This window comes from Hemitrygon akajei, chromosome 20 (genome assembly GCF_048418815.1).
Source record: "Hemitrygon akajei chromosome 20, sHemAka1.3, whole genome shotgun sequence".
Lineage (NCBI taxonomy): Eukaryota > Metazoa > Chordata > Chondrichthyes > Myliobatiformes > Dasyatidae > Hemitrygon > Hemitrygon akajei.
In genome coordinates, this window is record NC_133143.1 from 13,510,366 (window position 1) to 13,568,448 (window position 58,083).

At 51.4% G+C, this 58,083-nt stretch overlaps 1 protein-coding gene across 1 annotated transcript; it reads left to right on the forward strand.

Moving 5' to 3' along the window:
* Positions 1–9,036: 9,036 nt before the first annotated feature.
* On the forward strand, positions 9,037–57,708 carry LOC140713592 (transmembrane protein 14C-like). Its single transcript, XM_073023879.1, has 4 exons — positions 9,037–9,155; positions 42,714–42,815; positions 45,468–45,555; positions 57,496–57,708. The coding sequence occupies exons 1-4, from the start codon at positions 9,080–9,082 to the stop codon at positions 57,551–57,553; spliced, it is 324 nt and encodes a 107-aa protein (XP_072879980.1). The 5' UTR covers positions 9,037–9,079; the 3' UTR covers positions 57,554–57,708.
* Positions 57,709–58,083: the final 375 nt, after the last annotated feature.

Consider the following 58,083-nt stretch of genomic DNA (forward strand, 5'->3'; position numbering starts at 1 on the left):
ACCAACAGGTGCCAAAACCTCTCTTGGCTGGTTACTCCCAGTGAGATAGTTCCTGCATGCTCACAGTATCACAACCACAGCACACTGCCCCCAAAAGGAATGTGACAGGGATGAGACAGTTACTCATCTCTGTGGGCTGCAGGTTTGCAAAAAGGGTGTGGAGAAAGATGCAAGGGAGGTTTGTCAGTGCTGTTGGGGGGGGGGGGGGGGTTAAATTAGATTTGTAGGGGAATGGGAACCAGAGTGCCAGAGCAGATAGTGGAGCCGGGGTGAAAATTAATGATGCAAAGTCACAAATAGAAGGGTTGTGTGTGGTGGTAATAATCTTCTGAGGTGTGTCTATTTGAATGTGAGGAGTATTGTGGGGAAGGCTGACGAGCTGAGGGCGTGGATTGACACGTGGAATTATGCCATTGTAGCCATTAGTGAAACTTGGCTACAGGAGGGGCAGGACTGGCAGCTGAATGTTCCAGGGTTCCGATGTTTCAGATGTGATGGAGGCAGAGGAATGAAGGGTGGGGGGGGGGGGGAGTGGTGGCATTGCTAGTCAGGGAAAATGTTACAGCAGTGCTCAGGCAGGACAGATTAGAGGGCTTGTCTACTGAGGCCATATGGGTGGAGCAGACAACTGCAAGAAACATAAACTTGGGATAGTAGGGGATTTTAATTTTCCACATATTGATTGGGACACCCATACTGTTAAAGGTCTAGAGGGGTTAGAGATTGTAAACTGTGTTCCGGAAAGTTTTCTAAATCAATATATAGAGATACCGACTAGAAAGGATGCAGTATTAGATTTCCTATTAGGAAACGAGTTAGGACAGGTGACGGAAGTGTGTGGAGGGGAACACTTTGGTTCCAGTGATCATAACACCATTAGTTTCAACTTGATCAAGGGATAAAGATAGATCTGGTCCTCAGGTTGAGGTTCTAAACTGGAAAAAGGCCAAATTTGAAGAAATGAGAAAGGATCTAAAAAGCGTGGATTGGGACAAGTTGTTCTCTGGCAAGGACGTCGTTGGTAAGTGGGAGGCCTTCAAAGGAGAAATTTTGAGAGTGCAGAGTTTGTATGTTCCTGTCAGGATTAAAGGCAAAGTGAATAAGAATAAGGAACCTTGGTTCTCCAGGGATATTGGAACTCTGATAAAGAAGAGAGAAATGTATGACATGTATAGGAAACAGGGAGCAAATAAAGTACTTGAGGAGTATAAAAAGTGCAAAAAAAACTTAAGAAATAAATCAGGAGGGCTAAAAGAAGACATGAGGTAGCTTTGGTAGTCAAGGTGAAGGATGATCCAAAGAGCTTCTACAGGTATATTAAGAGCAAAAGGATAGTGAGGGATAAAATTGGTCCTCTTGAAGATCAGAGTGGTCGGCCAAGTATGGAACCAAAGTAAATGGGGGAGATCTTAAATGGGTTTTTTGCATCTGTATTTACTAAGGAAACTGGCATAGAGTCAATGGAAATGAGGCAAACAAGTAGTGAGGAGAAGGTGCTTGCTATCTTGAGACAAATCAGAGTAGATAAATCCCCAGGACCTGACAGGGTATTCCCTCGGACCTTGAAGGTTGAAATTGCAGGGGCTCTGGCAGATATATTTAAAATGTCGGAATCTACGGGTGAGGTGCCAGAGGATTGAAGGATAGCTCATGTTATTCCATTGTGCAAAAAAGGCTCAAAAAGTAATGCAGGAAATTATAGGCTGGTAAGTTTGACGTCGGTAGTAGGTAAATTATTGGAAGGAGTACTAAGAGATAGGGTCTTGATGCACCATCAATAACTCGGAGACGGGAGGTGAACGATAGGCTTTTTTAGCAGCAAAATGGAGCACGGCATCTTGGAGACTGAGGGAGGAGCAGTGCCTCCAATCACCTTTATACAGGGGTCTGTGGGAGGAGCCACAGGAGCAGTCAGCAGAGGGGCGTGTCCAGACAGGTATACATAGTTTACCACATTCACCCCCCCTTTGTTTTAAAAGAGAGTCCCCACGGGGTGAAGTTTCTTACAAGTATATTTACAGGTCAAGTCTATCAGGCGGTCGAGTCTGTTGCTGTGATCTACATAGCACCGGTGACGGTGGTTGTGCTGGCTCCGGCCTGACTTGAGGTGCCAGCCCGTTAGGCATCAGTAATCCCTCATGCGTGTGTGTGGCACCCGGTATGGGAGTGTCGTGAGGAGTCTGTGTAGAGCTTGGTGTGTGCGGTGTCTCGTGGGTATATACATCGGTGGGCATGGGGTTCATAGTCACCGTGGAGTGTTTGGGGTAGGGGTCTGGTGCTCCTGCAGGCGCCAGGTCACGGACGGAGACCGTGTCCTCCCGCCCATCAGGTAAGACCACGTAGGCATTCTGGGGGTTCGCATGAAGTAGGTGAACCCTCTCGATCATCGGGGAGTATTTATTGCTCCTCGCATGTTTCTGGAGCAGCACTGGCCCTGGGGACGTCAGTCAAGCCGGTAGGGTGGTCCCAGTGGCAGACTTCCTGGGAAAAGAAAAGAGTCGCTCATGAGGGGTGGCATTGGTGGACGTGCATAACAGGGAGCGGATGGAGTGGAGTGCCTCGGGGAGGACCTCCTGCCAGCGAGAGACCGGCAATCCCTTTGACCTAAGGGCTAAGAGTGTGGCCTTCCACACAGTGGCATTCTCCCTCTCCACCTGTCCATTCCCCCGGGGATTATAGCTCGTGGTCCTACTAGTAGCAATACCCCTAGCCAGCAGGTACTGGCGCAGCTCGTCACTCATAAACGAGGACCCTCTATCTCTGTGGATATCGCAGGGATATCCGAACAGAGTGAAGAGCTGGCGCAGGGCTTTTATGACGGACGTGGCAGTGGTATCAGGGCAGGGGATGGCAAAGGGGAACCGCGAGTACTATTCGATTATGTTGAGAAAGTACACATTGCGGTCGGTGGAGGGAAGGGGGCCCTTAAAGTCGACACTCAGTCGCTCAAAGGGGCGGGTGGCCTTGATAAGTTGTGCCTTTTCAGGACGGTAGAAGTGTGGTTTGCACTCAGCGCAGACTTGACAGTCCCTGGTCATTGTCCTGATTTCCTCAAGGGAGTAAGGCAGCGGGCTTTCACAAAATGGTAAATTCGGGTGACCCCCCCCGGGTGGCAAAGATCTGCATGGAGGGCGTATAGCCGGTTGAGCTGCATGCTGGCATATGTTCCCCGGGATAGGGCATCAGGGGGCTCATTGAGCCTTCCAGGCTGGTACAGGATGTCATAGTTGTAGGTGGAGAGTTCTATTCTCCACCTCAAAATGTTATCGTTTTTGATTTTGCCCCGTTGTTGGTTGCTAAACATGAACGCAACTGAGCGCTGGTCGGTCAGCAAGGTGAACCTTTTGCCGGTGAGATAGTGCCTCCAGTGCCTAATAACTTCCACTATGGCTTGGGCTTCTTTCTCCACCGCGGAGTGCTGAATTTCAGGGCCCTGAAGGGTATGAGAGAAGAATGCTACCGGCCTTCCTGCCTGATTGAGGGTAGCAGACAGTGTGAAGTCGGAGGCGTCACTCTCTACTTGGAAGGGAATGGTCTCGTCCACTGCATGCATCGTTGCTTTGACAATGTCCCCTTTAATGCGGCTGAAGGCCGCGCGGGCCTCGGCTGAGAGGGGAAATGTGGTGGACTTGATCAGGGGGCGGGCCTTGTCTGCGTAGTGAGGGACCCTTTGGGTGTAATAGGAAAAGAAGCCCAGGCACCGTTTGAGGGCTCTGAGGGTGGTGGGAAGAGGGAGTTCCAACAGGGGGCGCATACGGTCGGGGTCAGGGCCAATGACTCCGTTCTCCATGGCATACCCAAGGATAGCGAGTTGGGTGGTTCCGAACACACACTTGTCCCTGTTATAGGTAGGGTTAAGAGCTTTGGTTGCTTGGAAAAATCATTGGAGGTTGGTGTCGTGATCCTGCCAGACGTGACCGCAGATGGTGATGTTATCCAGATATAGGAACGTGGCCTTCAGTTGGCACTGGTCCACCATCCGGTCCATTTCCCTCTGGAAGACAGAGACACCATTCGTGACACTGAAGGGGACGTGCAGGAAGTGATAGAGCCTGCCGCCCGCCTCAAAGGCAGTGTAGGGGCAATCCTCTGGGCGGATGGGGAGCTGGTGATAAGCGGATTTCAGGTCTATGGTCGAGTACACGTTGTACTGAGCTATCTGATTGACCATATCCGCGATGCGGGGTAGGGGGTACGCGTCAAGCTGCGTGAACCTATTGAGTCCACGACCATCCTATTTTTCTGCCCGGTCTGAACAACAACCACCTGGGCCCTCCAAGGACTTGTGCTTGGCTCAATGATCCCCTCCCTGAGTAGCCGCTGCACCTCCAACTTAATGAAGGCCCTGTCTCCCGCCCTGTACCTCCTGCTTTTAGTTGCCATAGGTTTACAGTCGGGGGTCAGGTTGGCAAACAGCGGTGGGGGAGGGATCTTGAGGGTGAAGAGGCTGCAAGTGGTGTCAGTAGCGCGGCTGTTGGCATGGTGTTGGGTGGGATGTGCGGGTTGGTGTGTGTGTGTGGTCAGTAGCAGGGTATATGATGAAATCCCACAGAACTGAGGATTTCTGACAGTGATTGGTGGGAGGGGCCCGTCATACTCCATTGTCACACTTTTCAGGTGGCTCTGGAAGTCGAGCCCCAATAGCACAGGGGCACACAGTTGAGGCATGACCAGTAACGCAAAGTCCCGATATTCTGTGCCCTGCACCACCAGTGTCACTACACAACTCCCCCGGATGTCTGTGGAATGCGATCCAGAAGCCACGGTGACCCTCTGGCTTACCGGCTGTGTCACGAGTCCGCAGCGTTGCACCGTGTCCTGGTGAATAAAACTCTCAGTGCTGCCCGTGTCAAACAGGCAGCTAGTCCTGTGCCCCTCCACCAGGATGTCCATCATTGACCTTGCGAGATGGTGTGGAGTGCTTTGGTCGAGGGTCACGGAGGCTAGAGTTGAATCGCCGTCTTGGTGCCCGGTAAACACCCGTGGGTCGGAGGCAGGGCGAGGTGGCGCCGACAAAGATGGCCGCCCCATGCCTCGCACGCGGTGGGCAGGCAAGATGGCGGCGACCAAGATAGCAACCCTCATGCCTCACACGCGCCGCTGCTCGACCCCACTCGTGGTTTGGACTTACAGGCCTTGGTGAAGTGGCCCTTCTTTCCGCAGCTGGAGCAGGTAGCTTCTCGGGCTGGGCAGCATTTTCGGGGGTGCTTTTTGAGTCCGCAGAAGTAACACTGTGCGGACTTGCGACTGGCAGCAGCCATGGTCGACTCGCCGGCGGGTTGCGGGGACTTCACGGACTCGCGACTGGCAGGAGCTGAGGTTGATTCGCCAGCGGGTTGCGGGGTCTGCAGCGTCCATGGGGCTGGCGGGAGATCTCGCGCCTGGACAGCGTCAGCGTTGTGCAGAGCAGCCTCCAGCGTGTCAGACAGCTTGATCGCCGAATGTAAGGTAAGATCGGCGTGTTCCAGTAGCCGCTGGCGCACGTACACTGACCTGATCCCCATGACGAAGGCGTCTCTTACCAAGAGCTCCGCAAGCTGTTCCACCGTCAGCCCCTGCAGTCGCAGGCCCGCACGAGTGTCTGTAGGGCCCGGACAAACTCAGCGCTTGACTCTCCGGCCCGCTGCCGCCGTGTCGCTAAGCGATGTCTTGCGTAGACGGTGTTCACCAGCCGCTGGTATTGTCTTTTGAGGGCATCCATCGCACCCTGGTAGTCTGTTTGGTCTCTGATCATGGAGTAGGCCCTTGCACTGACTCTGGAGAGGAGAACCCTGCGCATTGTGGCAGGGTCGGTCACATGAATCTCCTCCAGGTACGATTCGAAGCATGCTAGCCAGAGTTCGAAAGCGTCGCCGGCTTCCTGGGATTGAGGATCGAGATCCAATCTGTCTGGTCATAAAATGCTCTCCATGTTTTAAAATTGCTGCTAATAAAATTGATGCACCATCAATAACTCTCGGAGACGGGAGGTGAACAATAGGCTTTTATTAGCAGCAAAACAGAGCACAGCATCTTGGAGACTGAGGGAGGAGCAGTGCCTCCAATCAGCTTTATACAGAGGTCTGTGGGAGGAGCCACAGGAGCAGTCAGCAGAGGGGCGTGTCCAGACAGGTATACATAGTTTACCACAGGTCTACAAGTATTTAGATAGACAGGGACTTATTAGGAGAGTCAACACAGCTTTGTGGGTGGTAGGTCATGTTTAACAAGTCTATTAGAGTTTTTCGAGGAGGTTACCAGGAAAGTGGGTGAAGGGAAGGCAGTGGATGTTGTCTACATGGACTTCAGTAAGGCCTTTTACAAGGTCCTGCATGGGAGGTTAGTTAGGAAGATACATTGCCTAGGTATACATGGTGTGATAATAAATTGGATTAGACATTGGCTCAATGGGAGAAGCCAGAGAGTGGTAGTGGAGGATTGCTTCTCTGAGTGGAGGCCTGTGACTAGTGGTGTGCCACAGGGAACAGTGCTGGGTCCATTGTTATTTGTCATCTATATCAATGATCTGGATGATAATGTGGTAAATTGGATCAGCAAATTTGCTGATGATACAAAGATTGGAAGTGTAGTGGACAGTGAGGAAGGTTTTCAAAGCTTGCAGAGGGATTTGGATCAGCTGGAAAAATGGCAGATGGAGTTTAATACAGACAAGTGTGAGGTATTGCACTTTGGAAGGAAAAACCAAGGTAGAACCTACAAGGTAAATGGTAGGGCACTGAGGAGTGCAGTAGAACAGAGGGATCTAGGAATACAGATACAAAATTCCCTAAAAGTAGCGCCACAGGTAGATAGGGTAGTAAAGGGAGCTTTTGGTACATTGGCCTTTATAAATCAAAGTATTGAGTATAAGAGTTGGAATGTTATGGCGAGGTTATATAAGTCATTGGTGAGGCCGAATTTGGAGTATTGTGTGCAGTTTTGGTCACCGAATTACAGGAAGGATATTAATAATGTTGAAAGAGTGCAGAGAAGGTTTACAAGGATGTTGCCGGGACTTGAGAAACTGAGTTACAGAGAAAGGTTGAATAGGTTAGGACTTTATTCCCTGGAGTGTAGGAGAATGAGGGGCTATTTGATAAAAGTGTATAAAATTATGATGGGTATAGATGGAGTGAATGCAAGCAGGCTTTTTCCACTGAGGTTAGGGGAGAAAAAAACCCAGAGGATATGGGTTAAGGGTGAAGGGGGAAAAGTTTAAAGGGAACATGGGGGGGGGGCTTCTTCATACAGAGAGTGGTGGGAGTGTGGAATGAGCTGCCAGATGAAGTGGTAAATGCAGGCTCACTTTTAACATTTGAGAAAAACCTGGACAGGTACATGGATGAGAGGTGTATGTAGGGATATGGTCCAGGTGCAGGTCAGTGGGACTAGGCAGAAGAATGGTTCGGCACAGCCAAGAAGTCAAAAGACCTGCTGTAATGTTCTATGGGGAGGGGGGGGGGGTGAAGTAAGAAACTGGGAGGTGATAAATGGAAATGGCAAAGGTCTGGAATCTAATAGGGGAGTGGATCACGGGAGAAAGGAATGGAGAAGGGACTCCAGGGGGAGATGATAGTTAGGTGAGGAGAAGAGGTAAGAGGCCAGGATGGGGAAATGAAGATGAGGGAAGAGGGAGGGGAAAAAAATTTGCCTCCGACTTCCAGCCAGCCCATTACTCGGTCCATTTCTGACACCTCTCTCTCCTTTCTTGATCTTTATGTCTCCATCACTGGAGACAAACTGTCTATCAATACTTATATACTTTATAAGCCCATCAATTCCCATGTTTACCTTGACTGTACATTTCCTGTAAAAATGATGTTCTCTTTTCTCAGTTCCTTCATCTCTGCTAAATCTGTTCCCAGGACAAGGCTTCCCTTTCCAGGACATCGGACAGGTTCCTTCAAAGAATTGGGGTTCTCTTCCTCCACCGTTGATTCTGTCTTCACCCACATCTCCTCAATTTCCTGGACATCCATGCTCACCTTATCTTCCTGTCATCTTAGCAGCGGTCGAGTCTCAGCCTTACCTACCACCCCGTGAGCCTCTGCATCTAACACGTCATTCTATGAACTTCTATCATCTTCAACAGGACCCTACCACCAAATACATATTTACTCCCTACTCCACCCCACTCTCCACAAGGATCACCCTCTCCATGATTCCTTTGTCCATTCATCCCTCCCCACTAATTTCCCTGCTGTCACTTACCCCTGCAATCGGCAACCATGTTATACCTACCCATTCATCTCCATTTAGGGGCCCAAATAGTCCTTCCAGGTGAGGCAACACTTCACCTGTGAATCTGTTGGGACTCATCTGCTGTATCCAGTTCTCCTGATGTGGTCTCCTCTACGTTGGTGAGACCAGGCGTAGATTGGCGTAGACGTAGACGTCGTCGAGCATCTCAGCTCCATCTGGAAAATTTCCCACTGGCCAACCATTTTAATTCCTATCCCCAGTCTTGTTCTGACATGTCGGTCCACGCCCTCCTCTTCTACACTTTCAGGTTGGAAGAACAACACCTCATATTCCGCCTAGGTTACCTTCAATTTATTGGCATGAACATCTATATCTCCAACTTTCAGCAAATTCCTCCCTCTCCCTTCTTCATTTCCCTACTCTGACCTCTTACCTCTTCTCCTCAGCTGCCTATCATCTTCTCCTCCTTCCACTTCTCTTACGGTCCATTCTCCTCTCCTATCAGATCCTTTCTTCTCCAGCCCCTTCTTTACCTTTCCCACCCACCTGGCTTTACCTATCCTCTTTTCTCCCCACCCCCATCTTTTCCTCTTCGCCTTCCTTTCCAGTTTATTTCTTTCCTTTTTATTCATTTTCGGAGATTTCAGAGATGATGCCTGACCCGCTGATTTCCTCCAATATTTTGTGTGTTGCTCACTCTATCGACAACCCTTAACCTTTGCCTACAAAACAAATTGCTGCAATATATTGCGTTCGTCCAATGTTTGTAAAACTTATTCCCAGATTAATTTCTCAATCATCCCCACCAATTATTAGCGCCAAAGCGGTGAGTAGTGTTTACGCCTGCGCTCTCGCCAGCTGCCCGGGGTGGTGCGCATGCTCACACTGTTGCTGAGACATGGCGGTAGACTGGCTGGGCTTCGGATACGCAGCGCTGGTGGCCTCCGGCGGGGTGTTGGGCTACGTTAGAGCCGGTGAGACTCTCGGGCACCGGGAACGAAATGTCGTGGCTTGTGCGCCGGAGATTTCCTGCGAGAAATATCGGTGGTGGGAGTGTGCGAGGAGCATTGGGGAGCTCACTGTATGTCAGTGAGGGAGCTCCCCTTTCCCAGCGGTGTCACTATGTCAGTGAGGGAGCTCCCCTTTCCCAGCGGTGTCACTATGTCAGTGAGGGAGCTCCCCTTTCCCAGCGGTGTCACTATGTCAGGGAGGGAGATCGCCTTTCCCAGTGGTGTCACTATGTCAGGGAGGGAGATCGCCTTTCCCAGCGGTGTCACTATGTCAGGGAGGGAGCTCCCCTTTCCCAGCGGTGTCACTATGTCAGGGAGGGAGCTCCCCTTTCTCAGCGGTGTCACTGTATGTCAGGGAGGGAGCTCCCCTTTCCCAGCGGTGTCACTATGTCAGTGAGGGAGCTCCCCTTTCCCAGCGGTGTCACTATGTCAGTGAGGGAGCTCCCCTTTCCCAGCGGTGTCACTATATGTCAGGGAGGGAGCTCCCCTTTCCCGCGGTGTCACTATATGTCAGGGAGGGAGCTCCCCTTTCCCAGCAGTGTCACTATATGTCAGGGAGGGAGCTCCCCTTTCCCAGCGGTGTCACTATATGTCAGGGAGGGAGCTCCCCTTTCCCAGCGGTGTCACTATGTCAGGGAGGGAGCTCCCCTTTCTCAGCGGTGTCACTGTATGTCAGGGAGGGAGCTCCCCTTTCCCAGCGGTGTCACTGTATGTCAGGGAGGGAGCTCCCCTTTCCCAGCAGTGTCACTATGTCAGTGAGGGAGCTCCCCTTTCCCAGCGGGGTCACTGTATGTCAGTGAGTGAGCTCCCCTTTCCCAGCGGTGTCACTATGTCAGGGAGGGAGCTCCCCTTTCCCAGCGGTGTCACTGTATGTCAGGGAGGGAGCTCCCCTTTCCCAGCGGTGTCACTGTATGTCAGGGAGGGAGCTCCCCTTTCCCAGCGGTGTCACTATGTCAGGGAGGGAGCTCCCCTTTCCCAGCGGTGTCACTATGTCAGGGAGGGAGCTCCCCTTTCCCAGCGGTGTCACTATGTCAGTGAGTGAGCTCCCCTTTCCCAGCGGTGTCACTATGTCAGGGAGGGAGCTCCCCTTTCCCAGCGGTGTCACTGTATGTCAGTGAGGGAGCTCCCCTTTCCCAGCGGTGTCACTGTATGTCAGGGAGGGAGCTCCCCTTTCCCAGCGGTGTCACTGTATGTCAGGGAGGGAGCTCCCCTTTCCCAGCGGTGTCACTGTATGTCAGGGAGGGAGCTCCCCTTTCCCAGCGGTGTCACTATGTCAGGGAGGGAGCTCCCCTTTCCCAGCTGTGTCACTATGTCAGGGAGGGAGCTCCCCTTTCCCAGCGGTGTCACTATGTCAGGGAGGGAGCTCCCCTTTCCCAGCGGTGTCACTGTATGTCAGTGAGGGAGCTCCCCTTTCCCAGCGGTGTCACTGTATGTCAGGGAGGGAGCTCCCCTTTCCCAGCGGTGTCACTATGTCAGGGAGGGAGCTCCCCTTTCCCAGCGGTGTCACTATGTCAGGGAGGGAGCTCCCCTTTCCCAGCGGTGTCACTATGTCAGTGAGTGAGCTCCCCTTTCCCAGCGGTGTCACTATGTCAGGGAGGGAGCTCCCCTTTCCCAGCGGTGTCACTGTATGTCAGTGAGGGAGCTCCCCTTTCCCAGCGGTGTCACTGTATGTCAGGGAGGGAGCTCCCCTTTCCCAGCGGTGTCACTATGTCAGGGAGGGAGCTCCCCTTTCCCAGCGGTGTCACTATGTCAGGGAGGGAGCTCCCCTTTCCCAGCGGTGTCACTATGTCAGTGAGGGAGCTCCCCTTTCCCAGCGGTGTCACTATGTCAGTGAGGGAGCTCCCCTTTCCCAGCGGTGTCACTATATGTCAGGGAGGGAGCTCCCCTTTCCCGCGGTGTCACTATATGTCAGGGAGGGAGCTCCCCTTTCCCAGCAGTGTCACTATATGTCAGGGAGGGAGCTCCCCTTTCCCAGCGGTGTCACTATATGTCAGGGAGGGAGCTCCCCTTTCCCAGCGGTGTCACTATGTCAGGGAGGGAGCTCCCCTTTCTCAGCGGTGTCACTGTATGTCAGGGAGGGAGCTCCCCTTTCCCAGCGGTGTCACTGTATGTCAGGGAGGGAGCTCCCCTTTCCCAGCAGTGTCACTATGTCAGTGAGGGAGCTCCCCTTTCCCAGCGGGGTCACTGTATGTCAGTGAGTGAGCTCCCCTTTCCCAGCGGTGTCACTATGTCAGGGAGGGAGCTCCCCTTTCCCAGCGGTGTCACTGTATGTCAGGGAGGGAGCTCCCCTTTCCCAGCGGTGTCACTGTATGTCAGGGAGGGAGCTCCCCTTTCCCAGCGGTGTCACTATGTCAGGGAGGGAGCTCCCCTTTCCCAGCGGTGTCACTATGTCAGGGAGGGAGCTCCCCTTTCCCAGCGGTGTCACTATGTCAGTGAGTGAGCTCCCCTTTCCCAGCGGTGTCACTATGTCAGGGAGGGAGCTCCCCTTTCCCAGCGGTGTCACTGTATGTCAGTGAGGGAGCTCCCCTTTCCCAGCGGTGTCACTGTATGTCAGGGAGGGAGCTCCCCTTTCCCAGCGGTGTCACTGTATGTCAGGGAGGGAGCTCCCCTTTCCCAGCGGTGTCACTGTATGTCAGGGAGGGAGCTCCCCTTTCCCAGCGGTGTCACTATGTCAGGGAGGGAGCTCCCCTTTCCCAGCTGTGTCACTATGTCAGGGAGGGAGCTCCCCTTTCCCAGCGGTGTCACTATGTCAGGGAGGGAGCTCCCCTTTCCCAGCGGTGTCACTGTATGTCAGTGAGGGAGCTCCCCTTTCCCAGCGGTGTCACTGTATGTCAGTGAGGGAGCTCCCCTTTCCCAGCGGTGTCACTATGTCAGGGAGGGAGCTCCCCTTTCCCAGCGGTGTCACTATGTCAGGGAGGGAGCTCCCCTTTCCCAGCGGTGTCACTATGTCAGTGAGTGAGCTCCCCTTTCCCAGCGGTGTCACTATGTCAGGGAGGGAGCTCCCCTTTCCCAGCGGTGTCACTGTATGTCAGTGAGGGAGCTCCCCTTTCCCAGCGGTGTCACTGTATGTCAGGGAGGGAGCTCCCCTTTCCCAGCGGTGTCACTATGTCAGGGAGGGAGCTCCCCTTTCCCAGCGGTGTCACTATGTCAGGGAGGGAGCTCCCCTTTCCCAGCGGTGTCACTATGTCAGAGAGGGAGCTCCCCTTTCCCAGCAGTGTCACTGTATGTCAGGGAGGGAGCTTCTCTTTCCCAGCGGTGTCACTGTATGTCAGGGAGGGAGCTCCCCTTTCCCAGCGGTGTCACTATGTCAGTGAGTGAGCTCCCCTTTCCCAGCGGTGTCACTATGTCAGGGAGGGAGCTCCCCTTTCCCAGCGGTGTCACTGTATGTCAGTGAGGGAGCTCCCCTTTCCCAGCGGTGTCACTATGTCAGGGAGGGAGCTCCCCTTTCCCAGCGGTGTCACTATGTCAGGGAGGGAGCTCCCCTTTCCCAGCGGTGTCACTATGTCAGGGAGGGAGCTCCCCTTTCCCAGCGGTGTCACTATGTCAGGGAGGGAGCTCCCCTTTCCCAGCGGTGTCACTATGTCAGTGAGGGAGCTCCCCTTTCCCAGCGGTGTCACTATGTCAGTGAGGGAGCTCCCCTTTCCCAGCGGTGTCACTATGTCAGGGAGGGAGCTCCCCTTTCCCAGCGGTGTCACTATGTCAGGGAGGGAGCTCCCCTTTCCCAGCGGTGTCACTATGTCAGTGAGGGAGCTCCCCTTTCCCAGCGGTGTCACTATGTCAGGGAGGGAGCTCCCCTTTCCCAGCGGTGTCACTATGTCAGGGAGGGAGCTCCCCTTTCCCAGCGGTGTCACTATGTCAGTGAGGGAGCTCCCCTTTCCCAGCGGTGTCACTATGTCAGGGAGGGAGCTCCCCTTTCCCAGCGGTGTCACTATGTCAGGGAGGGAGCTCCCCTTTCCCAGCGGTGTCACTGTATGTCAGGGAGGGAGCTCCCCTTTCCCAGCGGTGTCACTATGTCAGGGAGGGAGCTCCCCTTTCCCAGCGGTGTCACTATGTCAGTGAGGGAGCTCCCCTTTCCCAGCGGTGTCACTATGTCAGTGAGGGAGCTCCCCTTTCCCAGCGGTGTCACTATGTCAGGGAGGGAGCTCCCCTTTCCCAGCGGTGTCACTATGTCAGTGAGGGAGCTCCCCTTTCCCAGCGGTGTCACTATGTCAGTGAGGGAGCTCCCCTTTCCCAGCGGTGTCACTATGTCAGTGAGGGAGCTCCCCTTTCCCAGCGGTGTCACTATGTCAGGGAGGGAGCTCCCCTTTCCCAGCGGTGTCACTATGTCAGTGAGGGAGCTCCCCTTTACCAGCGGTGTCACTATGTCAGGGAGGGAGCTCCCCTTTCCCAGCGGTGTCACTATGTCAGGGAGGGAGCTCCCCATTCCCAGCGGTGTCACTATGTCAGGGAGGGAGCTCCCCTTTCCCAGCGGTGTCACTATGTCAGGGAGGGAGCTCCTCTTTCCCAGCAGTGTCACTATGTCAGGGAGGGAGCTCCCCTTTCCCAGCGGTGTCACTATGTCAGTGAGGGAGCTCCCCTTTCCCAGCGGTGTCACTAAGTCAGGGAGGGAGCTCCCCTTTCCCAGCGGTGTCACTATGTCAGTGAGGGAGCTCCCCTTTCCCAGCGGTGTCACTATGTCAGGGAGGGAGCTCCCCTTTCCCAGTGGTGTCACTATGTCAGGGAGGGAGCTCCCCTTTCCCAGCGGTGTCACTATGTCAGTGAGGGAGCTCCCCTTTCCCAGCGGTGTCACTATGTCAGTGAGGGAGCTCCCCTTTCCCAGCGGTGTCACTAGGTCAGTGAGGGAGCTCCCCTTTCCCAGCGGTGTCACTAAGTCAGGGAGGGAGCTCCCCTTTCCCAGCGGTGTCACTAAGTCAGGGAGGGAGCTCCCCTTTCCCAGCGGTGTCACTATGTCAGGGAGGGAGCTCCCCTTTCCCAGCGGTGTCACTAAGTCAGGGAGGGAGCTCCCCTTTCCCAGCGGTGGCACTAAGTCAGGGAGGGAGCTTCCCTTTCCTAGCGGTGTCACTATGTCAGGGAGGGAGCTTCCCTTTCCCGCGGTGTCAATATGTCAGGGAGGGAGCTTCCCTTTCCCAGCGGTGTCACTATGTCAGGGAGGGAGCTTCCCTTTCCCGCGGTGTCAATATGTCAGGGAGGGAGCTCCCCTTTCCCAGTGGTGTCACTATGTCAGGGAGGGAGATCGCCTTTCCCAGTGGTGTCACTATGTCAGGGAGGGAGATCGCCTTTCCCAGCGGTGTCACTATGTCAGTGAGGGAGCTCCCCTTTCCCAGTGGTGTCACTATGTCAGTGAGGGAGCTCCCCTTTCCCAGCAGTGTCACTATGTCAGTGAGGGAGCTCCCCTTTCCCAGCGGTGTCACTATGTCAGGGAGGGAGCTTCCCTTTCCCGCGGTGTCAATATGTCAGGGAGGGAGCTCCCCTTTCCCAGTGGTGTCACTATGTCAGGGAGGGAGATCGCCTTTCCCAGTGGTGTCACTATGTCAGGGAGGGAGATCGCCTTTCCCAGTGGTGTCACTATGTCAGTGAGGGAGCTCCCCTTTCCCAGTGGTGTCACTATGTCAGGGAGGGAGCTCCCCTTTCCCAGCGGTGTCACTATGTCAGTGAGGGAGCTCCCCTTTCCCAGCGGTGTCACTATGTCAGGGAGGAGCTCCCCATTCCCGCGGTGTCACTATATGTCAGGGAGGGAGCTCCCCTTTCCCAGCGGTGTCACTATGTCAGGGAGGGAGCTCCCCTTTTCCAGTGGTGTCACTATATGTCAGGGAGGGAGCTCCCCTTTCCCAGCGGTGTCACTATGTCAGGGAGGGAGCTCCCCATTCCCAGTGGTGTCACTATGTCAGGGAGGAGCTCCCCTTTCCCAGCGGTGTCACTATGTCAGTGAGGGAGCTCCCCTTTCCCAGCGGTGTCCACTATGTCAGTGAGGGAGCTCCCCTTTCCCAGCGGTGTCACTATGTCAGGGAGGGAGCTCCCCATTCCCAGCGGTGTCACTATGTCAGGGAGGGAGCTCCCCTTTCCCAGCAGTGTCACTATGTCAGGGAGGGAGCTCCCCTTTCCCAGCGGTGTCACTGTATGTCAGGGAGGGAGCTTCCCTTCCCAGCGGTGTCACTATGTCAGTGAGGGAGCTCCCCTTTCCCAGCAGTGTCACTATGTCAGGGAGGGAGCTCCCCTTTCCCAGCGGTGTCACTATGTCAGGGAGGGGAGCTTCCCTTTCCCGCGGTGTCAATATGTCAGGGAGAGAGCTCCCCTTTCCAGTGGTGTCACTATGTCAGGGAGGGAGATCGCCTTTCCCAGTGGTGTCACTATGTCAGGGAGGGAGATCGCCTTTCCCAGTGGTGTCACTATGTCAGTGAGGGAGCTCCCTTTTCCCAGTGGTGTCACTATGTCAGTGAGGGAGCTCCCCTTTCCCAGTGGTGTCACTATGTCAGTGAGGGAGCTCCCCTTTCCCAGTGGTGTCACTATGTCAGTGAGGGAGCTCCCCCATTCCCAGCGGTGTCACTATGTCAGTGAGGGAGCTCCCCTTTCCCAGCAGTGTCACTATATGTCAGTGAGGGAGCTCCCCTTTCCCCAGTGGTGTCACTATGTCAGTGAGGGAGCTCCCCTTTCCCAGCGGTGTCACTATGTCAGGGAGGGAGCTCCCTTTCCCAGCCGGTGTCACTATGTCAGTGAGGGAGCTCCCCTTTCCCAGCGGTGTCACTATGTCAGGGAGGGAGCTCCCCTTTCCCAGCGGTGTCACTATGTCAGGGAGGGAGCTCCCCTTTCCCAGCGGTGTCACTATGTCAGTGAGGGAGCTCCCCTTTCCCAGCGGTGTCACTATGTCAGTGAGGGAGCTCCCCTTCCCAGCGGTGTCACTATGTCAGGGAGGGAGCTCCCCTTTCCCAGCGGTGTCACTATGTCAGGGAGGGAGCTCCCCTTTCCCAGCGGTGTCACTATGTCAGTGAGGGAGCTCCCCCTTTCCCAGCGGTGTCACTATGTCAGGGAGGGAGCTCCCCTTTCCCAGCGGTGTCACTATGTCAGGGAGGGAGCTCCCCTTTCCCAGCGGTGTCACTATGTCAGTGAGGGAGCTCCCCTTTCCCCAGCGGTGTCCACTATGTCAGTGAGGGAGCTCCCCTTTCCCAGCGGTGTCACTATGTCAGTGAGGGAGCTCCCCTTTCCCAGCGGTGTCACTATGTCAGGGAGGGAGCTCCCCTTTCCCAGCGGTGTCACTATGTCAGTGAGGGAGCTCCCCTTTCCCAGCGGTGTCACTATGTCAGGGAGGGAGCTCCCTTTTCCCAGCGGTGTCACTATGTCAGGGAGGGAGCTCCCCATTCCCAGCGGTGTCACTATGTCAGGGAGGGAGCTCCCCTTTCCCAGCAGTGTCACTATGTCAGGGAGGGAGCTCCCCTTTCCCAGCAGTGTCACTATGTCAGGGAGGGAGCTCCCCTTTCCCAGCGGTGTCACTATGTCAGTGAGGGAGCTCCCCTTTCCCAGCGGTGTCACTAAGTCAGGGAGGAAGCTCCCCTTTCCCAGCGGTGTCACTATGTCAGTGAGGGAGCTCCCCTTTCCCAGCAGTGTCACTATGTCAGGGAGGGAGCTCCCCTTCCCAGCGGGTCACTATGTCAGGGAGGGAGCTCCCCTTTCCCAGCAGTGTCACTATGTCAGTGAGGGAGCTCCCCTTTCCCAGCGGTGTCACTATGTCAGGGAGGGAGCTCCCCTTTCCCAGCGGTGTCACTGTATGTCAGGGAGGGAGCTCCCCTTTCCCAGCGGTGTCACTATGTCAGGGAGGGAGCTCCCCTTTCCCCAGCGGTGTCACTATGTCAGGGAGGGAGCTCCCCTTTCCCAGCGGTGTCACTATGTCAGGGAGGGAGCTCCCCTTTCCCAGCAGTGTCACTATGTCAGTGAGGGGAGCTCCCCTTCCCAGCGGTGTCACTATGTCCAGGGAGGGAGCTCCCCATTCCAGGCGGTGTCACTATGTCAGGGAGGGAGCTCCCCTTTCCCAGCGGTGTCACTATGTCAGGGAGGGAGCTCCCCTTTCCCAGCGGTGTCACTATGTCAGTGAGGGAGCTCCCCTTTCCCAGCGGTGTCACTATGTCAGGGAGGGAGCTCCCCTTTCCAGCGGTGTCACTATGTCAGTGAGGGAGCTCCCCTTTCCCAGCGGGTGTCACTATGTCAGGGAGGGAGCTCCCCTTTCCCAGCGGTGTCACTATGTCAGTGAGGGAGCTCCCCTTTCCCAGCGGTGTCACTATGTCAGGGAGGGAGCTCCCCTTTCCCAGCGGTGGTCACTGTATGTCAGGGAGGGAGCTCCCCTTTCCCAGCGGTGTCACTATGTCAGGGAGGGGGAGCTCCCCTTTCCCAGCGGTGTCACTAAGTCAGTGAGGGAGCTTCTCTTTCCCAGCGGTGTCACTATGTCAGGGAGGGAGCTCCCCTTTCCCAGCAATGTCACTATGTCAGGGAGGGAGCTCCCCTTTCCCAGCGGTGTCACTATGTCAGGGAGGGAGCTCCCCTTTCCCAGCGGTGTCACTATGTCAGTGAGGGAGCTCCCCTTTCCCAGCGGTGTCACTATGTCAGGGAGGGAGCTCCCCTTTCCCAGCGGTGTCACTATGTCAGTGAGGGAGCTCCCCTTTCCCAGCAGTGTCACTATGTCAGGGAGGGAGCTCCCCTTTCCCAGCGGTGTCACTATGTCAGGGAGGGAGCTCCCCTTTCCCCAGCGGTGTCACTAAGTCAGTGAGGGAGCTTCTCTTTCCCAGCGGTGTCACTATGTCAGGGAGGGAGCTCCCCTTTCCCAGCGGTGTCACTATGTCAGTGAGGGAGCTCCCCTTTCACAGCGGTGTCACTATGTCAGGGAGGGAGCTCCCCTTTCCAGCGGTGTCACTATGTCAGGGAGGGAGCTCCCCTTTCCCAGCGGTGTCACTGTATGTCAGTGAGGGAGCTCCCCTTTCCCAGCGGTGTCACTATGTCAGTGAGGGAGCTCCCCCTTTCCCAGTGGTGTCAATATGTCAAGGAGGGAGCTCCCCTTTCCCCAGCGGTGTCACTATGTCAAGGAGGGAGCTCCCCTTTCCCAGCGGTGTCACTATGTCCAAGGAGGGAGCTCCCCTTTCCCAGCGGTGTCACTATGTCAAGGAGGGAGCTCCCCTTTCCCAGCGGTGTCACGATGTCAGTGAGTGAGCTCCCCTTTCCCAGCGGTGTCACTATGTCAGGGAGGGAGCTGCCCTTTCCCAGCGGTGTCACTATGTCAGGGAGGGAGCTCCCCTTTCCCAGCGGTGTCACCTATGTCAAGGAGGGAGCTCCCCTTTCCCAGCGGTGTCACTATGTCAAGGAGGGAGCTCCCCTTTCCCAGCGGTGTCACTATGTCCAGTGAGGGAGCTCCCCTTTCCCAGCGGTGTCACTATGTCCAAGGAGGGAGCTCCCCTTTCCCAGCGGTGTCACTATGTCAAGGAGGGAGCTCCCCTTTCCCAGCGGTGTCACTATGTCAGTGAGGGAGCTCCCCTTTCCCAGCGGTGTCACTATGTCAAGGAGGGAGCTCCCCTTTCCCAGCGGTGTCACTATGTCAGTGAGGGAGCTCCCCTTTCCCAGCGGTGTCACTATGTCAGTGAGGGAGCTCCCCTTTCCAGCGGTGTCACTATGTCAAGGAGGGAGCTCCCCTTTCCCAGCGGTGTCACTATGTCAGTGAGGGAGCTCCCCTTTCCCAGCGGTGTCACTATGTCAAGGAGGGAGCTCCCCTTTCCCAGCGGTGTCACTATGTCAAGGAGGGAGCTCCCCTTTCCCAGCGGTGTCACTATGTCAGTGAGGGAGCTCCCCTTTCCCAGCGGTGTCACTATGTCAGTGAGGGAGCTCCCCTTTCCCCAGCGGTGTCACTATGTCAAGGAGGGAGCTCCCCTTTCCCAGCGGTGTCACTATGTCAGTGAGGGAGCTCCCCTTTCCCAGTGGTGTCAATATGTCAGTGAGGGAGCTCCCCTTTCCCAGCGGTGTCACTATGTCAGTGAGGGAGCTCCCCTTTCCCAGTGGTGTCAATATGTCAAGGAGGGAGCTCCCCTTTCCCGCGGTGTCACTATGTCAAGGAGGGAGCTCCCCCTTTCCCAGCGGTGTCACTATGTCAGGGAGGGAGCTCCCCTTTCCCAGCGGTGTCCTATGTCAAGGAGGGAGCTCCCCTTTCCCAGCAGTGTCACTATGTCAAGGAGGGAGCTCCCCTTTCCCAGCGGTGTCACTATGTCAGGGAGGGAGCTCCCCCTTTCCCACGGTGTCACTATGTCAGTGAGGGAGCTCCCCTTTCCCAGTGGTGTCAATATGTCAAGGAGGGAGCTCCCCTTTCCCGCGGTGTCACTATGTCAAGGAGGGAGCTCCCCTTTTCCCAGCGTGTCAATATGTCAGTGAGGGAGCTCCCCTTTCCAGCGGTGTCAATATGTCAGTGAGGGAGCTCCCCTTTCCCAGCGGTGTCACTATGTCAGTGAGGGAGCCTCCCCTTCCCCCAGCGGTGTCACTATGTCAAGGAGGGAGCTCCCCTTTCCCAGCGGTGTCACTATGTCAAGGAGGGAGCTCCCCTTTCCCAGCGGTGTCACTATGTCAGTGAGGGAGCTCCCCTTTCCCAGCGGTGTCACTATGTCAAGGAGGGAGCTCCCCTTTCCCAGTGGTGTCACTATGTCAGTGAGGGAGCTCCCCTTTCCCAGTGGTGTCACTATGTCAGTGAGGGAGCTCCCCATTCCCAGCGGTGTCACTATGTCAGTGAGGGAGCTCCCCTTTCCCAGCAGTGTCACTATATGTCAGTGAGGGAGCTCCCCTTCCCAGTGGTGTCACTATGTCAGTGAGGGAGCTCCCCTTTCCCAGCGGTGTCACTATGTCAGGGAGGGAGCTCCCCTTTCCCAGCGGTGTCACTATGTCAGTGAGGGAGCTCCCCTTTCCCAGCGGTGTCACTATGTCAGGGAGGGAGCTCCCCCTTTCCCAGCGGTGTCACTATGTCAGGGAGGGAGCTCCCCTTTCCCAGCGGTGTCACTATGTCAGTGAGGGAGCTCCCCTTTCCCAGCGGTGTCACTATGTCAGTGAGGGAGCTCCCCTTTCCCAGCGGTGTCACTATGTCAGGGAGGGAGCTCCCCTTTCCCAGCGGTGTCACTATGTCAGGGAGGGAGCTCCCTTTCCCAGCGGTGGTCACTATGTCAGTGAGGAGCTCCCCCTTTCCCAGCGGTGTCACTATGTCAGGGAGGGAGCTCCCCTTTCCCAGCGGTGTCCACTATGTCAGGGAGGGAGCTCCCCTTTCCCAGCGGTGTCACTATGTCAGTGAGGGAGCTCCCCTTTCCCAGCGGTGTCACTATGTCAGTGAGGGAGCTCCCCTTTCCCAGCGGTGTCACTATGTCAGTGAGGAGCTCCCCTTCCCAGCGGTGTCACTATGTCAGGGAGGGAGCTCCCCTTTCCCAGCGGTGTCACTATGTCAGTGAGGGAGCTCCCCTTTCCCAGCGGTGTCACTATGTCAGGGAGGGAGCTCCCTTTTCCCCAGCGGTGTCACTATGTCAGGGAGGGAGCTCCCCATTCCCAGCGGTGTCACTATGTCAGGGAGGGAGCTCCCCTTTCCCAGCAGTGTCACTATGTCAGGGAGGGAGCTCCCCTTTCCCAGCAGTGTCACTATGTCAGGGAGGGAGCTCCCCTTTCCCAGCGGTGTCACTATGTCAGTGAGGAGCTCCCCTTTCCCAGCGGTGTCACTAAGTCAGGGAGGAGCTCCCCTTTCCCAGCGGTGTCACTATGTCAGTGAGGGAGCTCCCCTTTCCCAGCAGTGTCACTATGTCAGGGAGGGAGCTCCCCTTCCCAGCGGTGTCACTATGTCAGGGAGGGGAGCTCCCCTTTCCCAGCAGTGTCACTATGTCAGTGAGGGAGCTCCCCTTTCCCAGCGGTGTCACTATGTCAGGGAGGGAGCTCCCCTTTCCCAGCGGTGTCACTGTATGTCAGGGAGGGAGCTCCCCTTTCCAGCGGTGTCACTATGTCAGGGAGGGAGCTCCCTTTCCCAGCGGTGTCACTATGTCAGGGAGGGAGCTCCCCTTTCCCAGCGGTGTCACTATGTCAGGAGGGAGCTCCCCTTTCCCAGCAGTGTCACTATGTCAGTGAGGGAGCTCCCCTTTCCCAGCGGTGTCACTATGTCAGGGAGGGAGCTCCCCATTCCAGGCGGTGTCACTATGTCAGGGAGGGAGCTCCCCTTTCCCAGCGGTGTCACTATGTCAGGAGGGAGCTCCCCTTTCCCAGCGTGTCACTATGTCAGTGAGGGAGCTCCCCTTTCCCAGCGGTGTCACTATGTCAGGGAGGGAGCTCCCCTTTCCCAGCGGTGTCACTATGTCAGTGAGGGAGCTCCCCTTTCCCAGCGGTGTCACTATGTCAGGGAGGGAGCTCCCCTTTCCCAGCGGTGTCACTATGTCAGTGAGGGAGCTCCCCTTTCCCAGCGGTGTCACTATGTCAGGGAGGGAGCTCCCCTTTCCCAGCGGTGTCACTGTATGTCAGGGGAGGGAGCTCCCCTTTCCCCAGCGGTGTCACTATGTCAGGGAGGGAGCTCCCCTTTCCCAGCGGTGTCACTAAGTCAGTGAGGGAGCTTCTCTTTCCCAGCGGTGTCACTATGTCAGGGAGGGAGCTCCCCTTTCCCAGCGGTGTCACTATGTCAGGGAGGGAGCTCCCCTTTCCCAAGCGGTGTCACTATGTCAGTGAGGGAGCTCCCCTTTCCCAGCGGTGTCACTATGTCAGTGAGGGAGCTCCCCTTTCCAGCGGTGTCACTATGTCAGTGAGGGAGCTCCCCTTCCCAGCGGTGTCACTATGTCAGGGAGGGAGCTCCCCTTTCCCAGCGGTGTCACTATTGTCAGTGAGGGAGCTCCCCTTTACCAGCGGTGTCACTATGTCAGGTGAGGGAGCTCCCCTTTCCAGCGGTGTCACTATGTCAGGGAGGGAGCTCCCCATTCCCAGCGGTGTCACTATGTCAGGGAGGGAGCTCCCCTTTCCCAGCGGTGTCACTATGTCAGGGAGGGAGCTCCTCTTTCCCAGCAGTGTCACTATGTCAGGGAGGGAGCTCCCCTTTCCCAGCGGTGTCACTATGTCAGTGAGGGAGCTCCCCTTTCCCAGCGGTGTCCACTAAGTCAGGGAGGGAGCTCCCCTTTCCCAGCGTGTCACTATGTCAGTGAGGGAGCTCCCCTTTCCCAGCGGTGTCACTATGTCAGGGAGGGAGCTCCCCTTTCCCAGTGGTGTCACTATGTCAGGGAGGGAGCTCCCCTTTCCCAGCGGTGTCACTATGTCAGTGAGGGAGCTCCCCTTTCCCAGCGGTGTCACTATGTCAGTGAGGGAGCTCCCCTTTCCCAGCGGTGTCACTAGGTCAGTGAGGGAGCTCCCCTTTCCCAGCGGTGTCACTAAGTCAGGGAGGGAGCTCCCCTTTCCCAGCGGTGTCACTAAGTCAGGGAGGGAGCTCCCCTTTCCCAGCGGTGTCACTATGTCAGGGAGGGAGCTCCCCTTTCCCAGCGGTGTCACTAAGTCAGGGAGGGAGCTCCCCTTTCCCAGCGGTGGCACTAAGTCAGGGAGGGAGCTTCCCTTTCCTAGCGGTGTCACTATGTCAGGGAGGGAGCTTCCCTTTCCCGCGGTGTCAATATGTCAGGGAGGGAGCTTCCCTTTCCCAGCGGTGTCACTATGTCAGGGAGGGAGCTTCCCTTTCCCGCGGTGTCAATATGTCAGGGAGGGAGCTCCCCTTTCCCAGTGGTGTCACTATGTCAGGGAGGGAGATCGCCTTTCCCAGTGGTGTCACTATGTCAGGGAGGGAGATCGCCTTTCCCAGCGGTGTCACTATGTCAGTGAGGGAGCTCCCCTTTCCCAGTGGTGTCACTATGTCAGTGAGGGAGCTCCCCTTTCCCAGCAGTGTCACTATGTCAGTGAGGGAGCTCCCCTTTCCCAGCGGTGTCACTATGTCAGGGAGGGAGCTTCCCTTTCCCGCGGTGTCAATATGTCAGGGAGGGAGCTCCCCTTTCCCAGTGGTGTCACTATGTCAGGGAGGGAGATCGCCTTTCCCAGTGGTGTCACTATGTCAGGGAGGGAGATCGCCTTTCCCAGTGGTGTCACTATGTCAGTGAGGGAGCTCCCCTTTCCCAGTGGTGTCACTATGTCAGGGAGGGAGCTCCCCTTTCCCAGCGGTGTCACTATGTCAGTGAGGGAGCTCCCCTTTCCCAGCGGTGTCACTATGTCAGGGAGGGAGCTCCCCATTCCCAGCGGTGTCACTATATGTCAGGGAGGGAGCTCCCCTTTCCCAGCGGTGTCACTATGTCAGGGAGGGAGCTCCCCTTTTCCAGTGGTGTCACTATATGTCAGGGAGGGAGCTCCCCTTTCCCAGCGGTGTCACTATGTCAGGGAGGGAGCTCCCCATTCCCAGTGGTGTCACTATGTCAGGGAGGGAGCTCCCCTTTCCCAGCGGTGTCACTATGTCAGTGAGGGAGCTCCCCTTTCCCAGCGGTGTCACTATGTCAGTGAGGGAGCTCCCCTTTCCCAGCGGTGTCACTATGTCAGGGAGGGAGCTCCCCATTCCCAGCGGTGTCACTATGTCAGGGAGGGAGCTCCCCTTTCCCAGCAGTGTCACTATGTCAGGGAGGGAGCTCCCCTTTCCCAGCGGTGTCACTGTATGTCAGGGAGGGAGCTTCCCTTTCCCAGCGGTGTCACTATGTCAGTGAGGGAGCTCCCCTTTCCCAGCAGTGTCACTATGTCAGGGAGGAAGCTCCCCTTTCCCAGCGGTGTCACTATGTCAGGGAGGGAGCTTCCCTTTCCCGCGGTGTCAATATGTCAGGGAGAGAGCTCCCCTTTCCCAGTGGTGTCACTATGTCAGGGAGGGAGATCGCCTTTCCCAGTGGTGTCACTATGTCAGGGAGGGAGATCGCCTTTCCCAGTGGTGTCACTATGTCAGTGAGGGAGCTCCCTTTTCCCAGTGGTGTCACTATGTCAGTGAGGGAGCTCCCCTTTCCCAGTGGTGTCACTATGTCAGTGAGGGAGCTCCCCTTTCCCAGTGGTGTCACTATGTCAGTGAGGGAGCTCCCCATTCCCAGCGGTGTCACTATGTCAGTGAGGGAGCTCCCCTTTCCCAGCAGTGTCACTATATGTCAGTGAGGGAGCTCCCCTTTCCCAGTGGTGTCACTATGTCAGTGAGGGAGCTCCCCTTTCCCAGCGGTGTCACTATGTCAGGGAGGGAGCTCCCCTTTCCCAGCGGTGTCACTATGTCAGTGAGGGAGCTCCCCTTTCCCAGCGGTGTCACTATGTCAGGGAGGGAGCTCCCCTTTCCCAGCGGTGTCACTATGTCAGGGAGGGAGCTCCCCTTTCCCAGCGGTGTCACTATGTCAGTGAGGGAGCTCCCCTTTCCCAGCGGTGTCACTATGTCAGTGAGGGAGCTCCCCTTTCCCAGCGGTGTCACTATGTCAGGGAGGGAGCTCCCCTTTCCCAGCGGTGTCACTATGTCAGGGAGGGAGCTCCCCTTTCCCAGCGGTGTCACTATGTCAGTGAGGGAGCTCCCCTTTCCCAGCGGTGTCACTATGTCAGGGAGGGAGCTCCCCTTTCCCAGCGGTGTCACTATGTCAGGGAGGGAGCTCCCCTTTCCCAGCGGTGTCACTATGTCAGTGAGGGAGCTCCCCTTTCCCAGCGGTGTCACTATGTCAGTGAGGGAGCTCCCCTTTCCCAGCGGTGTCACTATGTCAGTGAGGGAGCTCCCCTTTCCCAGCGGTGTCACTATGTCAGGGAGGGAGCTCCCCTTTCCCAGCGGTGTCACTATGTCAGTGAGGGAGCTCCCCTTTCCCAGCGGTGTCACTATGTCAGGGAGGGAGCTCCCTTTTCCCAGCGGTGTCACTATGTCAGGGAGGGAGCTCCCCATTCCCAGCGGTGTCACTATGTCAGGGAGGGAGCTCCCCTTTCCCAGCAGTGTCACTATGTCAGGGAGGGAGCTCCCCTTTCCCAGCAGTGTCACTATGTCAGGGAGGGAGCTCCCCTTTCCCAGCGGTGTCACTATGTCAGTGAGGGAGCTCCCCTTTCCCAGCGGTGTCACTAAGTCAGGGAGGAAGCTCCCCTTTCCCAGCGGTGTCACTATGTCAGTGAGGGAGCTCCCCTTTCCCAGCAGTGTCACTATGTCAGGGAGGGAGCTCCCCTTTCCCAGCGGTGTCACTATGTCAGGGAGGGAGCTCCCCTTTCCCAGCAGTGTCACTATGTCAGTGAGGGAGCTCCCCTTTCCCAGCGGTGTCACTATGTCAGGGAGGGAGCTCCCCTTTCCCAGCGGTGTCACTGTATGTCAGGGAGGGAGCTCCCCTTTCCCAGCGGTGTCACTATGTCAGGGAGGGAGCTCCCCTTTCCCAGCGGTGTCACTATGTCAGGGAGGGAGCTCCCCTTTCCCAGCGGTGTCACTATGTCAGGGAGGGAGCTCCCCTTTCCCAGCAGTGTCACTATGTCAGTGAGGGAGCTCCCCTTTCCCAGCGGTGTCACTATGTCAGGGAGGGAGCTCCCCATTCCAGGCGGTGTCACTATGTCAGGGAGGGAGCTCCCCTTTCCCAGCGGTGTCACTATGTCAGGGAGGGAGCTCCCCTTTCCCAGCGGTGTCACTATGTCAGTGAGGGAGCTCCCCTTTCCCAGCGGTGTCACTATGTCAGGGAGGGAGCTCCCCTTTCCCAGCGGTGTCACTATGTCAGTGAGGGAGCTCCCCTTTCCCAGCGGTGTCACTATGTCAGGGAGGGAGCTCCCCTTTCCCAGCGGTGTCACTATGTCAGTGAGGGAGCTCCCCTTTCCCAGCGGTGTCACTATGTCAGGGAGGGAGCTCCCCTTTCCCAGCGGTGTCACTGTATGTCAGGGAGGGAGCTCCCCTTTCCCAGCGGTGTCACTATGTCAGGGAGGGAGCTCCCCTTTCCCAGCGGTGTCACTAAGTCAGTGAGGGAGCTTCTCTTTCCCAGCGGTGTCACTATGTCAGGGAGGGAGCTCCCCTTTCCCAGCAATGTCACTATGTCAGGGAGGGAGCTCCCCTTTCCCAGCGGTGTCACTATGTCAGGGAGGGAGCTCCCCTTTCCCAGCGGTGTCACTATGTCAGTGAGGGAGCTCCCCTTTCCCAGCGGTGTCACTATGTCAGGGAGGGAGCTCCCCTTTCCCAGCGGTGTCACTATGTCAGTGAGGGAGCTCCCCTTTCCCAGCAGTGTCACTATGTCAGGGAGGGAGCTCCCCTTTCCCAGCGGTGTCACTATGTCAGGGAGGGAGCTCCCCTTTCCCAGCGGTGTCACTAAGTCAGTGAGGGAGCTTCTCTTTCCCAGCGGTGTCACTATGTCAGGGAGGGAGCTCCCCTTTCCCAGCGGTGTCACTATGTCAGTGAGGGAGCTCCCCTTTCACAGCGGTGTCACTATGTCAGGGAGGGAGCTCCCCTTTCCCAGCGGTGTCACTATGTCAGGGAGGGAGCTCCCCTTTCCCAGCGGTGTCACTGTATGTCAGTGAGGGAGCTCCCCTTTCCCAGCGGTGTCACTATGTCAGTGAGGGAGCTCCCCTTTCCCAGTGGTGTCAATATGTCAAGGAGGGAGCTCCCCTTTCCCAGCGGTGTCACTATGTCAAGGAGGGAGCTCCCCTTTCCCAGCGGTGTCACTATGTCAAGGAGGGAGCTCCCCTTTCCCAGCGGTGTCACTATGTCAAGGAGGGAGCTCCCCTTTCCCAGCGGTGTCACTATGTCAGTGAGTGAGCTCCCCTTTCCCAGCGGTGTCACTATGTCAGGGAGGGAGCTGCCCTTTCCCAGCGGTGTCACTATGTCAGGGAGGGAGCTCCCCTTTCCCAGCGGTGTCACTATGTCAAGGAGGGAGCTCCCCTTTCCCAGCGGTGTCACTATGTCAAGGAGGGAGCTCCCCTTTCCCAGCGGTGTCACTATGTCAGTGAGGGAGCTCCCCTTTCCCAGCGGTGTCACTATGTCAAGGAGGGAGCTCCCCTTTCCCAGCGGTGTCACTATGTCAAGGAGGGAGCTCCCCTTTCCCAGCGGTGTCACTATGTCAGTGAGGGAGCTCCCCTTTCCCAGCGGTGTCACTATGTCAAGGAGGGAGCTCCCCTTTCCCAGCGGTGTCACTATGTCAGTGAGGGAGCTCCCCTTTCCCAGCGGTGTCACTATGTCAGTGAGGGAGCTCCCCTTTCCCAGCGGTGTCACTATGTCAAGGAGGGAGCTCCCCTTTCCCAGCGGTGTCACTATGTCAGTGAGGGAGCTCCCCTTTCCCAGCGGTGTCACTATGTCAAGGAGGGAGCTCCCCTTTCCCAGCGGTGTCACTATGTCAAGGAGGGAGCTCCCCTTTCCCAGCGGTGTCACTATGTCAGTGAGGGAGCTCCCCTTTCCCAGCGGTGTCACTATGTCAGTGAGGGAGCTCCCCTTTCCCAGCGGTGTCACTATGTCAAGGAGGGAGCTCCCCTTTCCCAGCGGTGTCACTATGTCAGTGAGGGAGCTCCCCTTTCCCAGTGGTGTCAATATGTCAGTGAGGGAGCTCCCCTTTCCCAGCGGTGTCACTATGTCAGTGAGGGAGCTCCCCTTTCCCAGTGGTGTCAATATGTCAAGGAGGGAGCTCCCCTTTCCCGCGGTGTCACTATGTCAAGGAGGGAGCTCCCCTTTCCCAGCGGTGTCACTATGTCAGGGAGGGAGCTCCCCTTTCCCAGCGGTGTCACTATGTCAAGGAGGGAGCTCCCCTTTCCCAGCAGTGTCACTATGTCAAGGAGGGAGCTCCCCTTTCCCAGCGGTGTCACTATGTCAGGGAGGGAGCTCCCCTTTCCCAGCGGTGTCACTATGTCAGTGAGGGAGCTCCCCTTTCCCAGTGGTGTCAATATGTCAAGGAGGGAGCTCCCCTTTCCCGCGGTGTCACTATGTCAAGGAGGGAGCTCCCCTTTCCCAGCGGTGTCAATATGTCAGTGAGGGAGCTCCCCTTTCCCAGCGGTGTCAATATGTCAGTGAGGGAGCTCCCCTTTCCCAGCGGTGTCACTATGTCAGTGAGGGAGCTCCCCTTTCCCAGCGGTGTCACTATGTCAAGGAGGGAGCTCCCCTTTCCCAGCGGTGTCACTATGTCAAGGAGGGAGCTCCCCTTTCCCAGCGGTGTCACTATGTCAGTGAGGGAGCTCCCCTTTCCCAGCGGTGTCACTATGTCAAGGAGGGAGCTCCCCTTTCCCAGTGGTGTCACTATGTCAGTGAGGGAGCTCCCCTTTCCCAGTGGTGTCACTATGTCAGTGAGGGAGCTCCCCATTCCCAGCGGTGTCACTATGTCAGTGAGGGAGCTCCCCTTTCCCAGCAGTGTCACTATATGTCAGTGAGGGAGCTCCCCTTTCCCAGTGGTGTCACTATGTCAGTGAGGGAGCTCCCCTTTCCCAGCGGTGTCACTATGTCAGGGAGGGAGCTCCCCTTTCCCAGCGGTGTCACTATGTCAGTGAGGGAGCTCCCCTTTCCCAGCGGTGTCACTATGTCAGGGAGGGAGCTCCCCTTTCCCAGCGGTGTCACTATGTCAGGGAGGGAGCTCCCCTTTCCCAGCGGTGTCACTATGTCAGTGAGGGAGCTCCCCTTTCCCAGCGGTGTCACTATGTCAGTGAGGGAGCTCCCCTTTCCCAGCGGTGTCACTATGTCAGGGAGGGAGCTCCCCTTTCCCAGCGGTGTCACTATGTCAGGGAGGGAGCTCCCCTTTCCCAGCGGTGTCACTATGTCAGTGAGGGAGCTCCCCTTTCCCAGCGGTGTCACTATGTCAGGGAGGGAGCTCCCCTTTCCCAGCGGTGTCACTATGTCAGGGAGGGAGCTCCCCTTTCCCAGCGGTGTCACTATGTCAGTGAGGGAGCTCCCCTTTCCCAGCGGTGTCACTATGTCAGTGAGGGAGCTCCCCTTTCCCAGCGGTGTCACTATGTCAGTGAGGGAGCTCCCCTTTCCCAGCGGTGTCACTATGTCAGGGAGGGAGCTCCCCTTTCCCAGCGGTGTCACTATGTCAGTGAGGGAGCTCCCCTTTCCCAGCGGTGTCACTATGTCAGGGAGGGAGCTCCCTTTTCCCAGCGGTGTCACTATGTCAGGGAGGGAGCTCCCCATTCCCAGCGGTGTCACTATGTCAGGGAGGGAGCTCCCCTTTCCCAGCAGTGTCACTATGTCAGGGAGGGAGCTCCCCTTTCCCAGCAGTGTCACTATGTCAGGGAGGGAGCTCCCCTTTCCCAGCGGTGTCACTATGTCAGTGAGGGAGCTCCCCTTTCCCAGCGGTGTCACTAAGTCAGGGAGGAAGCTCCCCTTTCCCAGCGGTATCACTATGTCAGTGAGGGAGCTCCCCTTTCCCAGCAGTGTCACTATGTCAGGGAGGGAGCTCCCCTTTCCCAGCGGTGTCACTATGTCAGGGAGGGAGCTCCCCTTTCCCAGCAGTGTCACTATGTCAGTGAGGGAGCTCCCCTTTCCCAGCGGTGTCACTATGTCAGGGAGGGAGCTCCCCTTTCCCAGCGGTGTCACTGTATGTCAGGGAGGGAGCTCCCCTTTCCCAGCGGTGTCACTATGTCAGGGAGGGAGCTCCCCTTTCCCAGCGGTGTCACTATGTCAGGGAGGGAGCTCCCCTTTCCCAGCGGTGTCACTATGTCAGGGAGGGAGCTCCCCTTTCCCAGCAGTGTCACTATGTCAGTGAGGGAGCTCCCCTTTCCCAGCGGTGTCACTATGTCAGGGAGGGAGCTCCCCATTCCAGGCGGTGTCACTATGTCAGGGAGGGAGCTCCCCTTTCCCAGCGGTGTCACTATGTCAGGGAGGGAGCTCCCCTTTCCCAGCGGTGTCACTATGTCAGTGAGGGAGCTCCCCTTTCCCAGCGGTGTCACTATGTCAGGGAGGGAGCTCCCCTTTCCCAGCGGTGTCACTATGTCAGTGAGGGAGCTCCCCTTTCCCAGCGGTGTCACTATGTCAGGGAGGGAGCTCCCCTTTCCCAGCGGTGTCACTATGTCAGTGAGGGAGCTCCCCTTTCCCAGCGGTGTCACTATGTCAGGGAGGGAGCTCCCCTTTCCCAGCGGTGTCACTGTATGTCAGGGAGGGAGCTCCCCTTTCCCAGCGGTGTCACTATGTCAGGGAGGGAGCTCCCCTTTCCCAGCGGTGTCACTAAGTCAGTGAGGGAGCTTCTCTTTCCCAGCGGTGTCACTATGTCAGGGAGGGAGCTCCCCTTTCCCAGCAATGTCACTATGTCAGGGAGGGAGCTCCCCTTTCCCAGCGGTGTCACTATGTCAGGGAGGGAGCTCCCCTTTCCCAGCGGTGTCACTATGTCAGTGAGGGAGCTCCCCTTTCCCAGCGGTGTCACTATGTCAGGGAGGGAGCTCCCCTTTCCCAGCGGTGTCACTATGTCAGTGAGGGAGCTCCCCTTTCCCAGCGGTGTCACTATGTCAGGGAGGGAGCTCCCCTTTCCCAGCGGTGTCACTATGTCAGGGAGGGAGCTCCCCTTTCCCAGCGGTGTCACTAAGTCAGTGAGGGAGCTTCTCTTTCCCAGCGGTGTCACTATGTCAGGGAGGGAGCTCCCCTTTCCCAGCGGTGTCACTATGTCAGTGAGGGAGCTCCCCTTTCACAGCGGTGTCACTATGTCAGGGAGGGAGCTCCCCTTTCCCAGCGGTGTCACTATGTCAGGGAGGGAGCTCCCCTTTCCCAGCGGTGTCACTGTATGTCAGTGAGGGAGCTCCCCTTTCCCAGCGGTGTCACTATGTCAGTGAGGGAGCTCCCCTTTCCCAGTGGTGTCAATATGTCAAGGAGGGAGCTCCCCTTTCCCAGCGGTGTCACTATGTCAAGGAGGGAGCTCCCCTTTCCCAGCGGTGTCACTATGTCAAGGAGGGAGCTCCCCTTTCCCAGCGGTGTCACTATGTCAAGGAGGGAGCTCCCCTTTCCCAGCGGTGTCACTATGTCAGTGAGTGAGCTCCCCTTTCCCAGCGGTGTCACTATGTCAGGGAGGGAGCTGCCCTTTCCCAGCGGTGTCACTATGTCAGGGAGGGAGCTCCCCTTTCCCAGCGGTGTCACTATGTCAAGGAGGGAGCTCCCCTTTCCCAGCGGTGTCACTATGTCAAGGAGGGAGCTCCCCTTTCCCAGCGGTGTCACTATGTCAGTGAGGGAGCTCCCCTTTCCCAGCGGTGTCACTATGTCAAGGAGGGAGCTCCCCTTTCCCAGCGGTGTCACTATGTCAAGGAGGGAGCTCCCCTTTCCCAGCGGTGTCACTATGTCAGTGAGGGAGCTCCCCTTTCCCAGCGGTGTCACTATGTCAAGGAGGGAGCTCCCCTTTCCCAGCGGTGTCACTATGTCAGTGAGGGAGCTCCCCTTTCCCAGCGGTGTCACTATGTCAGTGAGGGAGCTCCCCTTTCCCAGCGGTGTCACTATGTCAAGGAGGGAGCTCCCCTTTCCCAGCGGTGTCACTATGTCAGTGAGGGAGCTCCCCTTTCCCAGCGGTGTCACTATGTCAAGGAGGGAGCTCCCCTTTCCCAGCGGTGTCACTATGTCAAGGAGGGAGCTCCCCTTTCCCAGCGGTGTCACTATGTCAGTGAGGGAGCTCCCCTTTCCCAGCGGTGTCACTATGTCAGTGAGGGAGCTCCCCTTTCCCAGCGGTGTCACTATGTCAAGGAGGGAGCTCCCCTTTCCCAGCGGTGTCACTATGTCAGTGAGGGAGCTCCCCTTTCCCAGTGGTGTCAATATGTCAGTGAGGGAGCTCCCCTTTCCCAGCGGTGTCACTATGTCAGTGAGGGAGCTCCCCTTTCCCAGTGGTGTCAATATGTCAAGGAGGGAGCTCCCCTTTCCCGCGGTGTCACTATGTCAAGGAGGGAGCTCCCCTTTCCCAGCGGTGTCACTATGTCAGGGAGGGAGCTCCCCTTTCCCAGCGGTGTCACTATGTCAAGGAGGGAGCTCCCCTTTCCCAGCAGTGTCACTATGTCAAGGAGGGAGCTCCCCTTTCCCAGCGGTGTCACTATGTCAGGGAGGGAGCTCCCCTTTCCCAGCGGTGTCACTATGTCAGTGAGGGAGCTCCCCTTTCCCAGTGGTGTCAATATGTCAAGGAGGGAGCTCCCCTTTCCCGCGGTGTCACTATGTCAAGGAGGGAGCTCCCCTTTCCCAGCGGTGTCAATATGTCAGTGAGGGAGCTCCCCTTTCCCACCGGTGTCAATATGTCAGTGAGGGAGCTCCCCTTTCCCAGCGGTGTCACTATGTCAGTGAGGGAGCTCCCCTTTCCCAGCGGTGTCACTATGTCAAGGAGGGAGCTCCCCTTTCCCAGCGGTGTCACTATGTCAAGGAGGGAGCTCCCCTTTCCCAGCGGTGTCACTATGTCAGTGAGGGAGCTCCCCTTTCCCAGCGGTGTCACTATGTCAAGGAGGGAGCTCCCCTTTCCCAGCGGTGTCACTATGTCAAGGAGGGAGCTCCCCTTTCCCAGCGGTGTCACTATGTCAAGGAGGGAGCTCCCCTTTCCCAGCGGTGTCACTATGTCAGTGAGTGAGCTCCCCTTTCCCAGCGGTGTCACTATGTCAAGGAGGGAGCTCCCCTTTCCCAGCGGTGTCACTAAGTCAGGGAGGGAGCTCCCCTTTCCCAGCGGTGTCACTATGTCAGTGAGGGAGCTCCCCTTTCCCAGCGGTGTCACTATGTCAGGGAGGGAGCTCCCCTTTCCCAGCGGTGTCACTATGTCAGTGAGGGAGCTCCCCTTTCCCAGCGGTGTCACTATGTCAAGGAGGGAGCTCCCCTTTCCCAGCGGTGTCACTATGTCAAGGAGGGAGCTCCCCTTTCCCAGCGGTGTCACTATGTCAAGGAGGGAGCTCCCCTTTCCCAGCGGTGTCACTATGTCAGTGAGTGAGCTCCCCTTTCCCAGCGGTGTCACTATGTCAAGGAGGGAGCTCCCCTTTCCCAGCGGTGTCACTAAGTCAGGGAGGGAGCTCCCCTTTCCCAGCGGTGTCACTATGTCAGTGAGGGAGCTCCCCTTTCCCAGCGGTGTCACTATGTCAGTGAGTGAGCTCCCCTTTCCCAGCGGTGTCACTATGTCAGGGAGGGAGCTCCCCTTTCCCAGCGGTGTCACTATGTCAAGGAGGGAGCTCCCCTTTCCCAGCGGTGTCACTATGTCAGGGAGGGAGCTCCCCATTCCCAGCGGTGTCACTATGTCAGTGAGTGAGCTCCCCTTTCCCAGCGGTGTCACTATGTCAGTGAGTGAGCTCCCCTTTCCCAGCGGTGTCACTGTATGTCAGGGAGGGAGCTCCCCTTTCCCAGCGGTGTCACTGTATGTCAGGGAGGGAGCTCCCCTTTCCCAGCGGTGTCACTGTATGTCAGGGAGGGAGCTCCCCTTTCCCAGCAGTGTCACTATGTCAGGGAGGGAGCTCCCCTTTCCCAGCGGTGTCACTATGTCAGTGAGGGAGCTCCCCTTTCCCAGCGGTGTCACTATGTCAGTGAGGGAGCTCCCCTTTCCCAGCAGTGTCACTATGTCAGGGAGGGAGCTCCCCTTTCCCAGCGGTGTCACTATGTCAGTGAGGGAGCTCCCCTTTCCCAGCGGTGTCACTGTATGTCAGGGAGGGAGCTCCCCTTTCCCAGCGGTGTCACTGTATGTCAGGGAGGGAGCTCCCCTTTCCCAGCGGTGTCACTATGTCAGTGAGTGAGCTCCCCTTTCCCAGCGGTGTCACTGTATGTCAGGGAGGGAGCTCCCCTTTCCCAGCGGTGTCACTGTATGTCAGGGAGGGAGCTCCTCTCTCCCTGCTGTGTCACTATGTCAGTGAGTGAGCTCCCCTTTCCCAGCGGTGTCACTGTATGTCAGGGAGGGAGCTCCTCTCTCCCTGCTGTGTCACTATGTCAGTGAGTGAGCTCCCCTTTCCCAGCGGTGTCACTGTATGTCAGGGAGGGAGCTCCCCTTTCCCTGCAGTGTCGCTGTATGTCAAGGAGGGAGCTCCCCTTTCCCAGCTGTGTCACTGTATATCAGGGAGGGAGCTCCCCTTTCCCAGCTAACCATGCATCATTGAGTGAGCACCTGTCTCCCCACTGTGTCAGTGAGGGAACTTCCCTCTCCCAATCTCGTATCCAGCATCAGAGAATGAGAGAGCTCCCCTCTCCTCACTGTTCTTGCATTCGTGACTTCCCACAGTCTCACTATGTCAGTGAGGGAAATTCCCTCTTCCTGCTGTCCTTGCATCAATGAGGGGGCACCTCTCTCCCCACTGTGTCAGTGACGGTGCTCCCTTCTCCCCACTGTGTCGCAGCATTAGGGAGTGAGGGAGCACCCTTCTCCCCACTGTGTCCCAGCATCAGGGAGTGAGGGAGCACCTCTCTCCTCACTATGTGTCTGTTCCAGCATGGAGTTAACTGTCCTTATCCTAGTCCCATGTCCTTCTGTGGTGAAGTGAGGAAGCTCCAACTGTGTGTGAATGAGCCTTCTTCCAGTCTGCCTCTTTTTTTGTGTAACGTGACTTATTCTTTGTAAACACGAGAGATTGAGTGTGTGTTACTTCATTCTTCATTCTCACTTTCAGTTAAAAGGTTTATTGGAAGAAATTGTTCAAATTGTCTTTTTAACTTTTGCTTCTTTATCGTATATTAACCATTGATAAGGTATTGCATTGTATGATTCAGATTGACTAATGGCTCCTGAGTCTTGAGTTGTTACCATTGATTTGGTGTTGGATGTGTGTTTTTGCCTGTTGTAAAGCTGTTTTTTGTCTCTTGTATAAAAGCATTAAAAAATTTATTTTCAGTTTGCAAGCAGCATTTTGATGACTGACTTTAACTTACACAGGGTTATACAAGAGTTACTGCTAAGTACTGTTTTCTGATGTCAATCAAAACAAACTATTGCTAACTCAGTACAGAAATTTGCAGTTCCAATGCTGACGTAAAGATAAAGGTCTATGCTGATTGCTTTGATAACAGGATGAAGAGCCCGCTTCACCACCACCTATTTGCAGATGTCTGACAACAACAATTTAAATAAAATAATCCTTAGAATAAATTAATCATGAAATAAATCGGTTTAGATTTTAAGGACACCAATATAAATTCATGATGTGCATTAGATTTCCACAATGTACAAAAACTAAATAATGATAGAGATCTAGAAGTAAGAAGGGGGCATGAGAAGGCCTTGGCAAGTAGGGTAAAGGAAAACCCCAAGGCATTCTTCAATTATGTGAAGAACAAAAGGATGACAGGAGTGAAGGTAGGACCGATTAGAGATAAAAGTGGGAAGATGTGCCTGGAGGAAGTGAGCGAGGTCCTCAATGAATACTTCTCTTCGGTATTCACCAATGAGAGGGAACTTGATGATGATGAGGACAATGTGAGTGAGGTTGATGTTCTGGACCATGTTGATATTAAGGGAGAGGAGGTGTTGAAGTTGTTAAAATACATTAGGATGGATAAGTCCCCGGGGCCTGATGGAATATTCCCCAGGCTGCTCCACGAGGCAAGGGAAGAGATTGCTGAGCCTCTGGCTAGGATCTTTATGTCCTCGTTGTCCACGGGAATGGTACCAGAGGATTGGAGGAAGGCAAATGTTGTCCCCTTGTTCAAAAAAAGGTAGTAGGGATAGACCAGTGAGCCTTACATCTGTGGTGGGAAAGCTGTTGGAAAAGATTCTTGGAAGATAGGATCTTTGGGCATTTAGAGAATCATGGTCTGATCGGGGATAGTCAGCATGGCTTTGTGAAGGGCAGATCGTGCCTAACAAGCCTGATAGAGTTTTTTGAGGAGGTGACCAGGCATATAGATGAGGGTAGTGCTGTGGATGTGATCTACATGGATTTTAGTAAGGCATTTGACAAAGTTCCACATGGTAGGCTTATTCAGAAAGTCAGAAGGCATGGGATCCAGGGAAGTTTGGCCAGGTGGATTCAGAATTGGCTTGCTTGCAGAAAGCAGAGGGTCGTGGTGGAGGGAGTACCTTCAGATTGGAGGGTTGTGACTAGTGGTGTCCCACAAAGATCTGTTCTGGGACTTCTACTTTTTGTGATTTTTATTAATGACCTGGGTAGAAGGGTGGGTTGGCAAGTTTGCAGATGACACAAAGGTTGGTGGTGTTGTAGATAGTGTTGAGGATTGTATTAGATTGCAGAGAGACATTGATAGGATGCAGAAGTGGGCTGAGAAGTGGCAGATGGAGTTCAACCCGGAGAAGTGTGAGGTGGTACACTTTGGAAGGACAAACTCCAAGGCAGAGTACAAAGTACAAAGGCAGGATACATGGTATTGTGGAGGAGCAGAGGGATCTGAGGGTATATGTCCACAGATCCCTGAAAGTTGCCTCACAGGTAGATAGGGTAGTTAAGAAAGCTTAAGGGGTGTTAGCTTTTATAAGTCGAGGGATAGAGTTTAAGAGACATGATGTAATGATGCAGCTCTATAAAACTCTAGTTAGGCCACACTTGGAGTACTGTGTCCAGTTTTGGTCGCCTCACTATAGGAAGGATGTGGAAGCATTGGAAAGGCTACAGTGGAAATTTACCAAGATGCTGCCTGGTTTGGAGAGTATGGATTATGATCAGAGATTAAGACAGCTAGGGCTTTACTCTTTGGAGAGAAAGAGGATGAGAGGAGACATGATAGAGGTGTACAAGATATTAAGAGGAATAGACAGAGTGGACAGCCAGTGCCTCTTCCCCAGGGCACCACTGCTTAGTACAAGAGGACATGGCTTTAAGGTAAGGGGAGGGAAGTTCAAGGGGGATATTAGAGGAAGGTTTTTCGCTCAGAGAGTTGTTGGTGCGTGGAATGCACTGCCTGAGTCAGTGGTGGAGGCAGATACACTAGTGAAGTTTAAGAGACTACTAGACAGGTATATGGAGGAATTTAAGGTGGGGGGTTATATGGGAGGCAGGGTTTGAGGGTCGGCACAACATTGTGAGCTGAAGGGCCTATAATGTGCTGTACTATTTTATGTTCTATGTTCTAAAAGGCGAGTAGGAAGGAGCATAAGAATGAAATTAGGAAAGCCAGAAGGGGCCAAGAGAAGGCCTTGACGAGCAGGATTGAAGAAAACCCCAAGGCATTCTACAAGTATATGAAGAGCAAGAGGATAAGACATGAGAGAATAGGACCAATCAAGTGTGACAGTAGAAAAGTGTGTATGGAACTAGAGGAGATAGCGGAGATACTTAATGAATACTTTGCTTCAGTATTCACTACGGAAAAGAATCTTGCAATTGCAAGGATGACTTACACCAGATTGAAAGGCTTGAGCATGTAGACATTAAAAAAGAGGATGTGCTGGAACTTTTGGAAAGCATCAAGTTCGATAAGTCTCCGGGACCGGATGAGATGTACCCCAGGCTACTGTGGGAAGCAAGGGAGGAGATTGCTGAGCCTTTGGCAATGATCTTTGTATCATCAATGGGGATGGAGAGGTTGCAGATGTTGTTCCCTTATACAAGAAAGGGAGTGGAGATAGCTCAGGAAATTATAGTGAGTCTTACTTCAGTGGTTGGTAAGATGATGGCGAAGCTCCTGAGAGGCAGGACTTATGAACATTTGGAGAGGCATAATATGATCAGGAATAGTCAGCATGGTTTTGTCAAAGGCAGGTCATGCCTTATGAGCCTGATTGAATTTTTTGAGGATGTGACTAAACACATTGATGAAGATAGAGCAGTAGATGTAGTGTATATGGATTTCAGCAAGACATTTGACAAGGTACCCCATACAAGCCTTACTGAGAAAGCAAGGAGGCATGGGACCTTGCTTTGTGGATTAGAATTGGCTTGCTCACAGAAGGCAAAGAGTTCTGGGACCCCTTGTGATTTTTATAAATGACTTGGATGAGTCAGTAAATATTTTCTGATGACACAAAATTTGGAGGTGTTGTGGATCATGTGGAGGGCTGTCAGAGGTTACAGCGGGACATCAATAAGATGCAAAACTGGGCTGAGAAGTAGTAGATGGAGTTCAACCCAGATAAGTGTGAGATGGTTTATTTTGCCAGGTCAACCATGATGGCAGAATACAGTGGCATGCAGAAGTTTGGGCACCCTTGGTCAAAGTTTCTGTTGAATAGCTAAGCGAGTAAAAGATGATCTGATTTCCAGAAGGCATAAATTTAAAGATGACACATTTCTTTAATATTTTAAGCAAGATTACTTTTTTATTTCCATCTTTTACAGTTTCAGAATAACAAAAAAGGAAAAGGGCCTGAAACAAAAGTTTGTGCACCCTGCATGGTCAGTACTTAGTAACACCCACTTTGGCAAGTATCACAGCTTGTAAATACTTTCTGTAGCCAGCTAAGAGTCTTTTAATTTTTGTTTGGAGGATTTTTGTCCATTCTTTCTTGAAAAAGTCTTCTAGTTCTGTGATATTCTTGGGCTGTCTTCCATGCACTGCTCTTTTGAGGTCTATCCACAGATTTTTGATGATGTTTAGGTCCGGGGACTGTGAGGGCCATGGCAGAACCTACAGCTTGCGCCTCTTGAGGTAGTCTATTGTGGATTTTGAGGTGTATTTAGGATCATTATCCTGTTGTAGAAGCCATCTTCTTTTCATCTTCAGCTTTTTTTTTACAGACGGTGTGATGTTCGCTTCCAGAATTTGCTGGTATTTAATTGAATTCATTCTTCCTTCTACCAGTGAAATGCTCCCCGTGCCACTGGCTGCAACACAAGCTCAAAGCATGATCGATCCACCCCCGTGCTTAACAGCAGGAGAGGTTTTTTTCATGAAATTCTGCACCCTATTTTCTCCAAGCATACCTTTGCTCATTGCAGCCAAAAAGTTCTATTTTAACTTCATCAGTCCACAGGACTTGTTTCCAAAATGCATCAGGCTTGTTTAGATGTTCCTTTTCAAACCTCTGACACTGAATTTTGTGGTGAGGACGCAGGAAAGGTTTTCTTCTGATGACTCTTCCATGAAGGTCTTATTTGTGCAGGAGTTGCTGCGCAGTAGAACAGTGCACCACCACTCCAGAGTCTGATAAATCTTCCTGAAGGTCTTTTGCAGTCAACCAGCTTTTTGATTTGCCTTTCTAGCAATCCTACAAGCAATTCTCTTGGAAAGTTTTCTTGGTCTTCCAGACCTCAACTTGACCTCCACTGTTCCTGTTAACTGCCATTTCTTAATTACATTGCAAATTGAGGAAACAGCTAGCTGAAAACGCTTTGCTATCTTCTTATAACCTTCACGAGGAAATCTGCAGATGCTGGAAATTCAAACAACAACACACACAAAATGCTGGTGGAACACAGCAGGCCAGGCAGCATCTATAGGGAGAAGCGCTGTCGACATTTTGGGCAGAGAAACGTTGACAGCGCTTCTTCCTATAGATGCTGCCTGGCCTGCTGTGTTCCACCAACATTTTGTGTGTGTTGTTGTTCTTATAACCTTCTCCTGCTTTGTGGGCATCATTTATTTTAATTTACAGAGTGCTAGGCAGCTGCTTAGAGGAGCCCATAGCTGCTGATTATTGGGACAAGGTTTGAGGAGTCAGGGTATTTATAAAGCTTTTGCATGGTGCTCCTTTCCTTTTTTTCCACTCTAAAATAGTACAAAACAAAACTGATACACTAATTTTGCTTAAAATGTTGAAAATAATGTTTCATCTTTAACTTTATGACTTTTGGAGATCAGTTCATCTTCTACTCACTTAACTATTCACAGTAACAGAAATTTTGACCGGGATGCCCAAACTTTTGCATGCCACTGTATAGTATTAATGGTAAGACTCTTGCCAGTGTGAGGGATCAGAGGGATCTTGGTGTTCGAGTCCATAGGATACTCAAAGCTGCTGTGCAGGTTGACTCTGTGGTTAAAAAGGCGTATGGTGCATTGGCCTTTGTCAATCGTGGAATTGCATTTAGGAGCTGAGAGGTAATGTTGCAGCTATATAGGACCCTGGTCAAACCCCACTTGGAGTACTGTGCTCAGTTCTGGTCACCTCACTGCAAGAAGGATGTGGAAACTATAGAAAGGGTGCAGAGGAGGTTTACGAGGATGTTGCCTGAATTGGGGAGCATGCCTTTTGAGAATAGGTTGAGTGAACACGGCCTTTTCTCCTTGGAATGACAGAGGATGAGAGGTGACCTGATAGAAGTGTATAAGATGATGAGAGGCATTGATCGTGTGGATAGTCAGAGGCTTTTTTCCAAGGCTGAAGTGGCTAACACGAGAGGGCACAGTTTTAAGGTGCTTGGAAGTAGTACAGAGAGATGTCAGGGGTAAGTTTTTTACACAGAGAGTGGTGAGTGCGTGGAATGGGCTGCTGGTAATGATGGTGGAGATAGATACGATAGGTCTTTTTAAAGAGACGCCTGGATAGGTACATGGAGCTTAGAAAAATAGAGGGCTGTGAGTAACCCTAGGCAATTTTGAAATTAAGTATACGTTGGCATAGCATTGTGGCCCTAAGGGCCTGTATTGTGCTGTAGGTTTTCTATGTTTCTATATTTCTACTGCAAAGATCCACTTGGTTTAGTTTTACAATCGGAGTTTATTGCTACAGGAATGTCTTAATGGTGGTTTTAATTTTGGCAATTTTTTAATGGTTATCTGGTCATTGTAAACAAGGAAGGCTCCAGCTCATTTTTGGTAAGCTTAGCAGTAGGAGGATTTGGCAAGTCATGGGGTGGTAGGGTATAAAGTGGCCGTCGCAGCAACAACCTTGCACTTAAAGTCAGTGAGACCAAAAAGCTAATTCTGGACTTCAGGAAGGGTAAAACGAGGGAACATGGACCAATCCTCAACAAGACAATAGACAGTAGGTGCAGGAGTAGGCCATTTGGCCCTTCTAGCCAGCACCGCCATTCACTGTGATCATGGCTGATCATACACAATCAGTACCCCGTTCCTGCCCTCTCCCCATATCCCTTGACCCCGTTATCTATAAGAGCTCTATCTAACTCTCTCTTGAATGCATCCAGAGACTTGCCCTCCACTGCCTTCTGGGGCAGAGCATTCCACATATCCACCACTCTCTGGGTGAAAAAGTTTTTCCGCATCTCTGTTCTGAATGGCTTACCCCTTATTCTTAAACTGTGGTCTCTAGTTCTGGACTCACCCATCAGCGGGAACATGCTTCCTGCCTCCAGCGTGTCCAATCCCTTAATAATCTTATATGTTTCAATCAGATCCCCTCTCATCCTTCTAAATTCCAGTGTATACAAGCCCAATTGCTCCAATCTTTCAACATGTCAAGTGGATCCCCTGTCCCAGATAATATTGTGGAGCTTGAATGTTGGAGCTGTATTCATCCAGGCAAGCAAAAAATATATCATCATATTCCTGACTTGTGCCTTGTACATGGTGGAAAAATCTTGCTGTTAAGTCGCTTGCTGCAGGATACCCTGTCTCTTATTGTCATAGGCTTCTGGTAGGTGTTTCACTTCAGTGATGAATATCAGGAAGTTCATATTGGGCACTTGATGGCAAAGTCACTGAACTTCTAAATAGAGTGGCACTTATTGAAGTTGTCATCTCTTTATACTGCTTTATCCTTGTATTGCAAAGCTTCATCTACTGGAAAAATATAAGTAGCTCTCCACCACCCTTGTCTAACTTGTCCTGACGAAGCGTCTCGGCCCGAAACGTTGACTGCTCATTTCAACGGATGCTGCCCGATCTGCTGAGTTCAAAAAGCTTGTTTGTACGTGTTGATTTGACCACAGCATCTGCAGTGTACTTTGTGTTTAGTACTTGAACCACTAGGCATATGAACTCCAATCTGGAGTCTCTGAGGCTCTCCTTAAGATTGGTCAGCTCTTGTCGATGGCATGATAAAGTCATTGGGAGATGAACCTGCAAATTGGCCATTTTTTCTTGGTGTGACAGTGAGAAGTCATTGGGAACCATAACAATAACTCTCGAGGTTTAACATGTGTCTAAATACATTGATCAGAAAGGGTTCTGCCAAATGTGGACTCTACAGATCAGTGCTCAGTTCTATGTTGAAACATCAGGTATAAACACATACACCAACTGGAGTACTCTTGTAAGACCACGTGTATATAAAGGTGCAATCCATGAAAGGATTTTTGATTAGCTGTGGCATTCATTAGCCTGTGGAGCTGAAGGATGGATGAGATTTTTGTCAGTCATGGTAATTGTCGTGTTTGTATTTCTCATAGTTCAGGTATTGGTGAAAGGAACTTGGGAGCATTTGTTCCAGTCATCATTTATCTGTGAGAACCCTGCCTGTCACAAAACACTCAGTAATTGTCAAGAAATGCATGTGTAGAGCTGCCAAAATGTGTACTGAGGCTTGGGTACTCCCTGAGGTGGTGTGAGTAAAAGGTAGTGTGATAGAACAAAGTTGGCTCTGCAGAATTAATGGAGCTGAAGCAGCACACAGGCCTACTTTTTCCAGTTTGGTTAGATAATTGAACTGCTTCCTGCACTGTGTCCATCACCAGATTATAATGTAGTTTATTTTTTTGGCTTTACCCAAACAGTACTTCTGGGATCCAGCTTCTTTCATGTCCACTCTATTTTAGAAAGTATCACCTTGTATTTGAATGAAGTGTTATGTTCAGAACATTGCAGAGGGCTGCTAAAGTGTATTTCCTGTTCTATAAATACAACACAGTAATGTTACCATAACAAAGAATAACAAATTGTTTATTTTGCATCAGGGAGCGTGCCTTCCTTAGCAGCTGGCCTGCTGTTTGGGAGTGTAGCAGGGATCGGTGCTTATCAGATCACCCAAAACCCCAAAAACATATGGCTGTCTCTGAGTGAGTATTTGGACTGTGTCTCTTGTGATGTTATTTGTATACTGGGATTTTTTTTTTATTAAAGACCCTTTTTTTCTGGTATTCACAGCTTCAATGTATTTTCATTGTATATAATTGTAATCCACAACATACTTTAAAATATTTGCCTGCTTTTTATAGTGCCAGTCTTTCTGCAGTTGGTTGTACTATCATTTGCTCTTGAAGTGGTCTTAACTTGCTCTTAAACCAAGGCTGTAACCCTCAAAAACCAGATACTTCGTATCTTATTTGCTGATTTATTGTGTTTCAATGTGTTGGACTTCGGTGTCTGCAGATGGCTGTTTTCTCATTGGTGAATAGATGTTTAGTCAGAGCAAGATCTGTTACATGGTGTAGGAAGCGGACTGCAAGTTCGTGCTATCAAGCACCCACCCAGTCCTATCTAATCACATGTTGTGGTATTTGCAGCTTAACGGGAATATGGGTTTAAATTTCAGTAAGAGCAATTGTGATTTAAACTTGGAGGAATAATTATGGTCAAATTCTTGGTTCTTTGCTGCTGGACGTAGATTTTCTGGACAATTGAATGTCATTATACCTTTTAATTCATGGATTTTAGATGCTGCACAGTAGTGTAGTAAATTTTCCAGTGAATTTGCTTTTTATATGGTTATTTTATATGAATTTTATATGGTTATATGGTTAAAACAGGGTTGTGGTGCATTAGAGGGAGGATCTGGTGTGTTTAGAGAAATCACAGGAAATGAGGTGATAATGAGTTTAGAGAGAGCTCAGGAAGTGGGGCCCCAGTGAGTTTATATGGGAGCATGGAAGCATGCATTTAAAGGAATTGTGGGAACTAGTGTTTGTTGGATCTCTTATTTATTTTCTGATCCTTGGGGTTCTTCCAGAAGTCAGGAATGACAAGTAGTCTCAATTCTAACAATTGTTTATTCTAGAGTACAAGCAAACATAAAAATACTAAGCAAATTAAACAAAGAGCTGAGAAAGAATGCTAAGAGGTAAATGAACAACGAAGAATGTGAAGGCATAAAGAATAAAGATGGTGACTGAAACATCCATCACTTTTATAACAAGTTAAGGAAAATTCCTTAGATTGGAATAAACTAGTTAATAGGCAACATAATTAAAACAATTACATCATGTGGCTAATGTGCTAATACATAGTCAATGGAAAATGAGAAAGGTGATAAAACGATTAATTTAGATGTATACCACTTTCTGCCGGTGAATGAGGATGAACCACCACATACTGTGAAAAATACATGAGTTTGTTAAAAAGTACAAATCTTGTATATTAAAAAGTATTATTTAGAAAAAACAGTGGTTTCTAACAGGTCCCAGATAATTTAAAGGCAGGATGGTAGAGGTAAACTTGGTAAGTTGCAAAGGAGCATGGGAACAAGAACCATGTGAGCCAGATGACATACCGTCAGGATTTAAGGACAAAAGGATGGAAATTTTCACTGTTTATTCTTCCAATCATTACACTGTTGGTATTGATACTGTACCCTGTATTATAGTGTCAATCACAGATAAATTTAAAATTTATCAGGAATTAAACTAACGCAGAATGTGAGGAGGGAAATGGTTTCTCAGCTGTTTGTATTTGAAACATAGAGCAGCAAATAACGACATGTTCTGTTGTACATGGTTTTGAACTGTACTCTGTCTTTGATATGTAAAAGAGCAACTAGCCTTTGAATACAGTCGGCCCTCCTTATCAGCGGGGGATTGGTTCTGAGACCCCCCCCGCAGATACCAAAAAACGCGGATGCTCAAGTCCCTTATTTAATCTGTTTCAGTGCGGTGGTCTTTAGGACCTAGCGGAACCTCGGACTTTATTTAACATGTTCAGTGCAGTGGACATTAGGACCCAGCGGTGCAGCTCTGAATCCGCAGTGTTTCTGTTCACAAAAATAATCACGATCACGATTGAAAATATGGTGGAAGTAATAAAGCGATCAGAAAGAGGTGAAACGCCATCGGTCATTGGAAAAGCGTTAGGCTACAGTCGGTCAACGATCGGAACAATTTTAATGGAGCATGTGAAAGGCTCTGCCCTGATGAAAGCTACAATTATTACTAAGCAACGCAGTAGTTTAATTATTGAAATACGTATGTTCCTTAAGTGTTTTATATGCATAGAAAGGTAAAATATATTCTATATACTAAGTAAAACATTTGACTATCTGACACTAAATAATACCGGATGTACCTGTTCTGACTTCAAATGCAACTTAAAGATGGACTCAGGAATGGAACTCGTTCATAACCCGGGGACTGCCTGTACTTTTAAGTCATTTCTAGATTACTTATAATACCTAATACAATGTAAATGCTATGTAAATAGTTGTTATACTGTATTGTTTAGGGAATAATGACAAGAAAAAATAGTCTGTATATGCTCAAACAATGAGTGCTGGAGAGAGAACTTCTGGGTTTTCCTGATCCGCGGTTGGCGGAATCTGCGGATAAGGAGGGCTGACTGTATATTCTCATGTACTTCGGCTGATGAAGTGATATTTTGTCTGTTTAGAACACCAGTTATTTTAAATGTGTCTCTTGCATGAATTATGACCTGAAGGCTGTCAAATACCTTTTTGATTTTGTACTTTCCACTCAGCCGATTTATGCCTTTTTATATTCAAGTTGTTTCAGGCGCACTGACTGGAATAATGGGAATGAGATTCTACAATTCAAGAAAATTCATGCCTGCTGGTTTAGTTGCTGGAGTAAGGTAATGTGGACCACATTCTGGTTACAGTTGATTGTTTGCTGGGGAGATTAAATAAAATCAGAATTGCTGTGACAGCTACATTTTAAATGAAACACCATGGCTTGCTCAGCTGCGCAAGTCTAGGGAAGACAACTTCTGGCCCCGCCAAACATGTGAGGTTGAGGTGCGATCCCACCCCAAACCCCCTGTTTGTGTGGATGTGGTGTAATTTGCTACCCTGTTACAAATTAGTGCCACACAGACAGTACACCGCATAAGATTAAAAGATTTATCTTTATAATTCTTAATTTGACTAAAGGGTTATTAAAGAAAAGAACAAAAAAAAAGAAAAGGGCCCATTTTAACATAACAGTCTAATGTGCACAAGTTGGAGCTCACAGTTTCTCCAAGTCACCTCAATCTCACCTCGGGCTTTGACGAATCATGGTCCCGCTCCGGGTCGAATCCTACGACCTCTTCTCTCCAGCATCTTCCCTCTTCTTCTCTTCTGGAACCAAAAGCCCTGAGCCCAACCATAGTGCCTCTCACCAGAGAAACCTTCCCTTCAATTTGACCATCCTAATTGGATGGCACACATTTCTCCTCATCTCTTATCTTCAACAATAATCCAAACATAAGCTGAAAGTAAGCAGCTCTCACAGAACTGCCAAAATGAAATACATAGAGCACAAAAATGAAATACAGCACAAAATGAAACATACAACATAACATTAAAAATATGAATCAGGATATTACACTCTTTCCCCCCCCCCACCAGAATAGTCATGTCCTCATGACCTTGAAATAATTTGTCACCTCATTTTATTAACACCATTTTCAAAGGAATTTCATGATGTCAGCACCTCCAATCCATTTACAAATCCATTTGTAAGGGGTAGTGACATATCTTACTAGGGGGATAGCCGTAGCACTCTGTTCTCCTGGTGCTACATAAGCCAGCATATCTGATGGTCTCCTCATTCTTTGAGACCTCCTTACCCCATCATCTACTACATCAGTTTCAGACACTGCTTGGGACACTTCTGGTCTATATGGTGAGGCCTTCGCTGGTCTCTCACTCGTGCCTTCCTGCAACTTGGATCCCTCTGCCTCTTGGCTGAGTTCCGCTTATAACCATATAACAATTACAGCACGGAAACAGGCCATCTCAGCCCTTCTAGTCTGTGCCGAACGCTTACTCACCTAGTCCCACTGACTCACACTCAGCCCATAACCCTCCATTCGTTTCCTGTCCATATACCTATCCAATTTTACTTTAAATGACAATACCGAACCTGCCTCTACCACTTCTGCTGGAAGCTCGTTCCACACGGCTACCACTCTCTGAGTAAAGAAATTCCCCCTCGTGTTACTCCTAAACTTTTGACCCCTAACTCTCAACTCATGTCTTCTTGTTTGAATCTCCCCTACTCTCAATGGAAAAAGCCTATCCACGTCAACTCTATCTACCCCCCTCATAATTTTAAATACCTCTATCAAGTCCCCCCTCAACCTTCTATGCTCCAAAGAATAAAGATCTAACTTGTTCAACCTTTACCTGTAACTTAGGTGCTGAAACCCAGGTAACATTCTAGTAAATCTTCTCTGTACTCTCTCTATTTTGTTGACATCTTTCCTATAATTCAGTGACCAGAACTGTACACAATACTCCAAATTTGGCCTTACCAATGCCTTCTACAATTTTAACATTACATCCCAACTCTTATACTCAATGCTCTGATTTATAAAGGCCAACATACCAAAAGCTTTCTTCACCACCCTATCCACATGAGATTCCACCTTCAGGGAACTATGCACCATTATTCCTAGATCACACTGTTCTTCTGCATTCTTCAATGCCCTACCATTTACCATGTATGTCTTATTTGGATTATTCCTATCAAAATGTAGCACCTCACACTTATCAGCATTAAACTCCATCTGCCATTGTTCAGCCCACTCTTCTAACTGGCCTAAATCTCCCTGCAAACTTTGAAAACCTACTTCATTATCCACAACGCCACCTACCTTAGTATCATCTGCATACTTACTAATCCAATTTACCACCCCATCATCCAGATCATTAATGACAAACAACATTGGACCCAGTTCAGATCCCTGAGGCACATCACTAGTCACCGGCCTCCAACCTGACAAACAGGCTTCATCCCCTTCATGGTCCAGCTGCAAGCCTGCCTGAGCACTGCTAATCACCCCCCACCCCCACCATTTCACATGCCTCAGCGTGAGAAAGGCTGGGAATCTCTTCCTCAATTATTAGGGAGTTGGCAAAAGGCAGCATATACCACACCCACATTTCCTCATCCTCTGAGTCTGTATCCCGTTCAGGGGTGGGCACTGGTTAATCCTTCCCTCTGCTGGTCCTTCAGCTCCCCACCCCATGTTGTCGAAGAGTCCTCTTACTAGGTGTAGGGTCCAGTTCAGTCTTCAGATCAACACGCATCTCTTGTCCCAGAGGTAGAAGCTGGTTCTGATGGAGAATCTTGACAGGCCCATTGACAGCTCTGGTTTCACCCGGAAAACTACTACATTTCGCACCTGACTCTCCTCTATGTAGAGCCCAGCCGCCCAGAGTCAGCCAACTTATGCTTCCCAGGTAGCCCCAAATTCTTTGAGGACTCGGTCTCCAGGCATGAGTTGGGAGAACGTCACCTTTTGTTCATACCTCCTCTTATTTCCTTGATTCTGCTTAGGAGCTGCAACCTCAGCTAATTCATAAGCCTTTTTCAGCTTCCTTCTCATATTAGACTCATACTTCAGGTAAGTCTTTGGTGGTAGATCTTCCTTGCTCCCAAATCAGAGATCAACAGGCAGCCCAAACATCAGATAATATGGTAAGTACGCAGTAGCATCATTTCGCGTACAGTTGTAGCAGTGGACCAGATGTCCAATATGTTGACTCCACTTGTCCTTTTTATTGATCTCCAAGGTTCCAAGCATGTCTAGCAAGGTTCGATTAAACCTCTCAGTCTGGGGATAACCCTGCGGGTGATAAGACATAGTCCTTGACTTCTTGACTCCAAGCATGCTTAGTAGCTCATGTACGAGCCTACTTTTGAAATCTTATCCCTGATCACTATGTATCAACCTGAGAGCCCATAATAAATGAAATACTTCTCCCATAACACTTTGGCCATAGTGGACACCTTCTGGTCCTTGTTAAGGAAGTCTTGTACATATCTGGTGAAGTGACCAAGACATTTGCCATGTTGCAGACATCTGGTTCTATTGATAGGAAAACAATGCACATTAGCTCAAGTGGCTCTGCACTCTTAAGTGGGACAATGGAGCGGCCCTTGTAGGTAGCATCTTCCTCAGTATACGTCAAATGCATATCTTGCAGTACTCTTCGACCTCTGGCCTCATCTGGGACCAGTAGAACTGATCTCTGAGCAAGCCATAAGTCTTGTAAACCCCCAAATGGCCAGAATCATCATGAACCAACTTCAACACAATCGTCCGATACTTCTCAACGGAACCAGCTGGAAATGCCATGGCCAGTCCAGGGACGACATGACCCGGTATAGGATCTGGTTCCTCAACTCCAATCTGGGCCATTCTCTCAGTAATGCAGCATGTTTTGTCTTCTCTGCTTGGGCCATGCCTCCCTTTTTGATCACTGACCAAATGGTACCGATGCCTGAGTCATCTCGCTGAGCAGCTGCCACTTCACCAGGATTCAATTCCACCACCATCGTCCCCGTGCTGAAGAAGTCTTCAGTATCCTGCCTCAATGACTACCGTCCCGTTGCTCTCATATCCATCATGAAGTGTTTCAGAGGATCATCATGAGGCACATAAAGACACTGCTGCCCCCCTCACTGGACCCTCTGCAGTTCGCGTATCGTCCCAACTGCTCAACAGACGACGGCATCGCCACCACCCTCCACCTGGCCCTCACCCACTAGGACAAAAGAGACACGTATGTTTGAATGATGTTCATAAACTTCAGTTCAGCATTCAACACAATCATTCCTCAGCACCTGATTGGAAAGCTGAAACTGCTGAACCTGAACACCTCCCTCTGCAACTAGATCCTAGACTTCCTGACTGGGAGACCTCAGTCAGTCCGGATCGGGAGCAGCATCTCCAACACCATCACACTGAGCATGGGGCCCCCCAGGGCTGTGTGCTCAGTCCACTGCTGTTCACTCTGCAGACCCATGACTGTGCAGCAATACACAGCTCGAATCACATCATCAAGTTTGCCGATGATATGACCGTGGTGGGTCTCATCAGCAAGAACGATGAGTCAGCTTACAGAGAGGAGGTACGGCGACTAGCAGACTGGTGCAGAGCCAACAACCTGTCTCTGAATGTGAACAAAACAAAAGAGATGGTTGTTGACTTCAGGAGAGCATGGAGCAACTACTCCCTGCTGAATATTTACGGCTCCTCTGTTGAGATCGTTAAGAACACCAAATTTCTTGGTGTTCACCTGGCGGAAAATCTTACCTGATCTCTCAACACCAGCTCCATAGCCAAGAAAGCCCAGCAGTGTCTCTACTTTCTGCGAAGGCTGAGAAAAGTCCATCTCCTCCCCCCCCGAGAGCAGATCCTGAGAGCAGATGTGGCGGAGACGGAGGAATTGTGAGAAGGGGATAGCATTTTTGCAAGAGACAGGGTGGGAAGAGGAATAGTCCAGGTAGCTGTGAGAGCCTGTAGGCTTATAGTAGATATCAGTAGATAGGCTGTCTCCAGAGGTGGAGACAGAAAGATCAAGAAAGGGGAGGGAGGTGTCGGAAATGGACCAGGTAATTCTCTCCCCCCCTTACTGTTTTGCACAGGGATCGCTCCCTACACGACTCCCTTGTCCACTCGTTCCCCCCCCCCATCCCTTCCCACCGATCTCCCTCCTGGCACTTATCCTTGTAAACGGAACAAGTGCTACACCTGCCCTTACACTTCCCCCCTCACCACCATTCAGGGCCCCAGACAGTCCTTCCAGGTGAGGCGACACTTCACCTGTGAGTCGGCTGATGTGGTATACTGCGTCTGGTGCTCCTGGTGTGGCCTTTTATATATTGGTGAGACCTGACACAGACTGGGAGACCGTTTCGCTGAACACCTACGCTCGGTCCACCAGAAAAAGCAGGATCTCCCAGTGGTCACACATTTTAATTCCACGTCCCATTCCCATTCTGATATGTCTATCCATGGCCTCCTCTATTGTCAAAAGGAATCCAAACTCAGGTTGGAGGAACAACACCTTATATACCGGCTGGGTAGCCTCCAACCTGATGGCATGAACATTGACTTCTCTAACTTCTGTTAATGCCCCTCCTCCCCTTCTTACCCCATCCCTGACATATTTAGTTGTTTGCCTGTTCTCCATCTCCCTCTGGTGTTTCCCCCCTCTTTTTCTTTCTCCCGAGGCCTCCCGTCCCATGATCCTTTCCCTTCTCCAGCTCTGTATCACCTTTCCAGCTCTTAGCTTCATCCCACCCCCTCCGGTCTTCTCCTATCATTTCACATTTCCCCCTCCCCCCACTACTTTCAAATCTCTTAGTATCTTTCCTTTCGGTTAGTCCTGACGAAGGGTCTCGGCACGAAACGTCGACAGTGCATCTCCTTATAGATGCTGCCTGGCCAGCTGTGTTCCACCAGCATTTTGTCTGTGTTGTTTGAATTTTCAGCATCTGCAGATTTCCTCGTGTTTGCTCTTTGAATTTCTGCAGCTGGTTTGTCTTCAGAGCAGTCAGGTTGCAGTAAGCTTGTAGATGGCATCATCAGAAGCTCCCAGTTGATTTACAGTTTGATCCTACCCTTGTCTTTCCTCAGCCTTCACCATGATGGAAAACTGGCACATGGCTTTCACTTCTGGGGCAGGAACACCAGGCCATCATGCTCATGTCGGGATAATGCATTGACTTCAATGTTCCTACTTCCCGGCCGCTACTTTAGGCTGAAATCATAGGCAGACTGCGCCGCCAACCACCGATGGCCTGTGGCATTCAATTTCGCCAAGGTCAGGATATAAGTTAGGGGATTGTTGTCCGTTCTCACCTCAAACTTGGCACCACAGAGGTTTCAAAGGTACATTTAGTGTCAGAGAAATGTATACAATATACGTCCTAAAATTCTTTTTCTTCACAACCATCCTCAAAAACAGAGGAGAGACCCAAAGAATGACTGACAGTTAAATGTTAGAACCCCAAGGCCCCCACCAGCTCCCCCCATCCATAAGCAGCAGTAAAGCAATGATCCCCCTCCCTCACCAGCAAAAAAAGCATCATCCCCCACCGATCACTCAAGCATGCAGCAAAATATCAATAAAGACACAGACTTGCAGTATCCCAAAGACTACTCGTTCACCCGGTAATTCGACATACCACAGGCTCTCTCTCTCCCTAATAAGGGAAATAGAGGTGTCCCCATTTCACAGTGAGAGGGGAGACAGAACAAACAACTGGCTGCTTTACGATGTTAAAAGTCTTGCGTCACTTTTTCTGAGCTCTGTCCCAAAGAACTCAGGTCTCTGGGCACACAGTCAGCAGCAAGCTTGCTGCTTTCAATCTTCTGTGTACTCCCACAATACACCAGGTGGTGGCACTGTCCTTGAGTCCACCTGCCTTCAGAGCCACAAAATCCTGAAACCCTGAAGGTGCGCTACTCTTCTAGGCCATGTCCTTGGTATATCGAATAGTGGCCAGTCGTGAGACCCCGAGAGCATGTTCCATTCCCACAAAGAACCAAAGTCAGCGTGTAACTCCACGTCAGGGTCTTCAAAAGGACCCTGAAAGGGAAAAAGAGATATTAAAGATAGAAATAGAGCTGTTTTCGAAGATGCAAGCAAAGGAGTTGCCATTAGGAGCCATTGTCTCCTAAACTCCACCCCCTGCAAATGTAGTCATTTAACTTATCCACCACAGCCCATTTCAATGCCAGGAACTCCAACTTGTGCATGGGATAGTTTTTCTCAGAGAGTGACAGACTCCGTCTGACAAATGCAACAGGTCTCAGCCCCGTGCCCTGATCCTGATACAGGACACCCCCTAAGCCCTCTCTGCTTGCATCTGTATCCAGTTCATACAGCAATTGGGGATCTGCAAAAGCCACTACAGGCGCTTTTGTCAGCAGCTCCTTCAGTGACTGAAAGGCCTCTTCGCAGTTCACATCCCATCTCGCTCCAAAGGGCTAAGATAATCTTTGCCTTCCTCTCCTTTTGTGGGGAGTGCTCTTGGAACAACCCACATCAAACTCATCAGTAGAAAAGACACCTTCCAGTTTCAACATCTTCTCTATCAACCTCCTCTTCCAACCCGCAGGTACCAGGGAATGCCCAAAGTTGAATGACTCAGCAGTCAACTTTCCCCTTTTCGGAGAGTTTCTACCTGGCTTGTCTCACAGGGACATTAGACATTACCATCATTGGGAAGAGGTGCACCAGGGGCAGCCCTGCTTGAAGGTAACTTCCCTCTTTGTAGTGTTCCTGACAATCACTGTCAGCCTGTTTGCCTGTACAGTCGAGGGCTTCTGCAGTTCGGGCCTCACCAGTACCCCAGAGGGTTAGCCTGACTCATCTTCATGGTCTTCCGGAGTATCCACTAAGAAGGCCTCGGCCTCAGGCGTTCCGGGAAATACAGTTTGGGGTTTCCCATCACGCTTGTACTTCCCCAGGCCGTAACAACTAGTTTTGACTGGATGAACCACACAGTCCCACGTCTAAGCTCAATATCCGGCCCAGTGCGGCCATGCACTTCCTCGAAACACCGGGTAAATGGTCAATGTTTTCAGAAAGCTCTCTCCAACTCTCTCCTTGCAGGTTCCCATTAGCCTCCTTCCTCACAATAGGGATATTTGTCCCCACAAGAATTGAAACTCTCTCTTTCGCAATGGGGTCCAGACAAATCAGTGCTTGTGTATCAAGGACCTCAGCCACTCTCACATCTGCCTCTGAAAACTCCAGTTTCAATGACAAATAGCCATCATATGGATAATCACCCGCACTAAGACCCCAGATCTCTAGTGCACTGAGTGACGTCAATGGTAAATGCATCAAATACTGGTTGTAAAATGAGTGGTACAGCAAAGTGACCTGCAAGCCTGTGTCAAGTATGGCTCTAGCATAAATACCCTCTATCTGTAGTGATATACTGGAGCTTGGCCCCACTAAGCTTTCAGGAATAGGGATTTTTGCTTTAGGGTGTTCCTTGATATATTGAATGTCCCCCCGAGATGCCAGGCCGTTCCCTTACTGGGTCTCTTCTAAGTTTCCCGACGTCTCTCTCTGCTTAAGTACCCAGGGGTTCACTTTCGGAGAGGTTTCCTGTCAATCACACTCCCGCCTGAAGTTTCCCTCTTCACCAGTTACAACATACAATACCGACCGCTCCCCTTCTCACAGGACCCCAGCTTCTAGCAGTCCTCTGTGTAGTCTGTCCCCTTAGGGGGTCCACCTCCTTATCAGCTACATTGTATTGGGGGGGGGGGCACACCCACTAATAACAACCGGGACGTCTCAGTTCTGAACTCTGCCATGATCTCCTTTACCACTCCCCAGGGTGGCTATCCGTGGTCACTTCAGTGCAGGAGGCTACTACCGAGGATTGTACCCTGCTGATGGAGCCCCCCCCCCCCGACATATTCTCCTCCTCTTGTACTTCCCTGATCAGCTCAACAAACGAGGGAGGGGGCACATATTATGAGACAGTCTGAGACCCCAAGCAATCGGGTCCGGGGAATGGGTGTCTTTCGCTATTTGGCCCATTCTTAACTGATTCACCTCTGCTATCTGAATTGCCCCTCTACACCGCAAGCAATTTAGTGGCCTCTCTAGCTGAAAAATGTAGGCAGAAATCTACAAACGTACTTCCCCTTCTCCTGAAACATGTTCTGAAACCCCGTCATAAGCTCCATTGGGCTTCCCGTCACACTGAGCACCTTTTCTAGCACTTGCATGTGGGCTGCAGAGGTAGTAAGGGGGTTCTGTGTCTTTATGGGTCTCTCTACATCAGCAGTTCGGCCTCTCAAACTCTCAACCAGTCGCTGTCTTTTTACATCATCAGAGCACTGCCACTCAATCTAAAATCTGAGAGTTCTGCTCTGCCCAAGTATCATACTCCTCTTCCCCCTTGGGGATGGGCTTCACTTCTGAGAACATTCTTAGCTTTTGATAGCTAGGACCCTCTGCCTGGGCACTGGGCCATTTATTCACCAGGGGGGTGAGGGCTGATACCAACTCAGAAGTCTCACTCTTCACTGGGGGACTCATTAGACATTTCAAATCAGGCTACTTCTCAGAACCACCTCAGAAATGAGAGCAACCTCTCTTTGAAGTCTTCACCCCCAGCTACGGGAGACTCGGCTTGTAATTTGGCCCACTCTCCTACACCAGCCTCCTCTCAAAGTATGGACAGCCCATGGCCCCCTCCCCCCAGGGCCCCAGTAGTACCAGGCAGTTCCACCGCTAGTCTGAACTAAAACAAAGTCTTTGCCCACCATTTTATCAAACCTCTGCTCCATAATTGTAACTGTTCCTACAGCTTTAACAATACTTAAAGTTCAAATTAACAATTCGTCAGGAATACGAATGTCTACTCCACTCAATACACACTCCTTCATTACCAGTAACCCTGTGGATTCGACTCAACTCCTGCAGCATCTATGACCATGTATCACAATCACTTTACCAGACAATAGACACACAACTCATTGGATCAATGCTCAGGGCAATCACACAGCATCCAATGAAATCGATCCCAGACGATACCCCCACAATGAAACACCCTGGCTTTCTTGGCTGCCCAAGTCTAGGGAAGACAACCTCCAAATGGGTGAGATTGAGGCGCAATCCCTCCCCAAACCCCTTGTTTTTGTGGATGCTGTGTAATTTGCTTCCATTACAAATTAGTGCCACAAAATAACAGACAGTACACAGCATACGATTAAAAGATATATTTTTATAATTCTTAATTTGACTAAAGGGTTAGTAAAGAAAAGAACAAAATAAAGAAAAGGGCCAGTTTAATGAAACAGTCTAATGTGCACAAGTTGGAGCTCAGAGTTTCTTCAAGTCACTGACCCTCAATTGACTTAACCCCGGCTTTGTCGAATCATGGTTCTGCTCAGGGTCAAATCCTTTGACCTCTTCTCTCCAGCATCTTCCTTCTTCATCTCCTCTTGAACCAGAAGCCCCAAGCCCAACCTTAGTGCCCCTAACCAGAGGAGCTTCCCCTTCAATTCCACCATCCTAATTGGATGGCACACATTGCTCCTCATCTTTTCAACAATAAACTGAAAATAAGCAGCTCTCTCAGAACTGCCAGAATGAAACACAGAATAGCACAAAATGAAGCACATACAACATAACAATAAAAATATGAACCAAGGCATTATATAAATATGAGTTGAAAAAATTGTGAAAGAATGGCAATATTCTGTCCCTTATAGCTAGAAATAGTTGCAGTCTCACTGTGTTCACAACGTACATCTACTTCATCCATTCTAATGCTCTTCCTAAATGACTTATTCCATACCTCAGTCATTCCTGTGGAGAGTGAAAAAGTCCTCTAACCACCCTGGTTATTAGAAAATTTCAGCACTTTCACTTGGATGAAATGTTCCACTCTAGGAGCTTGAATGTATTTGTGCTGACATTTTGAACTGCAGTATTAGGAGACAGTTTTTGGGGTTGAGATATCTACCCTCTTGGAAGGAAGTTAAAGATCATAATCACAGGATATTTCTTGAAGAGCAGGAGGATCCTCAACGGTGCCTCGTGCAATACTCATTCCTCATAAACAATTTAAAAGTTTTAAGATGACCATGTTATAGAACCTTGCACACAAATTTCCTGCCACAGTTTCTGCATCACAGCTTTGACCTAACTTTACAAAGCATAGTTGGCTCTGGAGAGCTTTGTGGCACACCAGGCATAAAATAAACACAGACTTTTTTTTTTCCTAACTCCAATTTTATTGTAGGACTGAATTTTGTCTCGTAAGATAGGCGTAGGTATTACATGAATCAACATTGTCAGTGTCAGTTATAGCCTTGAAAATATTAGTTGCCTCCTTTCCAAATAAAGTTAATCTTTTCTCAGACTTTTAGCACTTTGAGAATATTTTGTGGAATTCTAGGGTAGGACACAGAGCTAAAGGGCAAATCTAGGTGGATCTAAGGAGAATTGTTGGAGGAGACTCAGCCCTGTGCTTGTCCAATTGTTTGAGCTTCTTGCTCCCTGTGTGGATAGGAGTGGGGGCTGTAGGAAGGATGAAAAACCGAACTGAGGCACCGAGGTTTAGAGGCCATTCAAGAGGGAGGGAGAGAAGAGAAATGTAATTGGAGATACTGTAGTCAAGAAAATAGACACCATTCTCTGTCACAAGGACTGAGAATCTTGAAGGCTGTGATGTCTGGCTGGTGCTTGGATTTGGGACATCTTGTCTGACCTGCAGAGGAATTTGGAGTGGGAGCAGAAAGATCCGGTTGTCGTGATCTATAGATACCAATGACAGGAAGAACCAGGAAAGAGGGATGGGAGGGGCATGGAGGGCTATGGTCCAGATGCAGGTCAATGGGACTAGGCTGTTTAAATGGTTTGGTACCACTAGGTGGGCTGAAGGGTCTGTTTCTGAGCTGTACTTCTCTCTGACTATGACTCTATATAGTCATATCTAAGACAATGTAGTGCTTGTCAGATTTTTGCCAAAGTGTTAGTGTGGTCAGAACAATTTTAAAGCCAAAAATTGAGTATATTCTTTTAATAAAGAAGAAGTGTATTATCTTTACGTGCTAAATTGCATGCCTCATGTTGTGTTTAATAATTCACCATCACATTTCTGAATGGTTCATGAACACTTCTTTGCAGTATTCATTTTTGTAATTTATAGTAATTTTATGTCTTAGTACTGTACCTCTGCTGCAAAACAACAAATTTCATGTCATATGAATTAGTGCTATTAAATCTGATTTTGAATTCTTGTATCTTCTCCACAGCATTCTAATGGTTGGAAGACTTGGACTAAAAATGTTGGAAAAACCCCATGAGTCATGAACCTTTACCTTTTTATAAAGAGTTTATAAAATTGTGCCTGGAATCATAGATTACTTCTGACCTTAATCATGCATTCCTACAAGATGACAGTACACTAAACAAAAGTTAAGACTGTAAGAGATGTAACTTACTCCAATAAATCATGTGATTCAAAATTGTTTTGGTAACTCTCAAATTTGATTTTACCTTTTTTTTTGTCTGGAAAATATTGTAGCATTCATACTTTAAAAAACAAGTTTTTCTGGGTAATTAATAGTTGAATAGATTTGATAAACCAATAGAGATGGAACTACATTGGAACAACTTCAGGTTTTCCAATGGTATTGTGATGGAACTGCAGCAGCATACAACAGGAGATGGGAAACAAATGGGAACAGTTACAGAATTGGTGCCATAATCATGTTAACAGCAGAGCCTATGAAGGTAAAGTTAGATCAATTTAGTGTACTGTATAATGTTAATTATAGTTGTCCTTGATGTCACAAATGATTAAGTGAGGAATGTCTAGCAACATTGAGACATCATCCCAG

Excerpts from the sequence above, each read along its gene's own strand:
- LOC140713592 (XM_073023879.1), top strand. The coding sequence starts at position 9,080 with ATGGCGGTAGACTGGCTGGGCTTCGGATACGCAGCGCTGGTGGCCTCC. Across the intron at positions 9,156-42,713 it reads GTTGGGCTACGTTAGAGCCG|GGAGCGTGCCTTCCTTAGCA; the intron begins GTGAGACTCTCG and ends ATTTTGCATCAG. Across the intron at positions 45,556-57,495 it reads GGTTTAGTTGCTGGAGTAAG|CATTCTAATGGTTGGAAGAC; the intron begins GTAATGTGGACC and ends TCTTCTCCACAG.